Below are 72,089 nucleotides of genomic sequence, written 5' to 3' on the forward strand. Positions count from 1 at the left end.
ATGATAAAGTAGCAACTTAAATTATTGAATATATTCACTTTCATTACATGTTGCCTGCCACTTACTCAGTGTTCTTCATGCATTCAGATGATTCACAATAACTAATCACCTATATTTAAATCATTTGGGTCTATCAAAAAAGGTGTTACTTGTGATAATTTTTTAATTATGCAAATCCAAATGTAAGGCTTTAATTTTATGGCTCATTTCCACATAGTTTTATTCCATTTCCATGGATTACTTACTTTTTATGAGGGCCATCTTGATTTCCTCTTAGGAAAAACTCAGTATAAAAGCATTTCTCTCATTTCACAATGAATGGTACAATTAAGATTTAATTAGAAGCATACTAGTAAGGGAATTGAAAGCTACTCTGAACCTGTAAATGAAATGTTACACTTTAAAATTGTTCACATGTTACAACCCACAGCCTTAAAAAGCAACCATATGTAAACTTAATTTGAGATGGAGCTTTTTAAAATAACATGATTACTTGTTACATTGAACCTCTTCCTTGTTGTGTGTCCACCAAAAAAAAAAAAAAAAAAAAAAAAAAAAAAGCTCATTTACCTAAAAGAGAAAGGCTCACAGATGCTTCAAGGAAGAAAAGGGGAATTTTCAGTACATGTGCTTTATAAAGAACATCCTGTACAAGCATTCAAGGGTGAGGAGAAGACTTTACTCTCTTTAATACATGTCCTACCTACTTCTCCCAGCTTTTCATAGCCTCACAAAGATGCATGTTTGGGAAGTGATTTGCCCATCACGTGAATTGATATTTAATAAATATGTAACTTTAAACAATGCTTTAAAAAATAATGCTTATCAGAATTTGGATCTTCATTATTGCTTCTAATCTCATTAACATTTTTCAAATTTAGAAATGCTATTTCCAAGACTAACAGAGGGTATATTTAAAGGTGATTTGCATCTACAGCCATACCACCCTAAACATGCTTCTTGTTCGGATTGATATTAACTGCTTTTCTGAATGGTGGGTCGGAATAGCAATTTAGTGTAGAATTGTGAGCCTTGGTGAGACTGCTGAAAATGATCTATTGATATCAGTTGACTATAAGAAAGAGGAGTGACTTTGCTGCAAAGTGGATTTCTGGAAATTTTAAGTGCCTAAGGCTTGAAAGATTTGAAAGATTTCTGCTAACCTGGACTATAAGTAGATTAGTATCATAGAAACCTTTCTGTCCATCCTGTTCTTTTTTTTTTTTTTTTTTTTTTTTTTTTGAGGCGGAGTTTCGCTCTTGTCACCCAGGCTGGAGTGCAATGGCGCGATCTCGGCTCACCGCAACCTCCGCCTCCTGGGCTCAGGCAATTCTCCTGCCTCAGCCTCCTGAGTAGCTGGGATTACAGGCACGCGCCACCATGCCCAGCTAATTTTTTGTATTTTTAGTAGAGACAGGGTTTCACCATGTTGACCAGGATGGTCTCGATCTCTTGACCTTGTGATCCACCCGCCTTGGCCTCCCAAAGTGCTGGGATTACAGGCTTGAGCCACTGCGCCCGGCCCTATCCTTTTCTTTATATCCAAGTCCAGAGGGCCTAATTATGAGATGAAGCAGAGAAATAACCAAGTGCTAGTAAACATTTTGGAGACCAGAATTTGCAGGAAATCCAGAACATCCAAAGGCTTGACATTCACGGGGTGGCCCAGAATTTATGCTCTAAATGCAGAGCATCTCCGGAGACATCCACAGGTCTCTGTCATTAAGACAATATATTATCCTAATCAGTACAACTAAAAATGGGGTGGATGATATTTTAATATATTTTAAGAGGATGTAGAAGGATCTTCTGGAGGTAATTATTTTAGAGAGATGACTAATTATCTCATGTTTAAATATCTCCAGGAAAGATGACTTTTTTAACCTTGAGCCTTAAATTTCTTTTTCTACAGTTTTTAGAATATAACCTGAATAGTAGTGGCCACATGTAATGCCTCCCAGGATGACATTAAATCACATTTCTCCCAGGATGACATTTGTTTGCTCAGAATGTATAACCAAGGATACACACACACACACACACACACCCCAGAGCTGAAGATCCACATGGAATAATAGACTTGCTGTTCTGAGTTGAGTTGTTATCATTTCATTCTAAAGCAGAGAGATTTGATGGTTTTGAGGTTTTGATGTTTTAGGTAGTCCATCATCGCTTTGTGCCAGGTAAGTGTATTATTTGCTTTATGAAATACTAGAAATACCTTATGGGTCTTTGGTTTTTTCCCTATGAATCCCTAGATGTCCTAGGATCTGAGGCTGAAACCCACTGGTTTACAGAATGGAAACAATGGAGTCACTGCTTGTACATTATGGTCATTTCAGGCACTATGGTAATTGAGTTGAAGCTCTGCAAAGATGATCCAGATAATCAACATATATTTGCAGATGGATCATAATCCAGGAAGAAGTTTGCCACAATCAGTTAAATCTTTTTCTTTTGTATAAAAATGGTCCAAATATGTAGCTGGACATGGTGGCTCATGCCTGTAATCTTAGCACTTTGGGAGGCCAAGGCAGGTAGATCACTTGAGCCCAGGAGTTCAAGCCAGCGTGGGCAACATGGTGAAATCCTGTCTCTACCAAAAATACAAAAATTAGCCAGTCAGATAATCTGGTCTCAAAATAAGTAAATAAATAGATAAAAATTTAAAAATAAAACATAGTATCTCTTCCTTCCTTAGATAAAAAAAATAGCCGGGCGCGGTGGCTCAAGCCTGTAATCCCAGCACTTTGGGAGGCCGAGGCGGGTGGATCACGAGGTCAAGAGATCGAGACCATCCTGGTCAACATGGTGAAACCCCGTCTCTACTAAAAATACAAAAAATTAGCTGGGCATGGTGGCGCATGCCTGTAATCCCAGCTACTCAGGAGGCTGAGGCAGGAGAATTGCTTGAACCCAGGAGGCGGAGGTTGCGGTGAGCCGAGATCGCGCCATTGCACTCCAGCCTGGGTAACAAGAGCGAAACTCTGTCTCAAAAAAAAAAAAAAAAAAAAAAAACATGAAAAAGAATGGTCCAAATAATGAGCTTTATGTTTTCTTAAAGAACCATACATATGGTATGAATTGAAGGGGCACAGAAAGTTCCAGTTGCCTCAAAATTCCTCCCTTTACCAAACCTACTTAATCCCATCTACCTCCTTTTCTTCAGTATGGTCTCCAGAAGGACACTGTTTAAGATCCGTTTTCCATTAAGAGGAAAGAGAGGGCCTTGCATTGGATATCTGCTAGGTTTGGCACCTAGTTCGCCTTTTCCACAAACTTCTTCCTTCTCTGCTCATCCACATGGTCACAGGTTGCCTTCCAAGCAGCCATGATTATGTTTTGTGGAGTCCTAATTAGGGAAAAGGAGTCACACTGGCAGGATGAAGTTGAAAGCAAAGAGATAAAGCAAATAAGCTACAGATTTGCCTTTCTTCATTGTCCAGGAGATATAAACAAAAAGAGGAAGGAGAAAAGCTATAGGTCTGTCTGTCTTTACAGCCCAGGATATATTGTTCTCCTGAGCAAATAATGTACATAACTCACAAACTTCCTGCTTATCACCAAATGCTTCAATTTATCATCAAACACGATGGCCAAGAGAAGAATGCAAGTTGGTTTCCTGTTACCTTGGCATTATCAATCAGCCCAAGAACCACCCAATAAAATCTCTAGCAAGCTTTTGTTTCCTTGCAATCAGCTCCTCTTCTGCTGGTTCTGCCCACTGCTCCCTGGCAACATATTCTCATAGTTTCTTTAATAAATCTGTCTTTCTTTACCTACAACTGTCTTGGTAAATTCTTATTCCCCTTCCCCCTCCCCAAATCCTACACCTCACCACCAGCCCAGATAGTTGCCGCTCACCTGAGACATACATTATGGCTCCTAACCACCTTGTTGGCTACAATCTGGGCTGAACAGAAATTCCTTAAAAATTTGAGATTGGGATTAAGAGGTCTGGTCTTTGGCTGGGTTGAAAATTTTAATGTAAATCATATGCAAAATGGAGTTTGGGCTGGGCATGGTAGCTCACACCTGTAATCCCAGCACTTTGGGAGGCTGAGGTGGGTGAATCACCTGAGGTCATGAGTTCAAGACCAGCCTGGCCAACATGGTGAAACCCTGTCTCTACTAAAAATACAAAAAATATCTGGGCATGGTGGCACACACCTATAATCCCAGCTACTTGGGAGGCTGAGGCAGGAGAATCGCTTGAACCCGGGAGGTGGAGGTTGCAGTGAGCTGAGATTGCACCATTGCGCGCCAGCCTGGGCAACAAGAGTGAAACTCCGTCTCAAAATAAATAAATAAATAAATAAATAATAAATAATGGAGTTTGTGTAGTTATATTTTCCACCACAAAGCCTGGAGAAACATGTAGAATAGAACAAGAACAGACAGAGTGTGTGGTGCATAGTCCCAATCCCATCCCGAGACATGGCCTTGTATTTCCCACTTTTTGCTAAAGTTAACTTGCGTTGGTTTCTGTTTCTTAAAACCAGTCCAATAGATAGGCTGTCTTGATGGAAGTCTGCTGCTCAGTCCCAGAGTCACGTTATTGCCTCTACCAGATCAGCTAGTAGTTGTCCTCAGATGCACAGAGAATCTCGTCTCTGAAGACATAGGAATATATACAAGGTATCAGGAGAATCAAAATGAGATCTTGGCTTACATCTGACTTATCCAAGATTTATATGTATACATAAATATATACATATTTCTTTGTTGTAAAACCAAATTTAAATAGTTGTCATAGCCTTTAAAATGTTAACAGACCAATGAAAGGGAACTGATATGCAACCATCTTCCTTGAGGTATTCTGAGTAGTAGAATGGTTTTTGTTTGTTTGTTTGTTTTTAATGGGTAATTTATTTATTTCTCTCTCTCTCTCTCTCTCTCTCTCTCTCTCTGGAAGAAAAAAATGACCCTGTCAACAGTCTTATCATTCAAATATAGAAAACATAGTTCTCCATTCTTCATAAAGAGTTGGGGTGGACGCAGCTGGAAATAACTGGTAATTAAAATACCAATCAGAAGAGCAGAGATTAAATGACTTTATTTGAATACAGCAATTGGGCACAATTAGAATTTAAAGGAAAATAAAATAGCTTATAAAAGAAGCAAAGAAACAAACAAACAACAAACAAAAACAAAACAAAACAAAAAAAGAAGCAAACATTTTAACACTGGCCCTGTCTTCAAGCAAGCATAGCGTAAGGATGGTAACAAGTGGTACTTGGGCCAAATGTTTCCATAGGTAAATTCAGGAACATCCACTTCTCTGAGACATGGACATTCATACACTTCATCTTTACTGTAATATTTGCTTCCTGTGCTTCTGTTGTTATGTACACAGTGAACATAAACTATGACTTATTTACAAAGAATATTTACATTTTGATGTATTTTTAAAGACATGCTGTGTAGAAATAACATCTTGATTTCTCTAGAAGTCTATATATCTTAGGAAATTAAATGGATAATAAATAATAAAACATACTTTGAAACTGTCAAGAGACACATAAAATGCATATGTGGTTATTAAGCATTGAACAAGTTTTGTTTGTTTGTTTGTTTGTTTGTTTTGAGACAGACTCTTGCTACATTGTGGGGTAACCAGAAAGCATAAAAGAAAAAAAATTAAAAAAAGACAGACTTTTGCTATAAGTGTAACTATGAATCTTTTATGTCTGACCTAGGGCAGGGCATGTTCCAAGGTAGCAACAGCAAAGGAGCCTTGCCAAGTGCCTGTTAAATTGACTGGTAGGAAAGCCTCTGATTGTCTCCTCAATACCACAACACTAGTAATATTTAAATTAGATATATTGTAATTAGAGATACAAGAGGCACACCAAGCCTGTCCCTGTACTTTGGTCACAAACGTGGAGTTTTGGAGTATAATAGAAATGGCGGTTCCCATAAGGAAGCCATATGGATGGGTAGTGCAAATCAGGCACTGATCAGTGTTATTATGAAAAAAGGTCATAGTATAATTGTGACTGGAATTACGATATGTCCCATGCCAGGTGTTAAGGCGGATGCTAAGATGTTCCAGGCACCATAGACTGTCTTGGGGTGGCATGGACTCTACTTGGGGTCTGGAATATCTCATCCCCCCTATTGGCCCAAATTTTAAGGGAATGGGGCATGGCTACAGAACTGTCATCGATGCCACGACAGACGCAAACATTGGTACAACCAACCTGCAAATGGCTGTGGTAGCGCCAGTCTAAGATATAATTGTCTAACTGGAGGCTACGTTCCTGTTCCTCATGACCGACCTGCCAGCTAAAGTGGAATCCCTTACTTTTCTGGCTTTGTTCTTTAGCACAGGAAAAAATGTTTGGGAACGTGGCATTGATTGCATTGCCCAGTTTGAGGCTACCTGCAATTAAGACTGTTAAGGCATTTCCTTTACCATGATGTAGTCATAACTGTGTTTGGGCAGGTACACAGTAAGAGTTAGAATTTTTATAACTTACAGTGGGAGGATAGCAGAGTGATATGTAGTGTTACCTGGCACCTTAGTCCAATGTGTGCCACTAATGAGGGACCCTACAGGGGGTAAATTATCCCTCCCAGTCAAGCAGTTACGTTATTAAAGGCTGGGAAGGGGGTTTCTGCCCAGGTGACAGGGCAAAAGAAAGGCAGATCAAAGGTATGAGCCCAATAGAGTGTAGCAGGTGCAGGTTGCAGACGAAGTGTGAGCATAAAAAGGATCAATAACCCATGCAAGTTGCAATGTATAACAGAGAGCAGAGCAAGAAAAAAATTATCTGGAGTACATGGTGTCTGTGTCCAGGGCAGGATTAGTTCAGCCTCCTGTGTTGTCTTCTTCAGCATCCCCCAGGTGAGGTCCAGGGCCTTTATCTGAGGAAGCTGCATCATCTGGGGTTGCGGGTCCTGCAGGATCATCTTCATTTCTGGTATCAAGTTGGGTCGTAGCCATGCCATGATAAGGTTTGATGCATTGTGCTGGAATCCAAAGAGGACCTGAGGGGGTGTGAACACAAGCATATCCTCTTCCCCATGTTAGCAAATCATTTGGACCACACCATACTTTACTGTTTACATCCTTCCATAAAACTGCAGGTTTTATGTTTCGAGAGGCTTTAGCAAAGTGCTTTTCTATAGCTGATTGAAATTTACATCTAAATTTAAGAAATTAGGCGGCCATCAACTAAGCGGGAGCTGCCAAAATGAAGTTCAATCCCTTTGTGACTTGCGACCGAAGCAAGAATCACAAAAGGCATTTCAATGCACCTTCCCACATTCGCAGGAAGATTATGACCTCCCCTCTTTCCAAAGAGCTGAGACAGAAGTACAACGTGCGATCCATGCCCATCCGAAAGGATGATGAAGTTCAGGTTGTACGAGGACACTATAAAGGTCAGCAGATTAGCAAAGTAGTCCAGGTTTACAGGAAGAAATACGTAATCTACATTGAACGGGTGCAGCGGGAAAAGGCTAATGGCACAACTGTCCATGTAGGCGTTCACCCCAGCAAGGTGGTTATCACTAGGCTACAACTGGACAAAGACCGCAAAAAGATCCTTGAACGGAAAACCAAATCTCGCCAAGTAGGAAAGGAAAAGGGCAGATACAAGGAAGAAACAATTGAGAAGATGCAGGAATAAAGTAATCTTGTAAACAAGCTTTGATTAAAACTTGAAACGAGGGAAAAAAAAAAAAGAAATTAAGGGTAAATAAGGCTTGTGCTAGTAGTGTTGCAGGGTCCTTACTCATACTCCCCCTTGTTTTCTGAGCATATTTATGAGGGTGGAGTGGGCATGCTCTACTATGGCCTGTCCTTGGGGGTTATACAGGATGCCTGTGGAATGTTGGATGTTCCATGTGTGGCAAAATTGTTGAAATTGTGAGCTGGCATAAGCTGGACCATTATCAGTTTTAATTTTTGTGGGCTGCCCCATAAACACAAAAGTTAAGAGAAGATGTTTAATGGCATATCGAATGGACTCTCCAGGAAGAGCATGTGCACGAATTAGATGAGTGTTAGCATCAGTGGATACATGTTTTCCAAATTCAGAGACATCTTAATTTTCCAAATTCAGGGACGTGTGTAACATCTGTTTGCCATAACTGATTAGGTTGTAGTCCTCTAGGGTTAACACCTGTTGAAGGAGGGGACGTGCCTGTGAGCTGGCAATCTGGACATTGCAGCATGATTTGTTCAGCTAGTCTTCGGGTAAGTTGAAATTGTTTAGTTAAGTTTCTCCAATTTTGGTGGAAAAATTGATGTGATTGGGTAGATGTCATAACTTGTAGGTGTGCTTGATCATTGCCATAAGCCAGTGGGCCAGGCAGTGAGCTGTGGGCTTGAATGTGTGTAACAAAAATAGGGTGTGTGCGTTGATCGAGAAATTGTTGAAGTCAGAGAAAAAGGGCACACAGGGTGGGCGCCAGGGTAGACTTAATTAGGGCTGTCTCAAGGTTCTGCAATAAATAGAGTAAGCAGAGTTACTAATAATATTGATGGGCTGAATGGAAAAAGTTTCCAAGGCCAATATCAGAGCTCCAATCTCAACTCTCTGAGTGCTAGCAAATCCAGATCAAGTGAGGAAATTATGTGGTCTCCACCAAAGGGTTGGTTTTCCATGTTTACCAGATTCATCAGCAAACAGTGTTAAAGCGTTAGGTATGGGAGATTGAACTACTTTTGTAGGCAAAACCACAGAAGTACGTGATAATAACTGAAGGAACTTGTCAGCAGGAAGGACATGCTCTATATGGCCTGTGTAATCAGACAGCACTATTTGCAGATCCACAGATAATAGTAATACTGCTTCAAATTGCTTTTTACTTAAAGGAATCCTGTTGATATTAGGGTCATAACCTAGCAACTGATTGCATCATCTACAGCTTGAATAGATGGACTTTACTAAGTAGCTGGATATACAGAGAGAGTGTTTTAGTTCAGGTATGTGAGCAAAAAACCCATTCTAGAAAGTGTAGCCCTGGGGCCATCTGTCTTATTAACCATGTAGGGGAGTGTTTGGTGGAAAAACAACTGAACTGAGTACTTTGGATCTATGTGATCTAGTTGCCTTTGAGAAAGGGCTTGTTCAATTCCTCAATTTCCCTTTTTGCTGCAAGGGTTAAATACCTGGGAAAATCCAAGGCTGCATTGCCTTTTAAGATAGAAAACAGGTTTTGCAGCTTAACAGTTGTAATACCCAAGGCAAGGCAAAGCCAGCTACTATCACCTAGCAATTTCTGATAATCATTTAAGGCATGCAAGTTGCTAGTATTTAATTTAACCTTTTGACTGGGAAGTCAGTATGTACCCAAGATATTTCCAAGGAGAAGACATCCATACTTTTTCAGGTGCTATGAATAAACCTCTTAACTGTGCATTCTTATGACACAGGCATATAAACTTAAAAGTATTGGCTCTGCTGGGGCTGCCAGTAATATATCATTCATAAAATGAATAATCTTGCATTAGGAAATTATTTTCTACTGGGGATTAAAGCGTGATCTACATGATGCTAACACATGGTAGGACTGTTCAGCATTCCTTGAAGAAACACTTTCCAGTGAAATCAATGAGCTGGCCTTTCATTATTGGTAGCTGGTATGGTAAACGCACAATTTTCTCTGTCCTGTTCTGCAAGTGGAATCTTATAAAAACAGTTTTTAAGTCAATAATGATAATAGGCCAATCTTGAGGAATTGCTGCGGGGAAAGGGAGGCCCTATCGAAGGGGCCCCACAGGTTACAGATTAGCATTAATAGTCCGTAAGTCATGCAAAAGTGTCAGTTTGCCAGACTTTTTAGGAATGATGAAAATGAGCACATTCCAAGGGCTTTTAGATGGTTCTATATGACCTGCCAGCTTTTAATTGTTCCTCAACTAATTCATGGGCTCTTTGTAATTTATCTCCCTTCAGAGGCCATTGTTCTACCCAGCTAGGAGGGAGCCACATCACGAGTAGGGGAGGGATAATAGTGGCCACTACTAATTGCTATTCTGCCCTCCAGAGGAGGTACTGACTGGTGTTTAAAGTTGTTTTAGCTAGCACTTGCCAGTCCCATGGGCTCATATGGAAGTTGTTTGCTATGGCTTTAATTAATCCTTTTGTAAATAGGCTAGTGGCTTTGTTTTCTCTAATGCTTTTTCTTACCTCTTTGTAAGCATACACCTGATGGCTTTGTTGATCTTGCATCACCAAGTAGGCCAAGAGATCCCTTCCTAATGCCACTTGCCTAAGACAGGGTCCCATAGCTGTATCCCCTGTTTTTTTTTCCAATTTACTAGGGGAGGAGGCTCAAGCAAAATCTCCGTTTCCTTTTTGATATTTTTACCGGGTAATTGCTGGACTGAGGGAGAAGGTAAGGTAGCTGATGGTTCCTCTTCCCTTCCCTTTTTGGGCTCTTCTGTGTAGAACGGGACCATGGCAGCCTTAACTAAGGTCCATAATGTTAGAGATGTTACTGGGACTCATTGCCCTTGTGCATGATGCTGTTTAAGATTTCTCCCCACTCGTTCCCAGAGCTGTACATCTAGTGTGCCTTCTGCTGCTAGACGTACAGCTCTGGGAACGCGTAGGGAGAAATCAGAGGAAACTATCAAAGAGGCTTTGGGAAGCAACAGTTTGCATTATGTCCCTTGAGCCTATGAAACCGAGGCTCTGTTAGCTTCAAGCAACTGTTTTAATACTTTTATATACTGCTTCTGTTGTGCTGATAATGGTAGTTCCATGATGAAACCCTAGCCTGGACAATTCCCTCAAACTTGGAAATCCCAAGCAGGTACCAGTGACTTACTGACTTATTGACTTACTGACTTAATGAGTGCACAGTCTTCTTTACCTACGTTTTTGAGGGTTCCATCACAATCTCACAATCTATGATCCATTACAGTGATCCTCATGTGGGACACCAACTGTAAGGTTCAACCCACAGACCCTGACCCAGAGATGGACGAACAAACGCACTGAGACTCAGATATCCAGTGAAAAAGCAGGCTTAGGGGTCCGGGTCACTCACAGACACCAAGGAGGGTGCGTAAAGAGCCAGCAGCCACAGCCCTTACCAGCTGGTGCTCTCGGTATTTATTCAGTATACATTTAATGACAGAGGCTTTGAGTCAACACATTTGTGGATAATTAATATGATGCCTTCCCCAGAGAGAACAGTCTTATGAATGATTAAAGGCCAGGTTCCAAGGCTTAAAGCAAACACCTTTTGTGGGTAATAACATTGTTGACCCCCTAAGTAGACAGCAGTCATGTGCCCATGGATATTCAAAGGTTGCTCTTAGGACCACATGAGTAAACAAGCTCTTTATATAAACTCCCTTACATTCCTCTGTGCCCACCTAATTTCCTCTGGGTAAGAATCACCATCTTCAGCTCATTCCTTCCTGAGGCTTTTGCAAAATCCTCCCAGCCTTCTAAGAAGGTTTGCATCTATTTCTCTATAATTTTTCTCTTTTAATTTCTCCCACCACCCTGACTGAACCCCTATAAGGTTCAGTGATCAGACTTGGGTCACTGATAATATTATCTACTGAAACATATATATTATTTATGTATATTTTCATTTACCTGTAAGTCGAACAAATATTAAAAATATGTTGATACAAACTCAAAGTTCTAATACAATTCATTTATTCATTTATTATACATTTACTTACACCTGGGTGCAGTGGCTCACGCCTGTAATCCCAGCACTTTGGGAGACCAAGGTGGGCAGATCATGAGGTCAGGAGTTAGAGACCAGCCTGGCCAACATGGTGAAACCCCATCTCTACTAAAAATATCAAAATTAGCTGGTTGTGGTGGCATGCACCTGTAATCCCAGCTACTTGGGAGGCTGAGGCAGGAGAATGGCTTGAACTCAGGAGGCAGAGGTTGCAGTGAGCTGAGATCACATCACTACACTCCAGCCTGGGTGACAGAGTGAAACTCCGTCTCAAAAAAAAAAAAAAAAAAAAGAAAAAAAGAAATATACGTTTACAACCAGAGAGTCTGTCAGGTAAATGTGTTTCAACTTCATTGTTTTAAAAATATCTCCCAAAGGCTAATCAGAAACTCAAAAGAATGCAATGGATTATAAAAAAACAAAAACAAAAACAAAAACAAAAAACCTCCTAATTGCTGAAGATATGATAATCTATCTGCAGGTGAAAAAAAATCTATCTTCAGGTGAGAGATCTGGAAATGAGATTGGCCACTGGAGTGAATTGGAGATTGGACTCTGTAAAGTATCATGAATGAACATGATTTACATGTCCCATGTGTTCAGGTCATTCTACTCAGGCATGCAAAGCTTATGGGCATTAGGAGTTAAGTTAGGGCATTGTTTTACATACTAAAGAATTACAAAAATAAAAATATGTTTCCACTGATGTATCAATGTAAAAACCACTTAAAGCACATGTGCATTTGTACTACATAAATTCAATGTAACAAATGTATTGAGTGCCTTCTATGTGTAAGACATCAGGCTAAGTGCTTCTGAGTATACAAATATGAATAGGACACAGTCCACATTCTCCATAAGATCATCTCATGGCTGGAGGGGACATAAGACATACATTGACTTTAATACAAAATGTGAGGTAAAACACAGAAAAGATTACCATTTAAGACAGCAAGTTGAACATATGATTAGATCTGTTCCTTCCTGAAACTCCACAAGATTTGTAAAAGGATTTGTAAAAAGACACATAAGGATATAGAGAACAGGAGAGAAGAAAAAGTAAAAATATTGGTGCTTGGCATGGTGTGCATGCCTGTAGTCCAGCTTATTGGGAGGCTGAGGCAGGAGGGTCTCTTGAGCACAGGAGTTTAAGTCCAGCCTGGGTAACATAGCAAGAACCCATCTCTTAAAAAATATACTGGAAGCTGGAAAGCAGGTGGACTAATAAAAACTAACTTAGCAGAACCTAAGCAGAAAAGCTAATTTGTAGGCCTGTGGTAGGAAAAAAAGGCAACTGAATTATATTATAGAATCCTGAAAGAGCCTAAGAAGTGGAGGGGCATCAGGTACTTCCGAAAATGTAGATAAAGGAAGAACCAAAACAGGACGATTGAAAGGCTGTTTATAATACCCTCCCTGCTACTCTATGTCCAATCCCAATTCCAACAGAGTATCAGTAAAATCCTGATATCTGGAGAAAGCGAAGCAAAGGGAGTCTGGACCAAGAGACATAAGCATATTTGAGGGCAGCAACATTTTGCTAAAATAGAGGGATTAAGTAAAAGTTCATTGAAGGTTGAGCTGCTAGCCTTTTTCCACTGCCAGGATCAGAGATCACTGGCAGCAAGATAGCACGCTGTCAGAGCCTTCTCTGGAGAGGATAACCTGACCAAGAGAAATGATTTAAAATACTGATGTTTTCTATGCTTTGTTTTGGGTAACCATCCTGGGCATTATAAGATGTTTTGCAGTGTTCTTGGTTTCTATTCATTAGATGCTAGTAGCATACCCTTCTCCCAGTTTTGACAACCAAAAATGTTTCCAGACATTGCTAAATATACCACAAAGAAAACTGTCCCCCGCTGAGAACGATTGGCCTATACTGAAATTCACAGTAAAAAAGACCTATCCATGAACACAGAGTTTCCATTCAGCTTTGTAGTGCCTCTCTCTTAAATGTAAGCAGAAAGTCAAGGTTCACTAGACACTTAAAGTATAAAGACAAACAGGAAGCCAGGTGCAGTGGCTCATGCCTGTAATCCCAGCACTTTGGGAGGCTGAGACAGGCAGATTGTGAGGTCAGGAGATCAAGACCATTCTGGCCAACATGGTGAAACTCAGTCTCTACTATAAATACAAAAAATCAGCCGGGTGTGGTGGTAGGTGCCTGTAATCCCAGCTACTTGGGAGGCTGAGGCAGTAAGAATCACTTGAACCCCAGGAGGCAGAGATTGCTGTGAGCCGAGATCATTCCACTGCACTCCAGCCTGGTGACAGAGCAAGAAAAAAAAAAAGAAAAGAAAAGAAGATGCTGTAACAGAATATAAGAAAAAAAGAAAAAAGTATACAGAGGGAAATGTGGTTATATGCAAATACTATGGCGTTTTATTTAAGGGACTTGAGAATCTGAAAATTTCGGTATCTAGGGGGAGGTCCTGAAACTATTTCCCAGCTGGTATCAAAGGATGACCATGTATTTTAAGCTATGAATTTGCACTGATATTTCTAATTTTAATCCAATACTACAGAGTTCATTTCTCTCTTTTTGTATTTGTAACTTTCTTTGCTGACAGTCTGAAACTGGACTCCAATTATTCTTGATATATTTACTGATTCCATCAATCCCTCTGAAAGTGAGCAACCTCCCGGTCACCGCTGCCCAATCCTCTGCATGGAGACCCTTTTTATCCACTCAGAACCCAATACTCTGCTTCAGGCTGATGCTGCCACTCTCTCTTACACCACTGTTCTATTCATCTTACCTGTGCTCTGACATCTCTCTCTGGGCCTCTGACACCCATCCCTACCAAGCACAGATGCCTATCTTACTTGACTTGACCTTTAAGATTGAATTGTTCCAGGAAGGGTAAGGAAAGGAAAATGGAAAGTGTCTGTAATTTCCTGCAACCTCTGCCTCTGCACCTGGCCCGTTAACATGCTTTTTTAAGCCATCCTTTTACCATTACAAACGATACTGCAATGAATAAGTGTGTCTGTAACAGTAAGTGTGAACTTGCTGCATTAAAGAGCATGTGCATTTGCAATGTTGTTGGTTCTGCACATTGATTTCCACAGAAGTTTAACAATTTACATATCCAGCTGCAGCACAGGATGGTGCTTGAAAGACCTGAAAAGAAAGGTAATTCTAATACATAAAAAGATCTAAAAGCTACATGATGATGTTTGCAAAACTTAAGACAACTTATTTTCTCTTTTGGACATACATTTATTGTTACACCAATCAAATGACCTACTATTCAGCTTCTCAGTAACAAAAATTAAACAAAATTTAGCTATCCCAAGCAAACTTAGGAATACAAAACAATAACCAAGCAGATGGGGTAAAAAGTAACTATAAGAACCCCCAGGCTGGGCACAGTAGACTGGGCCTGTATTCCCAGTGGTTTGGCAGGCAGAGGCGGGATTATCTCTTGAGCCTAGGAATTCGAGGCCATTTTGGACAATCTAGCGAGATTATGAGTTAAAACCAAATCAAACAAAATAACAATAACAAAAAAGTTTCTGAAGAACCCTCAGAAACATAAATTAGGACCCTAAGCTAAATAGAATTTAGTGCAGCAGCTCTTCAATTTATGCGGCAAAAATTACAACACTGAAAAGCAGGATGACACAAACCCCGAAAGTAATTTTCTCCCATTCTGGTTGGTCAGATACTTGGCAGAAAGCTGTTGTCCAGGTTATGAGCTTAAATTCTTTTTACAGACTGGGAATGGTATCAGAACACTTGTTAGTATCCCCTGCTATTGCCTCGGGCATGTCAGAAACGATGGGAGTTTGAAGTTGAGCAGTTTGTCCAGGATTTCCTGGGTTTTAGCACTGCACGTGCTGCGTCCCTGGTACCCCAAGCAAACCTGTACATTGGCCACTGTAGGACCAGACTTGCGTCAAATACAGCCGCCACTAGACAGATGTGGCTACTTAAAGTTGAATATTTATTTTTGAGATGGGGTCTCACTGTGCAGCGCAGGCTGCAGTGCAGTGGGGCGATCTCGGCTCACTGCAGCCTCGACATCCTGGCTCAAGCTATCCTCCCCGCTCAGCCTAGGACTCCAGGCTTGCCTCACCACGCCCAGCGGCTAATTTTTGTATTTTTAGTAGACACGGGGTTTCACCATGTTCGCCAGGCTGGACTCGAACTCCTGGCCTCAAGTGATCTGCCTGCCTCGGTCTCCCAAAGTGCTGGGATTACAGGCGTGAGCCATCGCGTCCGGCCCCAAATTAAACAAAATTTACAATTCAGTTCCTCAGCTGCAGTAGCCACATTTCAACAGCTCAACAGCCCACATGTAGCCAGACTGCCCTAACAACGCATATGTAGAATATTTCCCTCAACCCGGAGAGTTCTGACAACGCTGTTATCAGAAGAAATGCTGCTGTTCTAATGGAGTTGAGAGTTTTTTTAAAAAACAAAACCAAAAAGCTTGGAAACCGCTAGTCTTCACCACCTATCATAACCAACAGGCATAATTACTCTCTCCAAATGGGATAAGGAAAAAAAATTATGCTAAGGAACACCACGCAGAAAACCTGCCGAGGCACCGGCCAGCGGCCTTTCTCTCCGAACGCAGGCGACGGTCATTTCCACAGCGGAGGCCATCGCCGCCGTCCGGTCCAGCGGGGTAAGAAACTTGTAAGATGCCGGAAACTCGCAGAGCGGTAGGCGTTCAAGGGTCAGGACCCCCGAGATGCAATTGCCCAAAGCGGTGGGCGCTCGTAGTCTCCGGCTGGCGAGCCTGGGCTCCGGAGACCCCAGCGCACGTAGCCGTGGCGCACAGCTCCGAACGCCCGCAGGGGAGCGCGCGGCCGCAGGGTGGGCGCGCTCCCGCACTCGCGCAACGCCACCGCCCGGAGGCAGCCGGCAGCCAATGGGGCGGGGCGCTACACGCAGGGGGCGGGGCCGTGACGCGCCCTCCTCGTGACCCCGCTCTCGGCCTGCGCCCGCGGAAGCCGGAAGCGGCGGCTGTCGACTGTGCAGGTTGGGGGCGGAGAGGCGGCGGTGGGCGCCCTGGGTTGTGTGAGCCTGGTGATGGAGCCGGGCCCGCCAGCCGCGCGGCGGAGGTGTTCGCTGCCGCAGTGGCTGCCGCTGGGGCTGCTGCTGTGGTCGGGGCTGGCCCTGGGCGCGCTCCCCTTCGGCAACAGTCCGCGAAGGGTCTTCAGCGACCTCCTGTCGGACCAGCAGTTGCTGGAGGTGGAGGACTTGTCCCTGTCTCTGCTGCAGGGTGGAGGGTTGGGGCCTCTGTCGTTGCCCCCGGACCTGCCGGATCTGGATCCCGAGTGCCGGGAGCTCCTGCTGGACTTCGCCAATAGCAGCGCAGAGCTGACAGGGTGTCTGGTGCGCAGCGCCCGGCCTGTGCGCCTCTGTCAGACCTGCTACCCCCTCTTCCAACAGGTCGTCAGCAAGATGGACAACATCAGCCGAGCCGTGGGGGTGGGTACAGGACCACGCCCGGGACTGTGGCGCGGGAGAGTTGGGAAAGGAGGAGGATGTAATGATGGTCAACGCTGGGGCCTCAGTTTCCCCAATAGTAAGAAAAAGGGGTTGGACTGGGTCTGTGGAGTTTGGGGCATCAGAAAAAAGGGGGTGGCATTATGGGACTTGGGGTTTGGGTTTTTGCTTCCATGAATGCTGTTGCACATCTTTTAGGTGCGTAATCATACCTTGGTTCATGTAGGTGTGATTGGTTTTCTTGGGGGTCCTGATTTTCCAGCCCTCTTCCTCTTCCTCCACCCACTCCACCATAACTTTCCATCTTCACCTGGAGTTCCCAGGAAAGATCCTTTTCTGGAACAAGTGGGGTGGAGACACTGGCAGTGGTTAGGAATTTGAGCTCTGTAGCCAGAAATGTTCTTGTCCACCACCTTCTAGCCATGTAACCTCGGATTAATTGTCTTCTCAGAACCTTAGTTTCCTCCTCTATAAAGTGGAAAGAACAGCTGCATTAGCTGTTGGAAGAGTGAAAAGAGCTATTGCCTGGGACTTCATCTTACTAATATAGGCAGTCTGGAGCCAGCGGCCAGGAGTCCGGTTCCACGCTGCTTATTAGTGGTATACTCTGGGCAAGTTACTTACAGTCTCTGTGCTTGTTTACTAATCTGTAAAATGGGGCTAAAAGGAGGTTTTAGAAAACTGACACAGTTAAGTAAATGGGAGGTAACATTTAAAGAAATTGTAAGACTGCCCTTCATTCTTGGTACCTTGAGGGTTTTTCTAGTTATGTGGTAGCTGCTGTGAGGGACTTAATTTTTAAAAGAAAGAAAGAAAGACACAATTTCTGCTCCTAAATACTTTATAAAGATCAGACTAGGAAAAGATTAGAGAGTCAGGGTTGGTGGGAGTCACGAGGCATGGGCCGGATATGCTTGGTAAAGGAAAAACAGGCATAACACAGGGATTGGAGAATGAGAAAGTTCCTCTTGTATTAAAGGGACAGGAGTTAGTCTCATGAAAATGTGGTTGGAATTATTTCATAAATTTAAACTTATCGAAACTTGTTTATAGTTGCACTAAATATAAATTTGTGTCTAGTTGTATCCCACTTTGAGTCAGCCTGTTACTATTTAAAATGAATCTGTCATGGCGGACGTGGTGGCTAACATCTGTAATCCCAGCACTTTGGGAGGCCGAGGTGGGTGGATCACCTGAGGTCAGAAGGACACCAGCCTGGCCAACATGTTGAAACCCCATCTCTACTAAAAATACAAAAATTAGCGGGCATGGTGGCACACGCCTGTAGTCCCAGCTGCTCCGAAGACTAATGAAGAGAAATCGCTTGAGCCTGAGAGGCCGAGGTTGCTGTGAGCCGAGATTGTGCCACTGCACTCTAGCCTGAGCAACAGAGTGAGACTCCATCTCGAAATAAATAAATAGATAAAACTAAAATAAAAATCTGTCATTTTACGTAAATGGGGGATTTATTGTCATTAAATAAATTCTGTGGTCAATCTTTCTGTAAAGAGCATGTTTTATTTTTTTTCTTTTTTCTTTTTTTTTTTTTGAGACAAGTTCTCACTGTTGCCTAGGCTAGAGTGCAGTGGTATCGTCTGAACTCACTGCAACCTCTGCTTCCTGGGTTCAAATCATTCCCCTGCCTCAGTTTACCAAGTAGCTGGAACTACAGGCGTGCACCACCACACCCAGCTAATTCTTGTATTTTTAGTAGAGACGGGTTTCACTGTGTTGGCCAGGCTGGTCTCGAACTCCTGGCCTCAAGTAATCTGCCCACTTCGGCCTCCCAAAGTGCTGGGATTACAGGCATGAGCCACCATGCCTGGCCAAGGACATATTTTCAAGGTAAATAAATCCAGGCTTACATGCAGTATTTTCCAGGCAGACTCCATTGGGTATAACAAGGAGTATATATCTTACTATAACTTGAAAATAAATACCCAAGACACATTTCTATCAACTACAGCAGGATATGCTATAGCATCATATTCAGTTTTGAGCAGTTGTTTTTAGGGTGCCATTTACTCTGAAGAACAAGTGCTGTTGTGAACAGTATGGCCAGGGATCCTTAGCAAAGCTTATGTCTTTGGAGGCAGCAAATGCTTTTCTTACGTGTGTAGGTACTGTGGAATTAAAAAGAGACTAAAAGTAGCACCTCAGACTCCAGTGTGCAGTATTACGGACATCACCCAATCCACATGTGAATTTCCATAGGAATTCACCACTACCCAGAGGAGGCTTCCCAGTTTGGGAGTTGTAGAAACTCCTTTCCTCTCCCTCAGATTCTACCAGCAACCTGGGTACCTAGCTCGACTCACCCTGATGTGAAAGGAAGAGGATAAAGAGGTGAAGAGGCAGGGAAACCCTTTTTGTATTTTCTCTCCAATTCATCCTAGGCCTTGGTCTCAGCTCCCCTTCTTTTCCCAGTAGAGTTGGATGTGATTCATTAGCTCAAAAGCATGACTTCTACAGTTCTAAGGTAGTCTATGGATTTCAAAAGTTTTTTTTTTTTTTTTTGAGGCGGAGTTTCGCTCTTGCTACCCAGGCTGGAGTGCAATGGCGCGATCTCGGCTCACCGCAACCTCCGCCTCCTGGGTTCAGGCAATTCTCCTGCCTCAGCCTCCTGAGTAGCTGGGATTACAGGCACGCGCCACCATGCCCAGCTACTTTTTGTATTTTTAGTAGAGACGGGGTTTCACCATGTTGACCAGGATGGTCTTGATCTCTTGACCTCGTGATCCACCTGCCTCGGCCTCCCAAAGTGCTGGGATTACAGGCTTGAGCCACCGCACCCGGCCTTGGATTTCAAAAGTTTTATGGACTGGTTTGGGAGCTGAACCATCATGTATCATAATGAACCTGTGAGGCCAGGCCTGGTGGCTCATGCCTGTAACCCCAGCATTTTGGGAGGCCAAGGCAGGCAGATCACTTGAGATTAGGAGTTTGAGACCAGCCTGGCCAACATGGTAAAACCCTGTCTCTACTAAAAATACAAAAAAAAAAAAAAAAAAGCCAGGCATGGTAGTGTGCAGCTACTCAGGCGACTGAGATAGGAGAATCGCTTGAACCCAGGAGGTGGAGGTTGCAGTGAGCCAAGATAGCGCCACTGCTCTCCAGCCTGGGTGACAGAATGAGACTCAGTCTAAAAAAAAAAAAAAACCTATGGAAAAATGTGTCATGAGTGAACTTGAAGGAATCAGTTGTCTTTAGGGGAGGTTTATATTTATCCACTGTAATATATTTTCTTTGACTCAGACTCAGTCTTTCATTTAAATTAGTTTTTAGCAAGCACCTACTGTCATTGAATATTGGACTGGTAACAGGATAAGAAGGAAAAGAAGGGTAAGATTCGGGCCTCAAATTATCAATAAAGTTAGGGGAAATAAAGTACCTTATATGGAGAAGAAAGAAAATACCATGTTATAAATTGTGTCATAGCAATTTAGGGCAAAAGAGTGAAAGGAATGCCAAGTTAAAGGAGGGAACAGAGCCAGGTGCAGTGGCTCACACCTGTAATCACAGCACTTTGGGAGACTGAGGCAGGTGGATCCCTTGAGGCCAGGAGTTCGAGACCAGCCTAGCCAACATGGCGAAACCCTGTCTCTACTAAAAATACAAAAAATTAGCCAGGGGTGATGGTGTGTGTCTGTAATCTCAGCTACTCAGGAGGCTGAGGTGGGAGAATCACTTGAGCCTGGGAGGCAAAGGTTTCAGTGAGCTGAGACTGCACTACTGCACTCCAGCCTGGGTGACAGAGCGAGACTCTGTCTCCAAAAAAGAAAAAAAAGAAATGAGGGAACAGAGCAAGGCTCGCTCATCCGAGGAATCCTGCCAGCTGAATTTCAAGGCATTCTTTCTACCCTTTAGAGTGAAAGGACATGGATTGATTGAGAAAGGAAAAAAAAAAAGAATCAAAATGAGAAACTAGTAAGCTATGTATGTGGCACAGCAATCTAGTTTAACAGAATTTTCTGATAAAAATTCTAGTTTTTTGTCACTTTTAGAATTTCTGGCACAGGGATTGCATATAGTTTTATTATCTCAAGGTAAAAAATACAGCGATTTGTGAAACCTGAATGGTAGAACCAATGGATTCCCTCTTCCATAAAGTCATACTTGCTCCTTTTAGTTTAAACCGAGATTATCAAAATGGTCCTGAGGATGCTTTTGCCCCCTCAGATTTTGAATTGGTAGGCTCTGTCCTATTCTAGTTGGTTTGTTTAAAATTTGGATAGATAGACGGATCTTTATATACATAGATAGATAGCTATCTGTGTACCTTTGTGAAGTGCTAGTCATTTGGATTATGTATTTGGTGAGTATTCAGTATACTTTTACTATAGATCATTAAGTAACAAATTCTTAGGACTATAGGGAGAAAACCGGAACATAGCATAATAATCTATGCCTTTCATTAGAGATCAGAAAATGTAATATTTCTTCTGCATTCATTTAAAAAATTATTGAGTACCTATTACGGGCAGGTTGTGGTAGCTACTAGGGATATAGCTTGCATGAGCAGAACTTGTAGTCTGAAGACAGACATTAAGTATATCGTTACACAAATAATTCATGTGTGATAAGTGTTGCTGATTTTAAAAACCCACATGCTACCAATGCATATGACAAGAGTGCTGATCTTGAGTATGACTAGGGAGTAGGTAGAATGGTCAGTGATTAAAGCAGACACCTACAATTTGAGAGAATATGGGGCAGGGAAGGGAAGGTATACATGTAAAGAAACAGCAGGCGTGAAGACGGAGATGAGAAAGACGTTGTGGGATATTTGAAGTCTAGAACACAGCACAGTGAGCAGGAAGGAGACCTATGGCCTGAGGTGCCAGGTCATGCGGGCCTTGTAGGATATGTTAAGGATTTTAGACTTTGATTTTAAAGCAGTATGTTATTGAAAGGTTTAATTCTGTGGAATGACATAATCAGATTTGTACTTTAAAAGGCTGTTCTGGCTATGTGACAGAAAATGGAGCGGGTGGGGGCTGGGAGGGTAGGGGAAGAAGATGTGTGGGGAAATGAATCAGGAGACTATTGCGGTGGTATGAGAGACAGTGGTGACTAGGTTATGTGGGGGCCATCATGATGGGGAGAAATAGGTAGATTTCAGAGATACTTAGGAAGCAGAAATTACAGCCTTGGTGTTAATTGAACGAGGGGAGTAACGGAAAGGTAGTGATGATTTCCAGGGTTTTGATAAGAGCAGCTTAGTGAATAGGGTTGTCATTTACTGAGCTGGAGGGAGGATTCTGTTTAGTGAGGAAAGATCATTAACTCAGTTTCGAACTTGTTGATTTTGAGGTGTTTATGAACCATCTAAGTGGAGATATTGCCTATGTGGTTAAATATATGCATCTAGAGGCCTGGACTGGAGATAACACCTTTGGGAGTGATCAGCATAAAAATGCCATTTGAAACCATGACGTGGATGAACATACCTGAAGAATGAGTAGGAACACTACAAGTTTAAAATTAAGTAGAGGGTAAACTCTCAAAGGTGACTGAGAAGGAAGAATTGGAAAGAGAAAGAAGAATCAGAAGAGCACGATATCCTGTAAATCAAGAAAAGGGAAGGTGTGGCTATTTGTGTCAAATCCTGCTGAGAGAATTGGAGGTACATCTGTCAACACTGGCATTATTGGTGACACTAACAAGGGTGAATTTGATGGAGTCCTTTGGTATAAAAGTGAGATCAGAGTGGGTTGAACAGGGAATGGAAGATGAGGAGGTGGGGAGAATGAACCTAGACGACTGCTGAAAAGTTTGGGCTTGTTGGGGAGATAAGAAAGAGAGGGTAGTGAAGAGCAATGTGGGACTCAGGAACTTTCTTTCATTTCTCTCTCTCTCTCTCTTTTTTTCTAAGACAGAGGCTTACTCTGCCACCCAAGCTGGAGTGTAGTGGCACAATCTCGGCTCACTGCAACCTCCACCTTCCAGGTTCAAGCAGTTCTCCAGCCTCAGCCTCCCAAGTAGCTGGTACTACAGGTGTGCACCACTACACCCAGCTCATTTTTATACTTTTAGTAGAGATGGGTTTTTACCTAGTTGGATAGACTTGTCTCAAAATCATGACCTCAGGTGATCCGCCCACCTCGGCCTCCCAAAGTGCTGGGATTACAGGCACAAGCCACTGTGTCAGGCCAGCTTTCTTTCATTTCTTTTCCTTCCTCTGGCCCTCCATCCCTCTGTCCCGCCTTCCCTTCTTCCTTGCTCGAGATGGGAGGGAGCTGAACATGTTTAAATGTTGATAGGAAGGGTCCTTTAGAGAACATGACGATTCTATAGAAGGGAGTGGGAGGCAGACAAGGTCAGTTTCTAGAAAAGGCCGGGTAGATGGAATCTAGGGCATCCTCAGAGAGACAGGCCTTGAAAGGGACAGGTGCCTTCCCCACCATAATAGGAGGGTAGGAGAGGTTGGGTGTAGAGGTAGGCAAGTTAGAGTTTCAGCTCGAAGGCTTCTATTTTCCAGGAGATCTTTTGAGAGTAAAGAGTGGGAGAGAGATTAGAGCTTCTGGGAGAGTGGGGAGGATTTGAAATAGTGGTTGTAAAAAGGAGAGAATGAGCAGACAGAAAAGTGAGGGGTATAGTTTGGAATCATGGATTTACTCTGGAATTAATCTGTGTTGTTAATTTTTGCTGGCAGCTTCTGACTTCCTGGGTGCAGGCACGATAAAAGGAAATGGTTGGATTCATGATGGTTAGGGTTCTGCTAAGTGGTTATGATAGATCTGAGTATTAAGAATTCTAAGTATTAACAAGAACCATTGTTTTTCTGGTCACTTGGTGAGGTGTTGGGACTACAAAGATGTGACAGTTCCATTTTAAAGGCACTTTTGTCCAGAAGAGAAACCTACACATATATAGGTGGATATCATGCTTTAAGAAACTGAGCCTCAGGGTAATGACTTATCCTGACCCATGCAGTGGAAGAGGCAGGGTTTGATTTCAGGAAGGCAGGACAGAGGGACAGAGGGACAGAGGGACAGAGGAATGGAAAGAAATGAAAGAAAGTTCCTGAGTCCCACATTGCTCTTCACTACCCTCTCTTTCTTCTCTCCCCATCAAGCCCAAACTCTTCAGCAGTTATGTGGGTTCATTTCCCACTTCCTCATCTTCCATTCCCTGTTCAACCCGCTCTGATCTCACTTTCACAACCAAGGGCTCCATCAAATTCACTCTTGTTAGTGTCACCAATAATGCCAATGTTGAAAGATGCACCTCCAAGTCTCTCAGCAGGATTTGACCCAAATAACCACACCTTCCCTTTTCTTGATTTATAGGATATCTTGCTCTCCTTGTTTTTCCTTCTCAGTCACCTTTGATAGTTTACCCTCTACCCAGCTAACACTACCTATTTCATAGAGTTGTTATGAGGATTAAATAAGGAAATGCAGTTGGAACATGTAGGACTGTTAAGTACTCAGTAAGTACCACATCATCATTTGGATTATGAATTACTTATTTTCTGTCTTCACTGTTGCCATCATCCTTTCATCATACCTGAGCTATAGAAGTAGCCTCATTAGTCTCCCTGCCGCCTCACACTAAATAGCACAGCCTAGACATAAGATTCCTGAAACTGCTTTTCATGACACCCTCCTCAAAAATCTTCAAGCATTTCTCACTGTCTTAACTCTCACGACCCTCAAGGCCTCTCATAACCTTCTAACCTAGCCCTCTAATACCTCTACTTTTGTAGACTACTGAGTACTCCCTGAGTACCACATAATTATCACCACTTTCACCCCATGATCATTTAATTCTTCTATTTTCCAGTCCTCTTCTCTTCCTCAATATAGGGCTTAGTTCATATCCTGCTTCCTTCATGAACTCTTTGTTAATTTCTCAAAACTACATTGATATCTTCCTCAGCTGAACTCTTACACACATTGAACACTCATAGAGGCTGTACTGTATTGATTTTTAAAATCAGCCAGTCACCCACTTACGAAGATTCAACTTAAGCAACTAATTACACTTAGCCAACTAAACCCACTTAGAGCACTTCAGGTTGGCAGTATGGTAGTTAGGTGAAATAGCATGTATCAGTCACTATGTACTAGACAGTGTGCTGAGTGATTAATGTATGCCATTTAATACAGTCAACTGTAGGATCCTTGATTTTGAAACTGAACCTTAGAGAGGGTAGCCAAGATCACTAGCTAGTGACCCAGGCTTGTATTAATACAGTATTATTGCTTCTACTTAAGAAATGATGGCCGGGCGCGGTGGCTCAAGCCTGTAATCCCAGCACTTTGGGAGGCCGAGGCGGGTGGATCACGAGGTCGAGAGATCGAGACCATCCTGGTCAACATGGTGAAACCCCGTCTCTATTAAAAATACAAAAAAATAGCTGGGCATGGTGGCACGTGCCTGTAATCCCAGCTACTCAGGAGGCTGAGGCAGGAGAATTGCCTGAACCCAGGAGGCAGAGGTTGCGGTGAGCCAAGATCGCGCCATTGCACTCCAGCCTGGGTAACAAGAGCGAAACTCCGTCTCAAAAAAAAAAAAAAAAAAAAAAGAAATGATAATAGGCCAGGCACGGTGGCTTATGCCTATAATCCCAGCATTTGGAAGGCAGAGGCGAGTGGATCACCTGAGGTCAGGAGTTCAAGACTAGTCTGGCCAAACCAGAGATGGTGAAACCCTGTCTCTACTAAAAATACAAAATTAGCCAGGCATGGTGGCACATGTCTATAGTCCCAACTACTCAGGCAGCTGAGGCAGGAGGATCGCTTAAACCCAGGAGGTGCAGGTTGCAGTGAGCTGAGATCGCGCCACTGCACTCCAGCCTGGGCAATAGAGTGAGACTCCATCTCAAAAAAAAAAAAAAAAAAAAGTGATAATAGAAATTTTCTTCTATGACTTCTATTGCTCAGAAAGTAATTCTAAGAAAGAGACTTTTAAAATGTTTTGTTAATGGCTGGGCGTGTGGCTCATGCCTGTAATCCCAGCACTTTGGGAGGCCGAGGCATGTGGATCATTTGAGGTCAGGAGTTTGAGATCAGCCTGGCCGATATAGTGAAACCTCATCTCTACTAAAAATACAAAAATTAGCCAGGTATGGTGGCGTGCACCTGTAATCTCAGGTACTACTGAGGCATGAGAATCGCTTGAACCCGGGTGGCAGAGGCTGCAGTGAGCTGAGATCTTGCCACTGCACTTCAGCCTGGGTGACAGAGTGAGACTGTCTCAAAAAATAATAATAATTTTTTTAAAAAGTTTTGTTCAATTCACTATTTTAAAAGCAAGCATCCATTCAAATGTACCTTATAATGGGGTAGCAAAACTAACCTGCAAAGACGATTACCTTTCCTAAATGAAGATCAGCAAATATTTTAAAGCAAAAATTCTTCCTTTTTTCTCTCTTTTCTCTTTTTTTCCTTTTCTCCTCCCACATGACTGCTCATTTTTTCCCAGGAGTTACCACTCTCTTTATTATTCATCACACTATACAACTCCTTTCTGTGTATCTGTGAGAGGTTCTCAAAGCCCCAGAATTGGTGGCATTTTTAAATACTTTTTATATCCTCAAAACTTCAGGATTTTTTATTTTTTGAGACAGAGTTTCACTCTTGTTACCCAGGCTGGAGTGCAATGGCGCGATCTCGGCTCACCGCAACCTCTGCCTCCTGGGCTCAGGCAATTCTCCTGCCTCAGCCTCCTGAGTAGCTGGGATTACAGGCACGTGCCACCATGCCCAGCTAATTTTTTTGTATTTTTAGTAGAGACGGGGTTTCACCATGCCGACCAGGATGGTCTCGATCTCTTGACCTTGTGATCCACCCGCCTTAGCCTCCCAAAGTGCTGGGATTACAGGCATGAGCCACTGCGCCTGGCCAAAACTTCAGGATTTTTATAGTGCCTAGTAAATGGTAGGACTTAAATAACTTTGAAAGAATAAAGGGCCAGCAGGACTCAGTTCCTTGCTTGGGGCACAAGGGAAAGGAAATAGATAAGGACCAAATAATTTGGGAACTTGGATTTATTTGCATAACATGAGTTTCTTTCATTATTAAAATGATCTGTAAAAGTGTTTTTCCATTTGAGTACAGACTAGATATAAAGATTTTCTTCCCTTGCAAATGAACCCAGTACCAGTAATATTAGCTGCTAATTACTTTATTACCATTGTTATTATTAATGTTAACATTATCTGGTTATATCAAACAAAATGTTAAAAGACTTACCATAAATATTATTTTTTTGTAAGGTTTTTGCCTCAAGTTGTTTGTAAAGTCTAAAAATACTCAGACTTATTTTTCTGTCTTCTTTTTGTTACAGAATACTTCAGAGAGTCAGAGTTGTGCCAGAAGTCTCTTAATGGCAGATAGAATGCAAATAGTTTTGATTCTCTCAGAGTTTTTTAATACCACATGGCAGGAGGCAAATTGTGCCAGTAAGTAATTCTTTCATTTTAATGTTGCAGTTATAGTTGAGTAGTACAGATGTCAGATTTTTTTTTAGTGAATTTTGGGATCTTTGAAGCCGGATAATACTTTTTATTGCTAAGTTTAAATAAACTGTCATGAACACCATGGTTTATAAATGGTAACTGAGCAAATAGTGAAAGGCAGAAAAATGTAGCCGTTACTATGAGCTTTGGATTTATACAGACTTGGGTTTGATTCTAAGCTCCGCATCTTACTAGCCCTAACCTACTAACTGTCAGATATGGAGAAAATCTTTGCCTCTTGGAAGTTCATTTCCTTCATCTGTAAGTTGGTGGTTATGATAGAACCTATCTTTTATAGTTGCCTTGAGAATTAAATGAAATAAATTGTATAAAGCACTTAGCTCAATGCCTGACACATAATGTTCAAGAAATGTTAACTGTTTAGTATAATAATAATTATGATGTTTACAATAATCCATCAAGTGGTTTGTGGCAGGGGATGGGGTGGGGTGATAATATCTGTTCTATCTTTGCAGGTTTGTGTGGAATTGTGTAATAAAATAAGATCTATTTTTAGATATTCTTTGGAAAAATTAAAATCACTATTCCAATTCAGATGGTGTTTTGAATACCAACTATGTGCTAGGCTGTTCTTATCTTTCAAGTCTTAAAATTTAGTGAGTAAGATATACTTACAAACACAACCTAGGAGAGACACATGCATGCTTTAATAAAGATATAGTCCTTGGGGGAAGAAGAAAATGAATCTTGCTGGGGAGAATTTGAAATGACTTCCTGGAGGAGCTATCTTTTGAACTTAGGCCTGTGCTATTGGTCGTGATTTCAATAGGTAGAGATGACTCCAGTGAGGTGGCTCACGCCAGTAATCCCAGCACTTTGGGAAGACAAGGCAGGATTGCTTCAGCCCACAAGTTCGAGACCCGCCTGGGCAACATATTGAGACCCCCATCTCTACAAAAAAAATTTTTTTTAATTAGCTGGGCATGGTGGTGAGTGTCTGTAGTCCTAGCTACTTGGGACGCTAAGGCAGGAGGATCACTTGAGCCCAGGAGTTCAAGGATGCAGTGAGCTATAATTGTGCCATTGCATTCCAGTTCAGGCAGCAGAGCAAGACCCTGTCTTAAAAAAAAAAAAAAAAAAAAGCGGAAATGAGAGGACGACATCGCAGATAGTGGCATGAGCAGAGGCACAGAGGCATCAAAGGGCAACAGATGTTCCAGGAAGCACAATGGGAGGTAAAGTTGGCAAGGGAAGGTAGGAGCTTGACTGATAAGAGTAAAAGGGGTTACAGGCCAGGCATGGTGGCTCATGCCTTTAATCCCAGCACTTTGGAAGACCAAGGTGGGAGAATTCTTTGAGCCTAGGCATTTAAGACCAGCCTGGGCAACATGGCAAGACCCTGTCTCAACAAACAATAAAAAATTAGCTGGACTTGGTGGCATGTGCCTATAGTCCAGCTACTTGGGAGGCTGGGATGGGAGGATTACTTGAGCCTGGGAGGTCAAGACTGCAGTGAACCGTAATTGTGCCACTGCACTCCAGTCTGGGCAACATAACGAGACCCTGTCTACAACAACAACAAGCAAAAAACAAAAAAGCAAGAAAGGCTTATACAGTATTCTCCTATTAGGATTATACAGTCTTCTATTAGCTATGGTGTCACTATAGTTTCAGTTACTGCAGTCGACTGCCATCCAAAAATATTAAATGGAAAATTTTAGAAGTAAACAATTTATAAGCTTAAATTGTGTGTGATTCTGAGTAGCATAATGCCATCCTGCTTCATCTACTTGGGCTGTGAATCGTCCCTTTGTCCAGCATACCTGTGCTCTAGATGCTGCCCCTCCCGTGAGGCACTCAAGAGCATCTTGGTTATAAAATCAACTGTGGTGGTATGGCACTGCTTGTGTTCAGGTAACCCTTTGTTTGCTTACTAATTCTTTAGTGATAGTAACATAATTATTAGTTTTTATTATTAAACTCTTACTCTGCCTAATTTATAATTTAAACTTTATCATGGGTATGATATAGAAAATTCTTAGGGTACTTTTTTTCTTCCGTGAGGCATCCTATCTTGAAAATATTCTTACATTGAACCTCTGAAGATCAAATAAAATGCCAGGCAGTTGGATATGTCTTATTTAAAAGACTCTTCCCAATGAAAATTAATTTGACCCAGACATATGGTCTCAGGTAAAAGAAGCGAAGTACAGAGAAGTATGATTTTTTTGTTGTTGTTCTAAAAATACATTTGTATTTTGAGGGAAGGCAGCTGGATAGCTGCGTGGGCAGGAAAGGAAGGAAGATTTAGTTTTTACTGTATTTGCATTTGTACTCTTTGGATTTTATGCCATAGACGTTTAATACCTATTCAAAAATATATAGAAACTTTAAAAACTCAACAGAATGTTTAAATCTGTCATGAGCATTTATATGTTAGATGTGGTTAGAGAGATTAGCTATTTTGTTTTCCAGAATTATACATCAAAAATTATCTTTATTCATTGTCCCATTTACGTGGCAGAAGAGTGAAAGAGTAAATCCCATTTGTGAAGAAGGAACCTTTATAACCTAATCACTTCCTAAAGGCCCCACTTCTTGATGTTATCACATTGGCCATCAAGTTTCAACACTTAAATTTTGGAAGACACGTTCAGACCATAGACCATAGCAGGGGCTACTAGAATTTTTATAAAATAATACTAAAATATAGAAAAATGTAAAAACATAAAAGGTAAAATTTTAGAAATAGTATTATTAAAATGAATATACTGCCCCAAACTGTCTTTCTGTTCTGCTTAATTTAGCTTGAAATAGGATTGGCATCTAGTCTCCGAGGTTATTATTCATGAAAAGAAGGCTAGGAATCCCAGAGAGGAGAGAATGCCATCCATGTGCTTACTCCCATCCCTTTTCCCTTTAGAATTCCTATGTCTCTGAATGATGTCTCTTGGAAACTGTTACTGGAAATTGATGGAAGGTCAAAAGAAGTGTTAAGAGTTTAACTCTTTTTACTCATACTATAGATAACATGGAAACTAGCTCGTACGGAAAACGACCGCTAGAAAGTAAAGAGAGTATGTTAAAGATTTCTCAGAATTTTAAAGCTGTGTATTGTTGACAAAGGGGTAGCCTTGTTATTGAGACCCTTGTTGATTATCTTGTGCATACAACAGTTAGATAATCAGCAGAATGACCAGATTTGATGAGTTCATGACTGCTTTAGTGTTTCAGTTCTTTGATAAGCAATATCCAGTATGAAGTATTATTGTAATAAGATAGGCCTCAAAATGATCAGTTCAGATATTTGTTCTTACACACTGAAAACTCACTCTGTCTTTATGAGCAGCCTGTATCTTCAGTGATGCAGGTGATCTGGGTGATAATTTCTGAGCATAATGATGCTTTTGAACCACTGTATAATACTGATGTATATTCTGATTCATCAAAGGAAAACTAACTTTCATTAATACATAAAATGTATGTCTTGATGCTTTAAAAAACAACAACAGTAGTACTTAATGGTTGACCAGAAGGTCAATTAACCAAAACCTTTCTTTCCTATATTTTATCCAGAGGGAAATGTACTAAGCATTATAATCATATTATTTGTATCTTATAATTTAAAGTTTCTTAGTTTTCGTATTTTTTTAAACTTGATTAGGTCATTTAGGTACAGAGTTTCCATCGTTTACTTTGTATTTTCTGAAGCTTACCCTAAATGGGTGATTATCTCTGCTATTTTCTACAAAACTAGTTTTGAAAAACAGCAGTGATCTTTATAAAATTCCTAAGAGATGCCAAATACTTTATTTAGAGATGATAATTCCTGTTATGATAATTTAGTAGGTTTCTATGTGAGGTCTTAACTTGAATCCTTAATACCTTTAAGAATGCCTCCTGAGGCCAGGCCTAGTGGCTTACACCTGTAATCCCAGCACTTTGAAAGGCTGAGGTGGGCAGATCACTTGAGCTCAGGAGTTAGAGACCAGTCTGGGCACATGGTGAAACCCGTCTCTACAGAAAATACAACAATTAGCTGGGTGTGGCGGTATATGCCTGTAGTCTCAGGTACATGGGAGGCTGAGGTGGGAAGATCGCTTGAGCCTGGGAGGTGGAGGCTGCAGTGAGCTGAGATCGTGCCACTGCACTGCAAGCTGGGTGACAGAGTGAGATCCTGTCTCAGAAAAAAAAAAAAAAAAAAATGCCTCTTGAGCTGATGCCTCAGCCTTCACTGAGAAAGCCACTCTGTTAATCTGTCCTTGATGAGGCTCCATTGATTATCTAAGATGAAGGAAATTCATAATGACCACTTCACTTAGTGCTTATAGGAAGCTTTATTATTATTAATTTTCTTTAACTTACTAATTTCTAAACGGTGTAGCTTCTCACTTTTTATAGCCTTAAACTCCCAATTCCTGCAAAAAGATAAAAAAAGGAATTTGCTAGAGTTCTGTTATGTCAATTTGGAAAGTCAGAGCTCTTTAATAATGAAGATTTTAAAAACCCCATTATATAAATGAACTCCTTTGTGCTTTATGATACCACTGTCTAATGATCATTGAAAAAATTTTGGTGGTACTGTATTAATGTAGTACTTAACAAGATGACCAGTCTATATTGGCTTTTAGTTTAATTTCCAAATTATTTTAAGTGAAAAGTAAATTACTCTCTGTCAGGTAGAAGATATTAACTTCTTTGGTTCTTCAGATAATTTTTTTATACATTACTTTTTAAAAAGAAATTATTTGTTTTAGTTATGTATCTTGCGTAGAAGAAATTTGCTATGCTCTCTCATGATAATGCACTTTATACTACTTTTGCAGGCAGTATGTGGACACACACCCCCTTTCATCTCTATATTGTGTATGTCAGTTGTCATGACATAGCTCATTGTAACACAGATGTACAATTGTTGTGAATGAAATTGTATTCCCTCAGCCTCCCTGCAACACATCAACTACAAATACTGAAAACTTGTTCAATCTTCTTAGCCTAATAGCCTAATATTCTGCATATATGTAATTGTTTTTATATGAACTCTGTGTCAATCCCAAAAGGGTAGTGGGCTACTTCATGATGATATTAAATTAGCATTAAGAGGGGCTTATGTGTGCATGTTTATATACACATGTAAGTCTTCCTGTGTCATACAGGCTGGAATACAGTGGCGCAGTCAAAGCTTATTGCAACCTCAACTTCCCCAAGCTGAAGCGATCCTCCCATTTCAGCCTCCCAAGCAGCTGGGACCACAGGTGCACATCACCGTGCCTGGCTAATTTTTGTATTATTTGTAGAGACAGGGTTTCACCATGTTGCCCAGGCTGGTCTCGAACTCCTGGACTCAAGCAATCCTTCCACTTCCCAAAGTGCTGGGATTACAGGTGTGAACCACCGTCCCGGGCCTATTTTTATTTCAGTTGTTGTATGATCATCAGCGTATCACCTATTTCTCTGGCTTAGTTTCCTAATTTGTAGTGATCCCTCAGATTTTTTAAATGATAAGGGTGAGAAGTTAGAATGAGATTCATGTTCTTGAGAAGATAAAGCTTCAGAGAATGTAGAGTGTGAGTTCAGAGAGGGGACGACTCTAGAAATAGCTTCACCAAAAGGGTCCTGTGTACACTGGGTGCAGAAGGGGCTCTCCACAAGGGGCTTGTGTGAGGAGGTGAAAGGGGCTGAGTTCCAGCTCAGCTTCTGGAGGTGGGAATGCCCCTTTGTAATTCATCCAGCCAGAGCGTGTATCTTTTTCTGATTTGCACAAAGGAGCTTTACTGTGCTATCTGCCCCGTCTACCAGGTTTAGGTTTCATCTCTATTGCTAACTCTGATCAGTTGGTGGGGACTGCCTGAATCCTTACATGGTATAAGATATCTATGGGTAGTGGAGGGAGTAGGCAGTGGCATGTATTTGTAGACTGTGAGTCTTGAACTTTTAATGGTTTGATTATGTATGTAGATATAAATATGTTATTTGTTTTGCAGTGTTTGAGAGTACAGACTCAAGATTCAGACTGAGTAGAGATTCTAGCTTTTCACATCAGTTTTATGACCTTGGGCAACTTCCTTAATTTCTCTAAACTTCTGTTCCTTATTTATAAAATGGAAACAGTGATAATTTTTGCTTCATGGAATCATTGCAAGAATTAAATGGGCAAATGTGTTTAAAGTGCAGTGTAAGCATAGTGCTTAGAACATTGCAAGTATTTAGTAAGGGTTAACTTTCTTTGTAGTGATTGTTGCCTATCAGAGTGCATGGATGTCCCTTTGTGTATCATATCCTAGTGTCTACCTAGTCGGTCTCTTTTTTCCACAAATTCTACTTGCTCTGCCACCTTTCTCCTGGGTAGTTGCAATAGCTTCCTATTTTGTCTCCCAACTTTCAGTTGAGAGTGATCCTATTAGATGGCCCTGAATTTCTAAACAAGGTGGGTATAATACAAAGCCATCTGTTGAAAGTAAGGGGAACAAGAGTAGGGCTGGGGACTAGCAATTAGAAAATATTTGGAACATCCCTTGTAAAGCAATTAGTAGGGCATCTACAAGGATCGTTTTGTTGCCCTGAGATCAGAACACATGAATTTGAATTGGGTCTTTTCATTATAATTCTAGAATTTCTGTAGTACTATTCTATAGTCAGACTGAGAGTATAGAAAGTAGATACACAGAGGACTGCCCAGGATTGAAAATGTCTGTGAGTGTGTGGAAGATAAAGAGGGCAAGGATTCTAGGAGTGAGATGGAAATGGCTAACCACAAGTTCCAGGATCTGGAACCAGGCAGTTGAAACTCAATTGGCGATAACAGGCTGAGAACGTAAGGAGAGGTAAAGACAAAGGTTCACCTGAGGATAAAGACTAGGTTCCCTGGCTGAGCTCAGTGGCTCACGCCTTTAAGTAATCCCAGCACTTTGGGAGGCTGAGGTGGGAACATCACTTGAGCCCAGTAGTTCAAGTCTGCAATGAGCTGCACTTATGTTACTGCACTCCAGCCTGGGCAACTGAGCAAGACCCCATCTCTTAAAAAAAAAAAAAAAAAAAAGAATATTCCCTGAAGAAGGAAAAATGAATACATAAATTGTGGTATACACATACATAGAAAAAAAAAGGAATGAATGAACTTGAGCTAACTCTAAGCAAGAATAGCAAGTTGCAGAGTAATACCAGTTTATGTAGGATTTTTTAAAAATGTAAAACAATTTTGTTTCTAGACTTGACTTGAAGCCCGCATGTCAGTATTTTAGGCAAAATTCTCACCAGTTTGTTTCTCTGGGCTCCCATCTCATGATGGATTAGGAAGAGCAAATTTTAAAAGTTAACCTGTTAGGTACAATAAATGACCCATTAGTGGAGTTGGAAGACACACAGAACTATGACATTTGACACAAAAAATAATGATAAGGCATATGAGTTTTGGTAAAATTAATGCAGGGTAAACAGTCTTATGCCTAAATAGCACTGTTAAGGCAGCGTTTGATAGCTGATAGTCTGTAATTATGACCTTGTACCATCAAAAGTCAATTTGAATTTTATTTCTTATATTTTTATGAAAAGAGGAGTATATGATTATTTTAAGATGTTCATGAAAATGGTTATGACTTTTTTTAATTTTTAGAAAATAAAAGCAGCTTTTTATATTTGGAAAATTCATGCTTGTTTGAATAAAGAATTACTATAGTGTGAAACGAAGTTGATAGCTTAAGAGATTAATGACAACATATAATTGTTCTTGAGTTATATTAATATACTTTTTGAATTTTTTTGACAGATTGTTTAACGAACGACAGTGAAGAATTATCAAACAGCACAGTGTATTTTCTTAGTCTATTTAATCACACCCTGACCTGCTTTGAGCATAACCTTCAGGTATTTTATATATAACAGTTAAAATTAAAATGCTGCTTTGTACAAAGGAATAATGTGCAGTTCCAAGTTTTTATAGCACCAATTATTGGTATTTATCTAAACTCATGATGTAGAGGAGTTAGTGGACCTGGATTTCTGCTCTTAAGTTCCTCTACTTACAAATCATGAAAATGTCAGTTATCTCATTTGTAAAATGGAAATAATATCTAGCCTGCCTATCTTCAAGTATTTTGTAATGAGAATCTGGTGAGATAATGAGCATGCAAACATTAATCGAGGTGTGTGATTGTTTAATTAAAGCACAATGTTTTTCAATCTGACTTATGTAGGTATTTTGCAGTGTAGTTTGATTCTGTCTACAGGAAGTTTATTCTTTGCCTGAAATTTGCTTAAATATATTTTGCCTACCTTAAAAAGCACTGTTTAGTAAGGTAAGTTTGAGTACTGAATTACAATACTAAAAGGTAGCCTTTAAGAATCTTAACCTTGTAGATTTTTGCCGTCTCTATCTCTGACTGCTGAATTTTGATATTGGAACTTGCCTGGTGGTGGTGAAGGACAAGGTTGGAACTCTGGTTAAACTGTAGTTTTGAAACTTACATAGCAAGTAAGTATTCCCCACAGTAAATGTGCACATGCTTAGGATATAAGCATGTATGACTTCCTCTGTCATACATTTTTTACAATTTTTATTATTCTTTGAGAGTAATAAAAATTAGGTCGGACATGGTGGCTCACGCCTGTAATCCCAGCACTTTGGGAGGCTAAGTCGGGCAGATCACTTTAGGTCAGGAGTTCGAGACCAACTTGGGCAGTGTGTAAAACCCCATCTCTAGTAAAAATAAAAAAATTAGCCAGGCTTGGTGGAGCACACCTGTAGTCCCAGCTACTCAGGAGGCTGAGGCAGGAGAATCACTTGAACCTGGAAAGCAGAGGTTGCAGTGAGTTGAGACCATGCCACTGCACTCCAGCCTAGGTGTCTCAGTGAGACTCTGTCTCAAAAAACAAAAAAAATTAAAAAAAAATTAGGTGAACATTTCTCAGAATTTGTTCTGTAGCATGTTAATAGATCAGAAAAGGTTCAGTATTCCATTTAGGTTGGGAAATGCTTTACTGCAGGACTTCAAAACCTTTAGTGGACCGATGTGTGTTATAACACTCAAATAGCAATTTTTCCATAAAGTCAACCCCCTTATCTATGGCTTAACTTTCCACAGTTTCAGTTACCTGTGGCCAACTGTGGTCCAAAAATATCAAATGGAAAATTCTAGGTATAAACAAAATTCTAGGTATAGTTTTTAAATTGTACACCATAAACAGCCTTCTTTTCATTTAAAGTACTTGTATGAGTTTAGTAGATTTCTAGGGGTGGAATTACTATATTGTCAACCAAAGAAAAAGACACTAGAGAAAACTATCTTCAAAGATGATGAATTTACTGAGGAATGAGAAAGGAGTATTATAATTTGGAATACACTGGCAAACCACCAGTTCATCCAGTGAGGGAAAGGTAAAGGGAAGCTTAGAAACTGAGTTCATTGGTTCCAGAGACTCAAAGCCAGAGTTGTCCTCAGTTCATTAGTGGAGATGCCATTACTGGGCAGGTGTTCTTTGGAGCTCATCTTATCTAAATTACTACAGTCCTAAAGAATGGCAGTGATAAACCATGTGAAAGCAGGAGATGCATGAAGGGCGTGAAAGGGTTTCTTGTGGGTTTTTTAGAAAGTCCTTGGAAACAGCTATATCAGGCATGTAAGCATGAGTCTCTTCTCCTTTTGGCCTTCCTGGTCCTATTTTGTCTGAGTATGACAAAGGATTTCATCCTAATGTCTGCAACTTTCACATTATCAAAAGATGTGTGCATTTTACATTTTAATAAAAATGGCAGCCAGGTATGGTAGCTCCTGCCTGTAATCCCAGCACTTTGGAAGGTGGAGGTGGGAGGATCATTTGAGCCCAGGAGTTCAAGATCAGCCTGGGCAAAATAGTAAGACCCTGTCTCAAAAAAAAAAAAAAAAGGTTAAATTACTTCCCATCAAGATTATGTGCCCAATTTTAACCAGATTGATTATGTGCACAATTTTTAGCTAAATGCACAATTGTTCTGTGAAAAGCAATGGGCTATTTCTTGCAGCAGACTAAGAAGAGACTTAGTTTTCCTGTCAAATATATGGTGAGGGTAACATTGTTGGGGCCACATCGTTTACTTACTTTGATTTTTATCCTTTCTGTTTCATTTCATTGTTCAGTTAATATCCTTTCTCCATACTAGATGGTAAAGAATAAAGGGCATAGAAAGCAAAGATGTGAATTGACTATTTAGCAAACTTATTCTTGAAAAGACAAATGTCAGTCTAGAAGTACAGAAGCTTGAGATTTACTAGCACAGTATTTTGTGTATCTCCACTATCCTCATTTTAGAGTATATTATTCTTTGGTATTTGGCCCTTTTTTTGACTAGAAAGGCCTGGATTATGACTTCTGTGATAAGAGAGTTGAATGGGGATGCAGTTTTGGTGCCTTTTCCTTTTCCATTTAAAAAATCTTGTCTCAGTAAGATAAACTGTGGTGTTGAAATCAGCATAGGCAGGAACTGCTTTTATTCATTCAGTGAGAGAAGGATAGATAAGTGCAGGTACATAATGATGAGATAATTTAGGAGATTTTGTGTTTAGTATACAGTAATTTGGCATATGAATTATTGTTATCCTCAGTTAACATTAGCTAATGCAGTGGTTTTCAAAATGTAGGGGCGCGTAGAAATTTCCAAACAGTTTGCCATCTGCTTCACATACCAGGTCTCTAGTCCTTTGGCCTATAATATAGGTAGAGGTCGTTTTATTTTACCAATGATAAAGCTGAGACTCAGCGTGATTTAGTAACCTGTTCAACATCACAGCTTAGCACTTTAACATACCATATTGTTTCCTGTCTTCTAGAAGGGCAAATAGCTTACGTTAAAGACATATTGTGTATAATGTTTATTGTATACATTACATATGCCTTTGTCATTTTAGGGACGTGCACATAGTCTCTTAGAGACAAAAAATTATTCAGAAGTATGCAAAAACTGTCGTGAAGCTTACAAAAGTCTGAGTAGTCTGTACAGTGAGATGCAAAAAATGAATGAACTTGAGAATAAGGCTGAACCTGGAACACATTTATGCATTGATGTGGAAGATGCAGTAAGTACTTGGCTTCTTAGATGATACATAATTTTAGAGTGTTACTGAATGTACCTTCAGGGTGAGTATTCTATGTGGAGATTTGGTGGAATCTGCATATTCTGTCTTCAACCAGAAATAACTAGTTATTATAAAGTAGTAAAGTTTTAGAATATCCTGGTCCGTTAAACCAAAATGGATATTTCCCTGGTAATCTCATGGTTAGGGTAAAAATAAAATAAAATAGAAATGAATTAGATACTTCATAAGTGAGTGATGATTTGGTACATTTAATCTTTTTAAATTTGAAAATATCTGCCATTTTCAGAGGTGTGGGTACTGTTATATGTTTGTAGTTCAGTTTCTTGTGCACTTGTTGGTAATTTAAGAAGTTTCTAGGTTTCACTACATGTTTCGGAAGCCATTCCTCAGTCACTTCCTATCCCATCGTTTAATTTTCTTCTATCTGTTACCATCTGAAAATATTTGTTTGTAGTCTGTCTTCCTTACTAAAATGTAAGGCACATGAGGACAAGGACCTAGGCTTTTTTTATTCACCGTTCAGTATTTAGGACAATCTGGTCCATAATGGGCTTAATAAACATGTATTAATTGAATGAATGGTCCAAAAAATTTTTTTTCTCCATTTTATAGCCTGACTTTACATAGTGTGCCGCTAGATGGCAATCATGCCTTTTTAGGCAATATGATGCCCGAGTATTGAGTTATTAGAGGAAAGAGAAATTACTGGTTCAAAGTAGAGAACTTGAGGTCAAAATTAATGAGCTTAAGAATTGAGAATGAGTGAATTATCACAGCACCTCAAAGGGAGCTATAGGGACCAATAATATTCGAGATTGTAAAAAGCACTTACAATGAAATGTACGGTGTGGATTTTTGTTTTTACTGCTCCATTCCTATTGCATAAAAAAGTACCTAGTTTCTAGTAGGCTCTCAATAAACAATTAATATTTTTTAAGTGGGTAAAACAGTGCCTAACTATCTTCCTCTTCATACGAGTTACCTGAATGTACAAATGGTTGACATTCTAGAATACTTTGGTCAGTATTATGGACTTAGAATATGAAATTTCTGTGTGGATATAAATTTATACAATGACTAATGGTGAACCAGCTTTTTTTCCTGGAAGAAGTTGTCCTCAACTATCCGTAGGTTTTTAGAGGTGTGTATTTAGTCTAAATTCTAGGCTCCTATTTAGTTATTAGCAAAATAATTATAAGAAATTAAGACAAGTTAAATATAAAATAGAATGATATCGTTTGTCCTTGTTCCAGATGAACATCACTCGAAAACTTTGGAGTCGAACTTTCAACTGTTCAGTCCCTTGCAGTGACACAGTACCTGTAATTGCTGTTTCTGTGTTCATTCTCTTTCTACCTGTTGTCTTCTACCTTAGTAGCTTTCTTCACTCGGAGCAAAAGAAACGCAAACTCATTCTGCGTAAGTTTTTTACAATGATTTATTTTATAGGTAAAAGCCTGTATTTTAAAAATTTAGGCCTGTTTTAGAAGTGATTGATAGTCTGAGAACTCAAAGTAGTTTAGCCCGAAAGGGCTCTTTGTTGTAAATTTTACCAGTTGTGCTTGCTAGTGAAAGAAATGTGTAAAAATTTTATAAAGTGCAGACAACAAAAAGTTAAAACACAGTGTCTTGCAGGTGATTAAATTGAGAAAGCTAGATTACCCCTGGAATAAGGTTGGCAACAACATAAGAATAGATACAGAGGCTTTGCACTCCTGACATGGCAATAGCAAGTGATATAGACAGTTCTTAGACCCATTGTAGTCGTGGTAGAACCACCTAAAAGTGTGGCAGGCAGGAAGAAACTTAGCTAACATACACACAGTTTGTTTATGAACAAATTGGAATTGTAGTTCCAAGGACATTATTTGACGAAATAGTATGTGCTCAATAAATATTCATTCCTTTTCTTTCTCCCTATAAAACAGGCCAGAGCAAAAGAAGCACTACCTAGAGATACCATCCAGCTAGAGAAGAGTGGCTTCTAAGTCACATGGATTTCTTTTTATTAACAGAATGAAAGTATGGGTGTAGGCCTTAATAATTTTAGTTTTTTAAAAAAGAGAACTGTTTAAGGAAAAAAGTTAATTTTCTTTTCTCTCAAATACTACTTGTAGTCTAGGAATCTATGATATAAAAATCTTTTCCCTGTAAATTTCTATCACTATTTCATCTAGCTTCACTTCTATCTTAACTTTTTAAAAAAAAGTTACCTGGTTACCTGTAGATCAGTTTAACTGAATTTTTAATGTTTCGTCACCTTAAAATGCTAGCTACTGTAGGGGAGAATCTTTGTCATGGGTGTGTTTAGTAAAGCTTTTTGAAGGTTGCCAGCATTCTGTAAATATATAGTAGCGTAGGTCCTTAAAGCACTTATTTAGAATAACAGCAAACTATTGTGGGCACCTCACCATTGAGAAACGATTTTTCAGAGCATGGTATACTTTTAAAGTTTAGCATCTTATTTGCCTTGCAAATCTGTTTAACTTTATGGAAAGTATTTACTGTTTCTGATCAGGATTTTTTGTTTGTTGTCACAGTGACACTACCAGTGTCACTATTTGCCATGGAAGCCACAAACTTTGTAGTCATTTCTTAATTCTTTTCTTTCTTTTACTTTTCCATTCTCACATTCCCCTTCTCATCCCCTTTTAATTCATCAGCAAGTATGCTGCCAGTCCTACTTAGTCTTCTCTCTGCCTCCATTGGTAAACCCCAGCCCAAGCCGTCTTCATCTCTTACGTGTTTTAATGCAGGAGCCCCTTAACTGCTATCCCTCCTTCCATTTCTTGATCTACTAAAAATCCATATGCTACATAGTGGCTAGAATAATTTTTTAAACACAAATTTACCATGTTTCTCAGCTACTTGGAACCCTTAATGTGTTCCCATTGTACCTAGAATAAATCTAAACTTTCTTTACAGGGTCTGCTCTCCAAGCTGTACGTGACCTTTGGCCCATAGCCACCTTTCTAAACTTGTCACATCCATTCTCCTCATTGCTTATGGTGCTGTGGACAGTCTGGTTCTTTTCTTTTCTTTTCTTTGCTGCCAAGCTCATTCACACTGCCCCTTTTCTAAGGCCCTTCCTGCTTTCCTAACCTGGCATCTTGCAAGCCAGGTCTTAGCTCTAAGGTTACTTGCTCAAAGAGACCTTTTATGACTCCCCGGTCTAAGAATACACTCCTCCATTCATTCTTCTGTGCCATCTTTCTTTAATAGCACTTAATCATTTAATTTAAATTAAATAATATGTTATTTAAATCATCTTTTTCATTTATTCTGTCCCTTATTTGTCTCCCCTGCCTGGACTGTAAGCTCCATCAGAACAAGAATGTTGTTTATCTCGTTTACCACTGTATCACCAACCTCTAGAAAGTGCCCAGCCCATCGGAGGTGCCAAAAATATTTTTTGAGGCTGGGCTTGGTGGTTCATGCTTGTAATCTCAGAACTTTGAGAGCCTGAGGTGGGAAGATTGCTTGACGGTGAAGTTCAAGACCAGCCTGAGCAACACGGCAAGACCCTGGTGTCTACAAAAAAAAAACAAAAAAAATGAAGGGTTAGCCAAGCAAGGTGGTGCATACCTGAGGCCCCAGCTACTTGGGAGGCTGAGGCAGGAGGATCCCTTGAACCCAGGAGTTGAAGGCTGCAATGGGCTATGATCAAGTCACTGCACTATAGCATGGACCACAGTGACAAGGCATATGTCTCTAAAATAAATAAATAATTAAAAAAAATTGTTAAATAAAGAACATTACACTTGGGCCAGGCATGGTGGCTCACACCTATAATCCCAGCACTTTGGGAGGCTGAGGCAGGTGGACTACTTGAAGTCAGGGGTTCTAGACCAACCTGCCCAACATGGTGAAACCCCATCTCTGCTAAAAACACAAAAATTAGGCTGCTGTGGTGGTGTGTGCCTATAATGACAGCTACTAGGGAGGCTGAGGCAGGAGAATCATTTGAACCTGGGAGGTGGAGGTTGCAATGAACCGAGATTGCACCACTGCACTTCAGCCTGGGCAACAGAGCAAGACTCCATCACAAAAAAAGAGCATGACACTTAATGTGAACATTTTGCAGAGTATGTTCCTCAAAATACTACTCCTGTGAAATTCTCTATTTAAAAAAATGGATCAAGTACGATTGGGAAATGCTGCATACCATGTCCTTTTCATGAGCTTTGTAATGCATGTAAACGTAGGTTAAAGGCTCTGAGAGTGCACGTCCCAAAACATGACAGTAGAACCTTTGCATAATGCCTATTCGTGTTTCACAGAAGCATTGTTCATGAAACACTAGGAAATGCTAGGACTATATAAGCAAACCATTCTTGTGCTACTCGTACTTCAGGGACATTTTCATTTACTTTTCTTAATGTTTCCATCTATCAAACAGTTAATCGAATGCTAGCATTGTGGTAGGAATTAGGAGTTAAAGAAGGAACAAGGCATAATGCATGCCCTCAAAGAACATCTTGACAATAATCTAATTATATAGCACATTTAGTACAGGTATATATAGTATACAGTTGGACCACAGAGGAGAAGGAACAGCTAACTGCTTTAGAGTTGTCGAAATTTACCGTTAAATGATCCCTGAGGGAGAATTTTAAAGGACGTAGGGATGTATCAGGTAGAGAATATAGAGGCAAGGAAGTTGTAAGTGTATGTACTCATTAGTATTTAACTTGGCCAGTTTATTAAGTCATTTGAAATTTAGTCAGAAGCTAGATCACTTCTAGTAGTTTCTAACAAAGTAAGTCTTAAAAAACCCAAGCTACTGATTTGGTTTGTCTCCCAAATCTACTGAAGGCTTAAGAAGTAGATTTTAGTTTAGGCCGAGGTTTTGAGTTTAAGTTTTCCCTTTAGTTGAAGCTGAAGCAGTACACTGGTCCAGGAAGCCATGTTGGCATTTTCCACTTACGGCGGTGGTCAGGGGGACCCTCACAGAAACCGCAGACACTGGTTCTCATCCTTGGCTGCATATCAGAATTATCTGCAGAGCTTTAAAAAAAAGTACAGGTGCCATGGCCCCATTGCAGAGCCTCTGAATCATAACCCCTGCCCCAGTTTTGTGAACCTCTGAAGTAGGGAGACTCTTACTCAGTATAAAATACTTTTCACTATGGTGCAATTATTTTTCATTTCTAGAACTTGGGAAACATTCATGTTTAACTTTAAGTACAAAACATATTACCAAGCCAAGTAGCCATGATTTGTTTTATTAACCCTAATGACTCAGTCCCATTAGCATCAAATCAGAGTTGATGGTAATGTAAATGTTAGCAGCCATATGTGTTCGTGTGTGTATATAATATACAACTCACTTTTCTCTAAGGGTCATTAAAAATTTTTTTTACATTACAGAGTTCCATAATAATATTCAATTCACTTTTCTTTGAGGGTCATTAAAATATTTTTTTGCTATTACAGAGTTCTTTCACTGAGGTTTGTTTTTTTTTTTTTTTTAATCTGAAAATAGCAGTTTTATTACTTTCTTTCCAATATGTATACTTTACCTTTTCTTTTCTCTTACCTGTTGTATTGGTGATAAGTTAGTGGCATGATGTCAAGGAAGACCAGATATTTTTGTCTTGTTCCAGAACTTAGGGGGAAAATCATTCAGTCTTTCACAATTAAGCATAGTGATTGCTGTAGAATCTTTGTATACGCGCTGTATCAGGTTGAGGAAATTTTCACTGAATTTTAAGAGAAATTTAGATTTGTATTTCTAACTTAGACTTTTAGATGTGTAATTTTGTTATCCTGCCTTATGGCATTTTCATTGTCTAAGTAGATTTCACCTACATTCTATATATTTAAGATTGTGATGATCAAGAAGTTATAAATGATGTTGTTTTATTTGGTACTGCTTCTAACAAAGTCATGTGCAGTTTCTAACGAAGTTATGTTTTTTGAGTTTATAGAAAAAAGTTTTAATTAGATTTTAATTCTTAAAAGACTGGATCTGTCAGGATTCAAACATAGAATTAATAGACAAATGCTGTAGTTTACATAAAAATAGTAAATAATCATGTTTGATAATTAAATTAAAATGTAATTTTTTTGACTTATCTAGCCAAACGTCTCAAGTCCAGTACCAGTTTTGCAAACATTCAAGAAAATTCAAACTGAGCACTTCAAAATGGAGAATTGACGTCTCGTATCACGTGAATTAATGGTGGAAGGCACAACGAGGTTTCAGAAAGAAGATAAACTGTGATTTGACAAGTCAAGCTCTTAAGAAATGCAAGGACTTCAGATCCATTTTTAAATAAGAATTTTCCATGTTTCTTTCCTTTTCCACTTCTTCCTAACAGATTTGGATATTTTTAATTTCCAGGCTTAGCAATGTTGTCTATTGTAATGTGTGTTTGTCACAATAAGAGAAGATGCAAGAACAATCATTATTTTATAGGCATTTTATTACTGTTCTAGACTTCTGGTATCTTCTTATTAACATAAGTATCTCAAGTAGAAAAGTTTTTGAAAACTAACATTTAAAAATGAATCAGTTACAGCAAAGATTTTGAAAAAGAAATATACTTGTCAAGAAGTAGTAGGTCCAAAGATTAATTACTCCCCATTGCAGTATTATTGTTATATGTATAGTTAATATATTGTACATCACAATAATACATAATTCAGTCTCTAGTTTCCCTAGAGTCATTTTTGAAACCACTATGCCAAACCTCCCTAACAATTTTTAGAAGTGGTAAGCCACATTACATTTATCTTTGTAAAAAGATTTATGGTAACTGGTTTCTTACTTGACTTTTATAAGTAGTATTTTACATCTTATTTTTGCCTTTATTTCATAAGTAATCTAAAAATCAGTGGATTGCTTTATTCAGGGCAATATGGATTCTTTTTATACCAGGGATTTGCATTGTGAATTACATTATTTGGCAATTTATAATTTATTACTACTTTAAATCAAATGTAGCATTATCACACTGTATTGTCATTTTTTTAATGAATACGTTCCTCTTGAGATATATGGAGGATTTTGGAGAAGAGCCAAAGGAGGGGTAAAACCAGCTTCAGGTTCGGTGAGCAGACCGGGTCCTGAGGATGCTCACTGTAAGACTGTTGGGCAGTGGTTTCTATTGAGGGCATGAATTGGAATGATGGTCTCAGACAGAAAGCAGTGACATTAAGATGATCTTTATTTTTTCTAAATTATTTCAATCAGAGCCTTATTTTTTCTAAATTATTTCAATCAGACGAAAGTGATACAATTGAAATGAAATCACATATTTCATGCTCAGAAATTCTATTTTGGAATATTTGTATTAGCCTTCAAAAAAACACTTTGTTTCAGAATTCTCACAATTTTATTTCTTAGGTTTTTAGAGTTTGTAGATTTTTCTTCTTACTTTTTTGGTGGAAATAGGCTTTGTTTTAAACATTAAGAATATAAAACCTCTTCTGTGTAGAAACAAGAGTTTTGTTAAATAATACAAGAATTCGAATCCTTTGTATACTATACAATGCTCTATAGGGAGACAAAGTGTTTCTTTTTTCTTTTATGTTTACCATATGTGCGGAGTGAAAGATAAGGCTCATGGTTGTGTAACATATTCAGAAGCTGTTACACTTTCTCTGGTCTGCTGAGAGCCATTTAAAATGTGCCGGGGCTTGTTCCACTATCACTATTCATGCTGCTGGAACTTAGCACTGTCTTGATTTGAAGCATATGATTGAGAACCATTGGAAGCAATCTTCATTAATGCAGATAAAACAAGTTTACATGTGCAGGGTTAGAAAATGACACGTTCAGTTCTGTAAGTAGTGACTTTCTGAGCACCTGTCAGTATTATGTATTCGTAAAAACCATTGTTTTTGGATATAAAGCTAATAAGCACTTTAAAAAGGAAAAGGCAGCCTTTACAGTTTTTTCTGGTTGAGTCATTGCTCTTTAGACATAGCATCAGTAATAGATTTCAAAGATAAGTATTAAGGCTGGGTGCGGTGGCTCACACCTTTAATTCCAGCACTTTGGGAGACCAAGGTGGGTGGATCACCTGAGGTTGGGAGTTCAAGACCAGCCTGACCAGCATGGAGAAACCCCATCTCTACTAAAAATACAAAATTAGCTGGATGTGGTGGCACATGCTTGTAATCCCAGCTACTCAGGAGGCCGAGGCAGGAGAATGGCTTGAACCCGGGAGGCGGAGGTTGCGGTGAGCCGAGATAGTGCCATTGCACTCCAGCCTGGGCAACAAGAGCAAAACTCTCTCTCAAAAAAAAAAAGTATTAAGCGCTACATTAAAGTGTAAATTTTTCATTTTGTCATCATATTGAAAAATTATTTGCATAGGTTCTGAATGCTGAGGGACGGCCTGTATGTATGCACAAGAATATCTTTGTTTTGTTTTTTTTTTTTTTTTGACATGTTAAAATAAAGGAAATAAGGAAATTATGAGTTTTATTTGATTTTTTAACAGATTTGAAAATTTCAGATGTAATTTAACATCACATTTCAGTTTTTCAAGTATTGAATTTAGATGCCTACTTTTAAGAGTACCATCAGCTGGACACAGTGTCTCATACCTATAATCCAGGCAGAGTGCTTGAGCTCATGAATTTGAGACCAGCCTGGGCAGCATGGTAAAACCCTGTCTCTACAAAAAATAGAAAAATTAGACGGAAATGGTGGTAAGTGCCTGTAGTCCCAGCTACTCAGAACCTGAGATGGGAGGATGGCTTGAGCCCGGGAGGCAGAAGTTGCAATGAGCCTAGATTGTTCCACTGTACTCCAGCCTGGGTGATAGAGCCAGACTTTGTCTCAAACAGCAAAAAAGTACCATCTATCTTAAGTTTTCTGCTGCAAATAAAAATATACTTTTAGATTATTTATTGTTGGACTTGAGATATAGAAATAACATCAGATATATTTTTTATTTTTTTTTAATATTTTTTTTTTGTGGAGAGACAGTGTCTCACTATGTTGCCCAGGCTGGTCTCGAACTCCTGAGTTTAAGTGACCCTCCTGCCTCAGCCTCTGGGATTACAAGGATGAGCCACCACATCTGGCTGAACATGAGATATTTTAAAGTGTAGCCCAGAGTCTAGTTGGCAAATGTTACTTATACTGGGACTAGTATTTTCTAATGTTTCTGGGATATGCCTCCTATGAAATGAAATGTTTTCCTGGAATAACACTAGTTAGGATTGCATTCCTGGTTAAAGACATGACATCAAATAAGTAATAGACATCACCAGCAATGAATTTGGAAAAGCAAAAAATGCTATTAACTATATAACCATTTAAAATGGAAAAAATTATGTTCAAGTCCCTCTAATTTCTGATCTAGAAGAAACCTTAGAGGCCATCTGATCAGAGTCCCAGAGCTGGATGGATCCCTAGATACCACCTAATCTGACTTTCTGTCCATTGCATGGATTCCTCTAAAAAGTGTGTCACTTATTTCCCTACCTTACTAAAGAAGCAGAACATCATAGAGCTTTTTATAACAGCCATTCCTTGATAGTCAACTGTAAAATGGAGATTTGAGATGCTTAAATATTGTAGTACTTTGCTTATCTTGTGAAGATTTCGTAAAGTGATAGTATTGGTTATTTAAAAAGGACTTTGGCTTACGCTGAATTACACATATAACACCAAAATGTTACAACTCTACTAAATTTCCTTGTTCTAAACTATTATATTAGCTATAATAAATATTAGTCATACATGTAAGATGTTTAATGACCAACTACTTTGTCTCCTTGGAATTAAAGAGGGCTTTAAAAAGGTAATTTGACTGATCCATGCTTATTATAGTATGGAGCTTTTCAATAATGATTTTTTAAAATATGTTTTTCTTGTGATAAACAGATATTTTTAAAAATCTGTTGGGTGTGGTGGCTCAGACCTGTAATCCCAGCACTTTGGGAAGCTAAACTGGGAGGATCACTTTGAGGCCTTGAGTTTGACACCAGCCTGGGCAATATAGTAAGACCTTGTCTCTACAAAACAATTAAAGAACTAGCTGATCATGATGGTGTGCACCTGTAGTCCCAACTGCTCAGGAGGCTGAGGTGGGAGGATCACTTGAGTCTAGGAGGCAGAGGTTTCAGTGACCCAGGATTGTGCCACTGTACTCCAGCCTGAGCAACAGAACAAGACCTTGTCTCAAAAAAAAAAAAAAAAAAAAAAAAAAAAATTCATCTCAGTACTACTGCAATAAAAATATTTCAAAATTTAAAATGAATGATGCTGAGTGTGATGACTCCCGCCTGTAATCCCAGCACTCTGGGAGGCTGAGACAGGATTATCACTTGAGGCCAGGAGTTCAAGATCAGCCTGGGCAACAAAGTGAGACCCCCCCCCCCCACCTCATATGTTGAGACTTAAACAAAAAGTAAAAGGACTGATAGGCACATTTTAGCTAGATGTTGTGGTAATTCCTCCATTGTCTTAAATGCTGAGGATGGTGTCTGAAAGATTTGCCACTCCAGCAAAAAATAAAAAGGTAGGGGAAGGCTACTGTCACTGTGTTGGATATCTTTAGAGGCAGGGGCCCACAGCAGAAGGCCTTGCAGCCATCCCTCTTTCTAGAGAGGATCAACTATTTCTTCCTTTTCCTCTCCTACTAGTACATGATTTTCCACATTGATTTGTAGTGCAATTGCCAGTAGTGTAATAGGAGCTGAGATACAAAGGGCTTGGACTTGGCTTTTTGAAATCCTCTTTACGTCTTGGCTGTCCTCCATTAAGTAAAGCACAGTGTTTATTTGCATAACCCAGGGACTCTTAGCAGTCAAAATCCAACACCCACCCACCTCCCTCCCCACTCCATACTCATGTTCTCTTACCGCTTTTCTCCTCTAAGGTTGGAGCATTAATGACTGTGGTGTGGGCAAACAAGTAGCATAAGGATAGCATAAAGAAGATAAGTAAGCAAGCAGAATCTCCAGATTGAACTTAAGACTGCCCCCAATTGTGGCTCCATCCTGTGATTCCTGAATGTATATGAGAGACCTAGGGGTAGCAGTCTACATGGAAAAGGGAAGTTGGAGGTCACTTGTCTTGAAGCTGTGTATGCATAGCAAATTATAAAATTAGATTGTCTATTTACTGGGGGAAGATTTTGGGAAATGACAGAAATTATAGAAAGGACTGAAGTTCTGCTTAACCTTACACTGCTTGGCACATTTTGCCCAGCATCCGTTTCAGGACATACTCCTTGCTCCAACCCAGTATCTCAAAATAGGAGCACGTGGGTGTTTAGCTGCTTCAGTCCCTCCCCAGTCTGTGATGTCTGCACTAGCAGATTCTTTGTTCGCCTTCTTCCTGTCTCCTGATAGCGCAATAGATGAAATAATAGGAACTACCCTTTGTAGTTTGGCTGTTGTCACAATCTGCGCCATTCATTCTGTGTCTTTGAGACATTGGGGGATAGGTGCTTAGGTGGGTACTGCGGTAATGCTTATAACCAACTCCACTGTGCTGAAAGTGATTTAGAGAATGTAGTCTCTGATGTGGTCTGGCTCTGAAAAACCCATTTTGGGTTTGGGGACCTTGCTTATTGATTGTCTGATTTCAAGAGGCATACCCATGTCATTCTAGCTCTCGGGTGCACCCCAGCACCTTGCATCTAAATCCTATCATTTACTCTTGTTCCCAGAGTACCATCATCCTTATTCTCAACTCTAGCCCTGGTTAGCCTCACCAACACCAAGATTTCAAGTGACCTGATAGGACTGTGGTAAAGTCTAAGTTTTCTAATACTTTAAAGAAGTTACTCCATTGCCTCCTGGCTTGCAAAGTTTCTGTTGAGAGTTCTGCTGTAATTCACAATTTTGTTCATCTATATGTAATGTTATTTTTTTCTTTCTGTCTTCTAAATATTCTTCAAATTTTTTATTTTCAGCAGTTAAACTATGATGTATCCAGGTGTGTTTTTCTTTCACTTGTTTTGTTTTGTTTTTTATACAAGTTTGACTCTTGCCCAGGCTGGAATGCAGTGGTGTGATCTTAGCTTACTGCAACCTCTGCCTCCTGAGCTCAAGCAATCCTCCCACCTTAGCCCTAAGCACCTAGAATTACATGCATGTGCCACCATACCCAGCCTTTTTCTTTTCTTTTTCTTTTTCTTTTTTTTTTGCTTGTAGAGATGAGGTTTCACTATGTTGCCAGGCTGGTCTGGAACAACTGTGATCAAACAGTTCCCTTGCCTCGGCCTCTCAAAGTGCTGGGTGCATGAAGCACCGTACCCAGCCTCTGGGTGTGTTTTTCTTTGTATTTATTTTGCTTGGGATTCTCCAAGCCTCTTGGACTGTTTGTTGTTTTTCATTAATTTTAGGAAATTCTCAACCGTTATATGATCAAATGTTCTTCTGAGACTGCAATTAGATTTATGATAGGCCATTTGATATTATCCCACAGCTCTGTTGGATGTGCTGTTTTCTTTTATGCAATCTATTTTCCTTCGTGTTTCAATTTGGATTATTTCTGTTATCTTATTTCAGGTTTGCTGATTCTCTTGTTCTGTGTTCAGTCCACTGATACGCTTGTTGAAGAGATTATCTCTTAATATCATATTTTCATTTCTAGCATTTCTATTTAACTCTTTTTTACAGCTTTCATCCTCTCTACTGAAATTCCCTATCTATTTATGCATGCTGTCCATCCATTCCACTAGGTCCTTTAGCGTTTTAATCATAGTTATTTTAAAGTTTCTGTCAGATAATGTCAATATCTGGGTCATCTCTGGATCTAGTTCTGTTAATTACTTTATCTCTTGATAATGGGTCATTTACTTCTTTTTAAAATGTCTTATAATTTTTTATTAAATGTCTGATGTTGCATGTCGAAGAACAAAAGAAACTGAAGTAGAGGCCGGGCGTGGTGGCTCACGCCTGTAATCCAAGCACTTTGGAGGCCAAGGCGGGTGGATCACCTGAGGTTGGAAGTTCAAGACCAGCCTGACCAACATGATGAAACCCCATCTTTAAAAAAAGAAAAAAAAGAAAAAAGAAACTGAGGTAAATAGTATTTATATCTAGAAATGGGAACAGCTCTCCTTCTATTAGACCATTAGTGTTGGGGGAGAGGCAAATAACTCTAATAAATAGTTGATCTGGATTTGAGTTCGTTGCCGCTATAGGGTTCCTTCAGTATACCACAGATTACAAATTCTCAGTGTTGGACTGCTGCTGCCATGGGCTTAGTGTGTGGTCTAGAGTGCCATAGTTTTTCTCAGTGTTTCTGCTCCACCTTCAGCTTTTAACAGACTCCACACACTTGTACCACCAATGATACTCTTTCTGTCTGCTCCTGCCCCTCCTCAGCTGTAGACATCTATTACTTACTACTTTGTGCAAGGCTTATGGTTGGGGCAGGAGGTTTTTCTCCTCCTCCAGCCTCAGTCTCATGCAAGCCCCGGGTGTGTGAGCTTCAGGCCCCCTTCCTCCCTGCATTCAGACCCTGCTTTGTAATTGTGGGGGACTTAGGTGAGTAAGTTTCCTGTCCCTCTCTCACTGGCAGGAAACCTCTGCTTTATATCAGTGAGTTTCCTGGCCTCCTCCAACAGCAGATGGTTTTTGCTTTAATTCCTCCCTGCCTACAGCCAACTAACTGTGTTGGCTGGAACCAAGGGATGGGAGGTTTTGTATCACTCCCCTGGTGGCAGATGGCTTTTTCTTTATGTCAGAGAAGGAACTGGTTTCCTGTCTCTCTCACAGTGGTAGCTGGTTGTCACCTGCATGCCTGTGTCACTGAAAGGAGTCTCTTTCAGTTCTCCTGTTCTGTCCCCACATTTTCTTATGAACACCTAGTGGAGGCTATGGAAAAGACCCAGTAATTGGGGCTAAACTCTCCTTGTATCTGTGGCTCCTGGGGAGTCTAAGCTGTCACACTAGCCCACACTTGCTCTTTAAGCAATAAAATTTCAGTTTTCTTCTCTGCTTTTTTTTTTTTTTTTTTTTTTCTCGCTATCTTTCCTCCTCTGCTCTACCCAAGGCAAAGCAGTTTGTGAGAGCAATGGCTTCTTGGTTTTCTCTAACCTAAGTAGAACTGGAGCTGATTGATTGCTTTTTTCGTTGTCAAGTTTTACTTCAGAAAATTGCTCTGAAATCTGCATAATGTTTGAAGAGATAAAACAAGAAACAAGATTAATAATTATGGAAACCATAAAAAGAACCAAATCCCAAATTAAAAAAAATATAGTAGCTGAAATTAAGAACTAAATGGAAAGGTTGGAAAGGTTTTATAGCAAATAAGACATAGTTGAAGATATAATTAAGAATATATTAGAAGAAGGCCGGGCGCGGTGGCTCAAGCCTGTAATCCCAGCACTTTGGGAAGCCGAGGCGGGTGGATCACAAGGTCAAGAGATCGAGACCATCCTGGTCAACATGGTGAAACCCCGTCTCTACTAAAAATACTAAAAATTAGCTGGGCATGGTGGCGCGTGCCTGTAATCCCAGCTACTCAGGAGGCTGAGGCAGGAGAACTGCCTGAACCCAGGAGGCAGAGGTTGCGGTGAGCCGAGATCGCGCCATTACACTCCAGCCTGGGTAACAAGAGTGAAACTCCATCTCAAAAAAAAAAAAAAAAAGAATATATTAGAAGAACATTTCCAGAAGGAAACATGGAGAGAAAAAAAAGGTCTTAAGTACAAACAAGGAGGTAAGAGATATAGGGGATACAATGAGAAGAATTGATATAAATGTATTTAGAGTTCCTTAAAAGCAGAAGAGAAAGAAAATGAGAGAGAAGCACCTTTTTTTTTGAGACACAGTCTTGCTTTGTCACCCAGGTGGGTGTGCAATGGCTCAATCTCAGCTCACTGCAACCTCTGCCTCCCAGGTTCAAGAGATTCTCCTGCCTCAGCCTCCTGAGTAGCCGGCATTACAGGCACCTGCCACCACACCCGGCTAATTTTTGTATTTTTAGTAGAGACAGGGTTTCACCATGTTGGCCAGGCTGGCTCGAACTTCTGACCCCAGGTGATCCACCTGCCTTGACCTCCCTTAGTGTTGGGATTACAGGTGTGAGCCACTGCACCCAGCCCAGAAGCAACTTTTGAAAAGTAATAGCTGAGGACTTTCCAAAACTGGTGAAAAGCATTATCACAGATTTAAAAACTCAAGCAGAATTTAAAATAAAAAACCCAGGCACATTCATAGTAATTGATAACCAAAGATAAAATCTTACAGCTAGAGTAAAAAAGACATCACTATCAAAAGAACAACAACTAGACTTACTGCTGGTTTCTCTAGAGAAATAACGAAATCCAGAAAACAAATGGAATATTTTCAAAGTGCTGAAAGAAGGTAATTGATTGGCCAGGTGTGGTGGCTCATGCCTATAATCCTAGCACTTTGGGAGGCTGAGGCAAGTGAATCACTTGAGGTCAGGAGTTTGAGACTAGCCTGGCCAACATGGCAAAACTCCATCTCTACTAACAATACAAAAATTAGTCAAGCATGGTGGTACATACCTGCAATCCCAGCTAGTCAGAAGGCTGAAGCAGGAGAATTGCTTGAACCAGGAGACAGATGTTGCAGTGGACTGAGATTGCCCCACTGTACTCCAGCCTGGGTGACAGAATAAGAGACTCAGCTTAAAAAAAAAAAAAAAAAAAAAGAGGGTAACTAATTGTCTAGAATTCCATGCCTAGCAAAAATGGTCTTCCAAATTAAAAGGGAAATAAAGATGTTTCAGGACAAAAAGAATTTATCACAAGTAGGACTGCATTAAAGAAAATACTAAAGCTGTCTTCAGGTGGAAGTAAAATGAACCCATTTGGAAACTCAGAGGTGCAAGAAAAGGAAATTAGTGTGAAGGGTAACTATATGGATAAATCTAAATAAATATTGGCTATATACAATAATATGTGGAGTTATATATATGTTATATAAATGTCTATGTATATTATATAGAAATATATAGATATATAATATATATAGTTATATCTATATGTATAGTTATAACAGAGAGAGAGAATAAAATGCACAAGTGACATAAAAGTCAAGAGGTGATTTGTGTTAGGGTTCTCCAGAAAAACAGAACTAAGAGGAGAGAGGGATATATAGTATATAAGCCATATTATATCTGATAATATATAAGCCACTTTTGGTTTAATTTTATTTTTAAGACAGAGTCTCACTCTATTGCCCAGGCTGGAGTGCAGTGGCACAATCTGGGCTCACTGCAACTTCTGTCTCCCAGGTTCAAGTGATTCAGCCTCCCACGTAGCTGAGATTACAGGCACACACCACCATGCCCAGCTAATTTCTGTATTTTTAGTAGAGGCGGGGTTTTACCATCTTGGCCAGGCTGGTTTCAAACTCCTGACCTCAGGTAATCTGCCTTCCTTAGCCTCCCAAAGTGTTGAGATTACAGGCGTGAGCCACCATGCCCAGCCATAAGCCACTTTTTAATAATACATATGTCGTAGGAGATAAATATTTTATATATGCTTTATATTTAATATGTCATAGGAAATAAGCTACATATATAACATATTTTATATAAAACAATCTAATGTTATATGTTCTATATCATATATTCACTATGCATTATATGACTCTTATGACATATTAAACATATATAGCACTAAATGTCTCCTATCACATACATACGTATTATAAGAAATTGGCTCATGTGATTATGGCACCTGAGACATCCCAGGATGTGCATTTAGCAAGCTGGAGCTCTGGAAAAGCTGTTGGTGTGGTGCCAATATAAGGGCAGGAGACTAATGTCCTAGCTCAGAGTAATTTCCTCTTATCAGCCTTTTTATTTTATTCAGGTATTCAGTTAATTCAATGAGGTCCACCAACATTGGGGAGGACAATCTGCTTTATTCAGTCTATGAATTCTAATGCGAATCTTATTCAGAAATACTCTCACAGGCACACCCAGAATAATGTTTGATCAAATGTCTGGGCACCCTGTGGCCCAATCAAGTTGACACACAAAATTAGCTATCACAGTATTCTTAGAGTTAAAATCTTTTAGGGTTGTTGCATTAGACAGCAAGAAGGTAAAAATTCAAGTAACATTGGCGATTAGGGTTGATGTTGAAATCTTTAAGGTAACTGCTAAAAAAAAAAGACTAAAAGGGGGTGTAACGACCAAACTAATGGGAGGAAGGGGAACTATCAGTATAACAGGAACCAAGAAAAGAGGGAAACAGGAACACAGAACAGGACAAATAGTAACATGGTATATTAAGCTCAAATGTCAGTAAGTAGATTAAAAAGAAGAGGGAAAGAAGGAGGGACGGAGGGAGAAGAAGGAAGGAAGGAAGGAGGGGGAGGGGAGGGAAGGGGAAGGGAAAGGGAAAAGTTGTATAGCCATCGGGGTTACCTGTCCTTTTAACACCTGTGACTCTCATTGGAGCCCTGATTCTGCACAACTGGGATTGTACTTGTAGATACTTAGAAGTTGTACAAATCTGCCCTGGCTGTCCCTTCACCTGAGCTACCACTCCTAGAAAGCTATCTACTCTGAAGGTTACTTCTTGCTATAACTACATTTCCAGGATGCTATTGCAGAAATTATAAAGAAGACTCAGATTTGTTTGTGTTAAAAAAAAAAAAAAAAAGAGTCAACTAGAAGTAATATTCAGTATATATGACAGTTCAAGAATCTTTTTTTTTTTTCTTTGAGATGGAGTTTTGCTCTTACTACCTACGCTAGAGTACAATGGCGCGACCTTGGGTCACTGTTATCTCTGCCTCCTGGCTTCAAGCGATTCTTCTGCCTCAGCCTCCCAAGCAGCTGGGATTACAGGCATGTACCACCACACATGACTAATTTTGTATTTTTAGTAGAGATGGGGTTTCTCCATGTTAGTCAGGCTGGTCTTGAACTCCTGACCTCAGGTGATCCGCCTGCCTTAGCCTCCCAAAGTGCAAAAATCTTAATATATAAAGTGTTCTTCTAAATTAATGAATTAAAATCAATTTTAATTGATAAAATTAAATTTAAAATAAAATTATTTAGAGGTAAATAAATATAGAAAAATAAGCAAAGCCGGGTATGGTGGCTCACGCCTGTAATCCCAACACTTTGGGAGGCTGAGATGGGAGGATTGCCTGAGTTCAGGAGTTCAAAACCAGCTTGGGTAACATGGCAAACCTCATCTCTACAAAAAGATACAGAAAAAAAAAAAAAAGCTGGGCATGGTGGCATGTGCCTATAGTCCCAGCTACTTGGGAGGCTAAGGTGGGAGTATCACCCAAGAGGTCGAGTATCACCCAAGAGGCCAAGATCATGCCACTGCATTCCAGCCTGGGAGAAAGAGCAAGACTTTCTCTAAAAAAGAAAAAAAAAAAATCAGCAAAAGAAAAGGCACAGAGTATTCTAAAACGAAGTTAGGCTGCAAAGATATGAGTAGAAACTAAAGAAACACTAAAGAAACACAAATTAGGCTGGGCGCGGTGGCTCAAGCCTGTAATCCCAGCATTTTGGGAGGCTGAGGCAAGCAGATCATCTGAGGTCAGGAGTTCGAGACCAGCCTGGCCAGCATGGTGAAACTTCGTCTCTACTAAAAATACAAACAATTAGCTGGACATGGTGGCGCATGCCTGTAATTCCAGCTACTATGGAGGCTGAGGCAGGAGAATTGCCTGAACCCAGGAGGCGGAGGTTGCAGTGAGCCAAGATCGCGCCATTGCACTCCAGCCTGGATAACAAGAGTGAAACTCCGTCTCAAAAAAAAAAAAAGAAACACAAATTATAGCTGCATGGTGATACTATATTCCATCTCTTGGATTGGCAAACATTGAAAAGGAATGATAATGTCTGGTATTGGCATGATATCAGGGGCACGTCTGCCAGGAACTCTTGTCCAGTAAGAGGGTTCCAACCTGGATAGGGGGGTGCACGGAAGACAGAGAGACGGGGTCTGGAGGGTTGAGAAGACTATGCTTCACCAACAACTTTATTGTCTCAGGGTTAGCTTTTATACATTTTTTGGGTACTTGCTTGCATAGTTTCTTGAGATAAAGGGGACAGAAAGTCTTAAAGTAGAAAAACACGTTACAACATCATTAAAGGGGCAAAACGGAAAGATCAGATATACAATGGGGCCGAGCAGGTGGGTCTCATAATCTTATACAATGGAAGAGTTAGCTAGACAATCAAACTAAGCAGGTGGGTCTTATTATCTTATACAAGAAGTTAGCCATTACATTCTTAGGGGGTTAGTACAAGAAGTTAGCCATTACATTCTTAGGGTGTTTGCCATTTAATTAACCAGAGCAGGTGGTCACACTATCTCATCTAAGGGTAAGTCATTTATCTTCTGAAAGAAGTCAGCAAAGTCGTGAGGTATGTCTTTGTAGAAAACTCAGTTATCGTACACAATGCATCTCGTGACTACATGGCCATCTGGCGATTGCCCACAAGTTTATCTTTAACCTAAGTCTCTCTCTGTTCCTTCTTTCCCATAGCTCGACTCCCTCAACTGGAGATACTGTGTCTGGGCTCGAGTTCCCCGTATTGTGAAGCCCATTTTCGAGGGGCCTCACACGGGAGCGTTCCCCACAGCATGAGAACAGTGAATTTATGTAACTTATGTTGTGAGTGCAAATGGATACAAACTTTCTAAAGGGACATTTTCTTAATTATTTCTTTTGGCTTAGTTCCTGGAAGCAGAATTGACTGTCAAACAGATTGCGTCAAGGCATTTGCTGCGTTTAAGTTGGGTTGGAGGGTACATTCACACTCAGATCCAATTCCATTACTTCCATGACATCTTACATGATTTTCTTCTGCTCTTGACTCTTCATATTTCTTAAAAGAAACAACTTGCCATAAAGGAAAAGGCAAGGACTTTGAAATCAGAACTGAGTTTTAACCCCTCTCTTCCCCCCTATTTGAACAAGCAACTTGGTTCTCTGACCCTCGGTTTCTACACCTGTGAAATAGGAGGTCGTAATACTTGCCTCAAAAAAAAAAAAAAAAAAAAAAAGTCTGTGCAAATTAAGTACACAAAAAGCCTCCAGCACAGTACCCAGCCTGGAGTATTTCATGCTGCTCAGTAAGTACCTGTCCATCTCTTTCCTTATGGGCTACACTGCACAACCTGGCTATGTAACTTGGTGCTTGTTTATGCGCTCTCTCGTGCTGTTTCTAGCTTCTTTATTCTTTATCGTGTGTGATTGTTGTTCCTCCTCTCCCAACTACATTGTAATCTCTTCCAATCTAAGGACTCCACCTCCTTTGTCCTTTGTACCCATACTTCAGTGAATGGCTTTTGAAGTTAGAGTAGCACTTGTTTGAGAAGAGAACAAAATACATTCCTGAACTACACTGTGTTATGTCAGAAGGTGTCTTTGTAGCAGATCTATGGAAAAGAATGTTTGAGACCTTGAGGCAAAGTCCCTCAGCTGCTCACAAAAAGTATAAATGGTAAAAACATAACTATTTAGTGCAAAGTGAGAAGCGCTGCTTTACCATTCATGAACCCCTCCTGTTAAAGCACTGAGGATTCCAGGCTGGAGCCAGTGCTGAGTTTCATGAATTACTGCCCTTAAAACTAGCATCTCAAGTCATATATAATACCTTTTCTGGGCAAGAGTCCCATCTCCTTAATCTCTGCTAAATGAGTGTTTATTAGATCTGACTGTTGAAAAATACCAAGTTAAATCAGACAGTTAAAAAAATCAACATGATGTCCATAACTGGTTTAATTTATCTTTCCTCTTCAGTAATCCCACACATTACCTACTTATTTGCTGTAATGAACATGCCATTCAGCAAAATAAGATTAACTGCTTAAACCATGGCATTACAGGCAGAGAACTTTAATGCCACTTTGTGTTTCATTGTAAGGGTTCAGCAGTTAAACGATATGGTGTTGTCGTTTCTTCCTTTGTAATCAAGACGGTTTCACTTAGGATTAGTGCTCCCCAGCTGATTCTCCTGATGGAACATTTGAAGCAGCAAATTTATATGTCTAAGTTACAGCCTGGCAGCAATAACAACCTTCTGAATCAAACCTGTTGGCCTCATCAGCATTTAAATTGCACTGTTCTTTGTGAAGCCCTGTCTGCTCTAATGGTGATGGAAATCTCGCCTGCCATGCAGACCAGGGATGGAAAATTGAAAGGGGACTTGGGCATGCATCTGGAAAATAGCACTGTGGTGCCCCAGGTGGGATCAGGGTTCAGAAAATTAACCCACATCTCCCCACGTCAATGAACATTTCCCTGTTCTCTGCATCAAAGTCAAATCCCACTTCTTCAATCGTGCTTTCTGGACTCTTCCAGCCCCACACATCTCTCTTTTCTTTGAACTCTTATTATAATTACACATCTGCCTACATTACTTAAGGCCAATTATTTATTGATTTATGTGAATCATATCATTATTCTCTATAAACTAACACTGTCTCTTCACTTAGACTGCAAGCTCTTGTAAGTCCAGGACTAATAAATAACTGCATGGTCCTGAACCTATAGGAAGGGCCCATGGGAAGCTCCTTGACTGAGGGAAATGCGCTCTGTGCACTGTGACCAATATTAAGACTCTGCCTGGATAGTCCAGAGTGAGGAAGCAGCTTCAGCTGAGTGTGCTTGAGCCTGTCTCCTGATCCTCCCTTCTCTTCCATGGAGCATATTTTATTCTTGTGGCGCGCCACATCAGGCACCACAAAGAGAGTCAATATGATGAGCAACCATTTGTTATTCATCCATTTGTTCAGTTATTCACTCAGTAAATACTTACTGCTGGGCCTTATGCTTACAATCCTAGCACTTTTGGAGGTAGAAGGATCACTGGAGCCCAGAAGTTAGAGACCAGCCTGGGCAGTATAGCAAGACCTTACCTCTACCAAAAAACAAACAAAAAATATAGCCAGGTGTGGTGGTGCACACCTGGAGTCCCAGCTACTCTTGAGGCTGAGACGGGAGGATCCCTTGAGCCCAGGAATTTGAGGTTGCAATGAGTTATGGTCACACCACTGCACTCCAGCTTGGGTGACAGAGTGAGATGCTTAATAAATAGTAATTTAAATTACATTCATGTTTAATACGCACCTACTGTGTGCCACATCTTGTTTCTCAGGACTTTGAGAACTGAGAAACTCTGCTGGTATTTTGACAGAAATGGCAGGAAGTTTGAAAGAGCTAGAAGAAAACTCATTTCTCCTTATACACTATCCTTCAAACCCAACTTTGGAGCTGGAGCAAACTTCTGCAGAGCTTCCTTTTCCTGTGTGTTTATTCACCATTTCTTTCCCATACTCTTCTCTCCTCCTGCTTAAATTGCTGTGAGGATGTAACTGCTCCTTCCCTGCCTGCCTGGCTGTGATAATAGCAGGCTATTGAATTTTCCTGTGTGTAATTCGTTTATTCAGGTCGCCACTAGGCAGGCTGCACTTGCTAGGTTGGATGGGTTCCAGGTATGCAGCTGTGGGTGGGGTTTAGGATTCCATCAGTGGATGGGAAAAAGGTGAAGAGGGAAAGAGGAAATTAGGTTGGGTTTGCCCTCTCTGCCTAGGGGATTAACTATTTAGCAAAACAAGGAGACCTAGCTTGTTGACCATGTCTTAACCCTTCCAGGATAAAGCCAGAGCCTCAACTGCCTGTAGTTTGATCTGAGACTGATCTGGGACCATTGGAATAGCTGCCCTCCAAGCCAAACCTCCTGGGAACCCTCCTGGGAAACTCTCTTCAGAGCTATGAATCCAGTAGCAATGATCCCTAAGCACTTGCTTCCTTCACGTTCCTGCTAAAAATAGAGACACGCTGGAAAAATAGACTGTCGAAAGGAAATCTTAATCATCTTTTATTCAGGCCTCCTTATTTCTCAGGTGTAGAAATCACAACCTAGTCACACTGGCTTATGCAAGCAGATAGCACATGTGTGGCAGAGCCAGGACTGCTCCCAGGACTGCTCCCAGGTCCTGACTTCCAGATCGGAGCTCTCATATGCCGTGGCATTTCCCATGATCCCCTTCTCCATCACTCTGTTCCCAGACTTCCTCAACTGCTTCTCAGTCCGTTCCTTCTCTCTTTGTTGACTGCTTTTACTGTTCCTTTTCCTCTTAGAATTTCAAAAGCAGAGACTACTAGTATAAGAAGGAAAACAAAGAATGAAACTGAACAAAACTAGTTTCCCTAACATTCTCCTAAACACCTTTGATTTCTTCATAGTTTGCTAATAAAATGTTCTTAGATCTGTATCTGCCTAAGTATTCATTCCATTGAATTTACTGTGGACTCATGGAAGTTTCTTGGGCTTTTTTTTTTTTTTTTTTTTTTGAGATGGAGTTTTGCTCTGTCACTGAGGCTGGAGTGCAGTGGCACTGTCTCAGCTCACTGCAACCTCTGCCTCCCAGGCTCAAGCAATTCTTCCGGCTCAGCCTCCAGAGTAGCTGGGACTATAGGCGTGTGCTACCATGCCTGGCTAATTTTTGTATTTTTAGTAGAGATGGGGTTTCTCCATGTTGGCCAGGCTGGTCTTGAACTCCTGACCTCAGGTGATCTGCCTGCCTTGGCCTCCCAAAGTGCTGGGATTACAGGCCTGGGCTACCACGCCTGGCCCTTTTCTTTTTTTTTTAAGTTCAGACTTGTTTTGATTACCAGTGACAGAAACCCAACTCAAAACTCAAACTAGCTTAAGTATAAAAGGAGATTTACTGGATCACATAACTGGGAAGTCCAGAAATTGATCTTGCTTCCAGTTTGACTAGAATCAGGAACTTGAAGGAAGTCACCATCTTCACCCTCCACCCACTTGTCTATGTTGACTTTGTTCTTCACGCGGTGGGGAAAAAAAAGAGGCTATGACATCCCTATTTACATATTTCTGAAAGGTCCCTTCTCCTTCGGCTCCAAATGGAAAAGTCACCAAAAAAGGCATTGATTGGCCTGGATTGAGGCACATGGCCATCCCTAGATCAATCACTCTGCCCAAGAGAATGGACACTATTATTGGCTGGGCTTGAGGCACTATTCTTGGTTGCACCTGTCACTATCACACACACACCCCTCTGTGATCAGAGGGCAGAGCCCTGCAATTGGCAGCCTCATCAAAATCACATGGAGTAGCAGAGGAGCAGTCCTTCACAAAAGGAAATTTGGAAGAGACAATATTGGCAGATTCCTACTTGAAACAGCCTCCCACTGTCTCCCCTGAAGACAGTCTGTTTCTGAGTCCTTTGGAGTAGACGTCTATCTGGAGCCTTCCCATTCTCCCTGTGTGTCTCACCTGTCATTACCACTGAGAGGGCCCGTGGCAGTATCTGCTCACTGTTCTCATCTCCATTATCTCCCTTGCTCATTCACTTAGTACTCTACCAGGTTAATATTCTTAGACGACATAGCTGATTTTAGGTGCTCATCTACACAAAAATCTTTAATTCTTTAAGATTTTAAAAATCACATAAATCCAGTCCTGTGATTTGTGGAGGTTGCCACAAGGCAACAGAATGGACTTGCAGGCAACTGCTGTGGCTACCAGCTAAATCCATGCGCTGTGGCATGAGGCAAGGACTTGGAGGCACCCAGAGTCTGGCTCCATGAAGCCATTATTTCCACTGGGACTAAAGGAGCAAGGGGAGAGAAAAGTGGTATTAGAGCCTGGTGACATGGGCCACCTAACGGGAGTGGAGCATGCCAGCTACCAACAGACACAGCTCCTAAGCAAAGGCGTAGAGGACAAAGCCTGACCCCTCTCTCCTCTTGGCCTCTGATCTGAAGGGATTAGTTCAGTCTTCTTGGGCGCAGAGCAGGGCAAGAAAGGATAAAGAATGAATCTAGGAGGCAAGTGGAGAAGTTATAACTTGCACAGTTGTCTCTGAGTTACACGACAGCTCATTAATCCAACCACCGCTCCAACTTGTACTAAAGATGGTACCAGTGCAGTGGCCCACACCTGTAATCACAATATTTTGGGAGGCTAAGGCGGGTGGATCACTTGAGATCAGAAGTTCGAGGCCAGCCTGGCCAACAGGGCAAAACTCTGCCTCTACTAAAAATACAAAAGTTAGTCAGGCATGGTGGTGCACATCTGTAATCCCAGCTGCTTGGGAAGCTGAGGCAGGAGAATCGCTTGAACCCAGGAAGCGGAGATTGCAGTGAGCCAAGTCCATGCCACTGCACTCCATCCAGGGTGATAGAGTCAGACTCTATCTTAACAAACAAACAAACAGAACTAGCCAGGTATGGTGGCACATACCAGCTACTCAGGAGTCTGAGATGAGAGTGTCACTTGGGCCCAGGAGTTTGCCGCTGCAGTGAGCTATGTGTGATTGTACCACTGCATTGCAGCCTTGGCCAAGAAGCGCGACTCTGTCTCTAAAAAAAAGAAAAAGAAAATGAATTCTCCAAAGAATCTCTCTTGAGGAAAAATCTTCTCTCTTGAGGAGAAACCCTTTCTGGAGTGGGGACAGCTCTCAGAGCTCAGGACCACCCACTTTCTTACCATGCTTTGAGAGGGCAGCTCAGAATCTTCAGCACCGCATGGGCGGCACATCCTGGAGTCTCACTGTGCTACTTTCCTCAACGCCGCCTTTCCAGCCAGCCTCCAGGACAGCCTCAGCCTTTGTTGCTGTATTCCTTCATGCTCCATGAAGGAGACACACCTGGCAGAGTATGAAACTGAGCAGACGATAGTCAAATAAGAAGTTGCTTCAATGACTACGATTGATTGATTGATTGATTGATTGATTTCTCTCTTGCTCAGGCTGGAGTGCAATGGTGTGATCTCGGCTCACTGCAACCTCTGCCTCCCTGGTTCAAGCAACTCTGCCGCAGCCTCCCGAGTAGCTGGGATTACAGGCGCCCACCACCACGCCCAGCTAGTTTTTGTATTTTTAGTAGAGACGGGGTTTCTCCATGTTTGTCAGGTCAGTCTCGAACTCCTGACCTCAGGTGATCCGCCCACCTCGGCCTCCCAAAGTGCTGGGATAACAGTATGAAAGTGAGCCACCATGCCTGGCTAAGATGTGTTTCTTATTTGGGCCTAGTGTGGTTGTTTTTAATTTTAATTTTAATTTATGACTTTTCTTCCTTTGATAAGTGATAACTTGTCTTAACTTGCATCCCTTTGACTACTAGTGAAGTTGACATTTTCCTACGTTTATTAGACATTTTTCTTTTCTTTTTTTCTTTTTCAAGTGCCAGGGTACATGTACAGGATGTGCAGGTTTTGTTTCCTGGGGAAATGTGTGTGCCATGGTGGTTTGCTGCACCTGTCAACCCATCATCCAGGTATTCAGCCTAGCATCCTTTAGCTATTTTTCCTTATATTCTCCTTCCCCCTGCCTCCTCCCCGCACCACAGGCCACAGTGTGTGTTGTTCCCCTCCCTGTGTCCGTGTGTTCTCCTTGGTCAGCTCCCACTTATAAGTGAGAATATGTGGCGTTTGGTTTTCTGTTCTTGCATCAGTTTGCTGAGGATGATGGCAGATCGTTTATTTATTTTTTTTGAAAATCCATAAATAAGGCCGGCACAGTGCCTCATGCCTGTAATCCCAGCACTTTGGGAGGCTGAGGTGGGAGGATCACTGAGCCTAGGAGTTCAAGACCAGCCTGGGCAACATGGCAAAACCCTGTGCATGCCAAAAATATATATACATATTAGCCAGGTGTGGTGGCACGCTCCTGTGATCCCAGCTACTCAGGAGGCTGAGGTGGGAGGATCTTGAGCTCACCAGGATGTCAAGGCTGCAGTGAACCAAGATCATACCTCTGCCCTACAGCCTGAATGGCAGAGTGAGACCCTGTCTCAAAAACAAACAAACAAAAAAAACTATAAATATTATACCAGTAGAAATAAAAAAATTAGTTTCAAACTCTTGTAGATATCTTTTTTTTTTTTTTTTTTTTTTGAGATGGATTCCTCCTCTGTCACCCTGGCAGGAGTGTAGTGGCACAGTCTCAGCTCACTGCATCCTCTGCCTCTCAGGTTCAAGCGATTCTCCTGCTTCAGCCTCCTGAGTAGCTGGGATTCAGGTGTTGTCACCACGCCCAGCTAATTTTTGTAATTTGGGTTTTTTTTAGGACACCTCTTAAAAAACAAACGATGGTGGGCCAAGGCCCATGGTACTGCCATCAGTCGTGTGTGTGGCACATTTTTCACAAATCTCCAAGGAAAGGAAGGAAGAGAGAAAACTTGCAGGGAATTTGTAAGAAAATATTTTGAGTGAAACAAAGGCTAAACAAATTGATAATCTACTGTCTTTTCCTCAGAAGGAAAAAATTCCAACATTTGTAGATTCCTGTCAGAGAATATTTTATACCCATTAACTATATTTTTAAAATGTGTTATTGCAAGGAAAAGGAAAAAGTAAATTCTGATCCTGTAAGCCTCTAGGAAGCATCGACGCTGCTGGCCTACAGTGCAATCTCGTTTTAATGAGAAAAAGTCTGAAAAAAACCTCTGGCAGCCTACACAGCCCAAATCAAGGCTCTCATAAGCAGACACTGCCACCTTTGGGGCCACTCGAAAATCAAATCAAATCCTCGGGCAAGTTATAAAACAATACTCTTAGGAAATACGAAAATAATGAGTCATTCTACTTCTGAAATATATGGTGGCAAAATCACATTATGTCTTTGTTTTATGGTTGTTTTACTGGTGTGTTTTTTAAAGTTATATTTTAGTAAAATTGTTTTTCTAACTTCATGGCCTTTTGGAAAGCAGTTTTGTTATATTTTTCTGTTTGCGATGGTCACAGAGGGACTATTTTATACATAAAAAAAGAAATAATGAAAGTCCTGGCTTCAATAGGCAAAAAGACAAAACGTACTTGGTAAGAAAAACTTTCTTCTTATTTAAAAATATATATTTGGCCAGGCGAGGTGGCTTACGCCTGTAATCCCAGACCTTTGAGAGGCTGAGGCGGGTGGATTGCTCAGGAGTTCAAGACCAGTCTGGGTGACATGGTAAAACCCCGTCTCTACAAAAAATACAAAAAGCCAGGCATGGTGGTGTGCGCTTGTAGTCCTAGCTACTTGGGAGGCTGAGGTGGGAGGATGGCTTGAGCCCAGAGATCAAGGCTGCAGTGAGCCAGGATCACTCCACTGCACTCCAGCCTGGGTGACAGAGCAAGATCCTGTCTCAAAAACAAAAAGAAAAGAACAAAAACTGTCTATCGTTCTATCTATTTATCTACAGATAGATAGATAAGATATAGATAGATGGATATAGAGATAGATAAGATCTGTGTGTATGTGTGTATATATATATATATAATATATATCTGTATATAATATATATCTGTATATATATTATATATATCTGTGTATACACCCACACACACATGCACACACACACACACACACACACACACACACACACACACAGATAGACAGATAGATAGGGTCTTTAAACTTTCATTTTGGCTTTAGCCATGCCACACACACAAAAAAAAAAAAATGAAGAGAAAGGTGTTGAAACGTATGGGGAATTTCTGCAGCAAAAAAGTGTATAAGAGGAAGGTGGAATTACTCAATAAGTCAGTATTTCCCAAATAAAGATCCTGAAGAATTCTAGTCTTAAGAGATCACACATATACACAATATCTTGTCAATTCATAATGTATATATGTACATTAATATTAAAGGCTCTGAGAATTACAATAAAGAAATCAGCTTAACATTGGTTTTACTCACCCTTTTTTTCTTCCACAAAACCCTATTAAATTACTAAGACAAAATTAAAAACATGCTTTGAGGAATGTGGCCTTGAACTGGGGTTTCCTTAACTTCAGTGTAACTCATTGTTACACTGAAGATGTATGTTGTCAACTTGTTTTGAAATGTTAAGGCATCCAGAAAGGAGTCTGATTTCCAGAAAGGTTTCATGGAGATCAAATCTCATCTGGAAGCCGATGACCTGTCCAAATGTCACAAAGCCAACACCGGCAAGAATGATACCCAGGTCCCACGCTTCATTCCAAGCCCAGGAATCCTTTCACTTCCCTGTTCATATCCCAAGTTCCTGAACTTTTTTGCTCAAACTTTCCCCTTATTTCTTACATTGTCTTCACAAAAGTCTCTCAGGAGAGAAAACAGAATCACAGCATATGCAATACTCCTCTGGTATTAGCCCTTCTGTTTTGATTCATATTTACCCCTTAAATTCTATCTCCTTTCGGCCTCTCCAGAAATAATCCAGCCAGATTCAGTTTATCCTCAAGTCCTGGTGCTGGATTGTGTCCACGCATTCATTCATTAAAGAAATATCACTGGTCCCCTAAGGCAAGGCAGGGAGTGTGCCAGGTACTGGGGCTGCAGCAGAAACTTGGACGGAAGCAGACCTGACCTTGCAGAGATTGGGATCTAATGCCAATACCAATATACCAACGGGGTGACCTTGGGCCTGGAGCAGGATCCAGGCAGATCCCAGGTGAGAAACCACGGATTACTCATTAACAACCAGTGAGAATGGAACTTAATTGTACACAGGCAATTAAATTTTACATAAAACTTTAAAATGTATATCCTTGTTTTTTTCTTCTTCTTCTTTTTTTTTTTTTTTTTTGAGAAGAAGTCTCACTCTTTTGCCCAGGCAAGAGTGCAGTGACGCAATCTCAGCTTATTGCAACCTCCACCTCCTGGGTTCAAGTGATTCTTGTGCCTCAGCCTCCTGGGTAGCTGGGATTACAGGCATCTGCCACCATGCCCAGCTAATTTTTGTATTTTTTTTGTAGAGGCAGGGTTTCGCCGTTCAAGACCCAGGCTGGTCTTGGAACTCCTGGATTCAATTGATCCGCCTGTCTCAACCTCCCAAAGTGTTGGGATTACAGGTGTGAGCCACCATGCCCGGCCTTGCATATCCTTTTTACTGGAATGGTTATTGTTTCTTTTGCCATTTTAATAAATTATAATTTTACATGAAAAGCAAAGTTGCTTTTATAAAAGCTTGAGGATTTCTTATAGATTAGCTGATTTTTATAGATAATAAAAACCAAGTTTTTTTGATGGCTTTGGCATGTAACTTCAGTATAATAAGTGGAGATCAGTAAGAAGTTTCTTCAAGTTGTAACTTGAAAGTGGTGTAACTTGGTATAACTTGAAACCTTTCAAATGCCAAGCGAGTGGTAGGTATTTATATGGAGAGAGATGAAAATTCATTATGAGGAACATTTTTGGGTACAATTCTTTTGATCTAAGGATTGTTTTTTTTTTTTTTTTTTTTTTGAGATGGAGTTTCGCTCTTGTTACCCAGGCTGGAGTGCAATGGCGCGATCTCCGCTCACCGCAACCTCCACCTCCTGGGTTCAGGCAATTCTCCTGCCTCAGCCTCCTGAGTAGCTGGGATTACAGGCACGCGCCACCATGCCCAGCTAATTTTTTTTGTATTTTTAGTAGAGACGGGGTTTCACCATGTTGACCAGGATGGTCTCGATCTCTTGACCTCGTGATCCACCCACCTCGGCCTCCCAAAGTGCTGGGATTACAGGCTTGAGCCACCGCGCCCGGCCCGGATTGTTGTTTTTTAAGGGGCTCCTTTGAATGGGTTTGGGAGAAACAACTGAGCTTGGATCACTATGGAGAAGAGCAAGGCTTCTGAGAATCAGAGCTCAGGAAACCTGGCTCCTGCCTCTCTTTCTCTTTCTTGCTCTGTGTGAATATTCAATTACACCAATTCCAGCTGCTTCTTCCTGTCACTGATTTTCAGAGGAATTGGGCTCCTTTCCCAGGGACAGAGTCTGGAAGCTTTTTGGAGACACCAGCTACTCCCTCCCTCAAGGGCAGCAAGCTTTGAAACTAGGGGTGAGGGCTGCTGTGGAGGGATTGCCGGGTGAGGCCGAGCTCACCCAGCCTTTTGGATCAAGGTACAGTCAGGAGGAACTGAGAGGAAATTTTCCACTAAACCTCAGGTTTGTAGCACTGGAACAAATCTTGGGGGAAAAGGCAGGGGAGGGTATAGATTAGAGGAGGTAGAGGAAAAAGTGCTCCAGGCTTTCATCCAGAGTGTGCCCACCTCTATGAAAATGGGTTCATAGGCCGGGCGCGGTGGCTCACGCCTGTAATCCCAGCACTTTGGGAGGCCAAGGTGGGTGGATCACGAGGTCAGGAGATCGAGACCATCCTGGGCAACATGGTGAAACCCCGTCTCTACTAAAAATACAAAAAATCAGCTGAGCATGGTGGCGCGTGCCTGTAATCCCAGCTACTTGGGAGGCTGAGGCAGGAGAATTGCCTGAACCCAGGAGGCGGAGGTTGCTGTGAGCTGAGATCGCGCCATTGCACTCCAACCTGAGTAACAAGAGTAGAACTCCGTCTCAAAAAAAAAAAAAAAAGAAAGAAAATGTGTTCATTATGCCCTGATAGCCTTCTCCACAGGCAGTTCTCCAAGCCCATTTTTGAATCCCTGATTTAAAAAACAATGACCTAACTCCTGCCAATCCACCACTCTAGCTTCACCTTCTTTGATTCTTGAGAGCTTTCTTCTTTAAAATGCACATATTCCCCAGGATGAGTTATAGCTTAATTTAGGAGTGACAGCTCATAAGATCACGTGTCTAAAACCAAATTCCTGATTTCCATCTCACTACACAGGTACCAATGCCCACTCAGTTGCTCGAACTGAAACATGCTCTTTCTCCTACATACCTTATGCGATCACCCTTCTTGTTAGTTTTTCCTCTGACACACATCTCTCCCTCTCTCTCTCTCTCTCTCTCTTTTTTTTTTTTTTTTTTTTTTTGAGACAAGGTTTTGCCCTGTTGCCCAAGCTGGCATGATAATGGCTCACTGCAGCCTCAAGTGATCCTCCCACTTCAGCTTCCCACAGGTGCATACCACCACACCCAGCTAGTTTTTAAACATTTTGTGGAGATAGGGTCTCACTATGCTACCCAGGTTGGTCTCAGACTCCTGAGCTCAGACTCCCCTCAGCCTCCAGAAGTGCTGGGATTGCAGGCATGAGCCACTGCACCAGGCTTCTGTAAATATATTTCTAAGAATAAGTTGGCAGGGTGGGCACTGTGGCTTATGCCTGTAATCCCAATACTTTGGGAGGCTGATGCGGGTGGATCACCTGAGGTCAGGAGTTTGAGACCAGCCTGGCCAACATGGTGAAACCCCCATCTCTACTAAAAATACGAAAAATTAGCTGGGGTCTGGTGGCAGGTGCCTGTACTTCCAGCTACTCAGGAGGGTGAGGCAAGAGAATTGCTGAATCCAGGAGGCAGGGGTTGCAGTGGGCCGAGATTGTGGCATTGCACTCCAGCCTGGGCAACAAGAGTGAAACTCTGTCTCAAAACAAAAAATAAATAAATAAGTTGGCCTCAAATGAATCCCAATCGGTTTAGACAGTAAAAGATAAGACTTCTTTTAGGACCAAGAAACTTTTCTAAACTTCACCTATCTGTTGTTGAAATCCCAGCTGATGCACCCTGCAAAAGGATTAAGAAAAGATTCTGGATAATTAAACAATGGTGATCCTTTTGAATTAAGGTTATTGTGAGTAGCCCAGGCAGACACACACACACACACAAAATCCTTTTTAACCTTTTTGAACTTTAGGGCCAAATGGTCACCTTCACATCCAGATGACTTGGGGGCTGACGTTGCAGTGTCTAAATGATTCATCCTTCGATTTCTCATCCTTATCCCTCCAGCTCCTTGCTTTTCTCCAATTTAGTGCTCATTTGCACTTCTACCAGCCAGGACAGAGGAGAAAAGATGAAAAGCTCAGAAAGTTGATTCTACTTTTCCAAAGAAGTTAACGGGGAGCAGGTTGATTTTACAGTACAATGTTGAGGATCCTTGCTCTTCAAAGCTTTCTTTGTTTTTCTTAGATTCTGTCTCTTCTTGCCTCCCTCATCTTTCATTCCATTTCTTCTTCTTTTTTTAAATGTTTAAAACAGCAATGAAACGAGGTCTCACTATGTTGTGCCAGCTGGTCTCTGACTCCTGAGCTCAAGCGATCTGCCCATCTCAGCCTCCCGAAGTGCTGCGATTACAGGCATGAGCCACCGCACCCAGCCTGTGCTTCCTTTACCCTCGCTCAGAAACAGCTCCTTGCTTTCTAGAATCGCAGACTCAAAGCTGGAAGGGACCCAAGGAACTCTTCTGTATATGGCTTAATAGCTCCTGGGGAAAACCAAACCTCAGAGAGATGAAATGATTTCCCAGAACCACTGGAAACCAAGTCTTTAGACTTATGGCCCTCAATTCTTTCTCCTATGTCACACTGCCTTGCTTCTCCAAAATAACAGTAAAATGAAAGAAAACTTCAGTCATTGAAGAAAAAAATTTTTTTTCTTTTTTCTTTCTTTTTTGGTTTTTGAGACAGGGTCTCACTCTGTTGTTGCCTAGGCTGAAATGCAGTGGCATGATGTCAGCTCACTGCAACCTCCACTCCTAGGCTCAAGCCATCCTTCCGCCTCAGCCTCCTGAGTACCTGGGGCCACAGGAGCATGCCACCATGCCTGGCTAATTTTGTTCTGTAATTTTTGTAGAGATGGGGTTTTGCTATGTTGCCTAGGCTGGTCTCAAACTCCTGAGTTCAAGCCATCCGG

At 40.8% G+C, this 72,089-nt stretch overlaps 1 protein-coding gene and 1 pseudogene across 1 annotated transcript; both read left to right on the forward strand.

The window, feature by feature from the left end:
* The first annotated feature begins 7,180 nt into the window (after positions 1 to 7,180).
* LOC101038053 (large ribosomal subunit protein uL24 pseudogene) lies at positions 7,181 to 7,673 on the forward strand (annotated as a pseudogene).
* Positions 7,674 to 16,615: 8,942 nt separating this feature from the next.
* On the forward strand, positions 16,616 to 47,060 carry OSTM1 (osteoclastogenesis associated transmembrane protein 1). The gene is made up of 6 exons (XM_010346495.3): positions 16,616 to 17,116; positions 27,431 to 27,545; positions 35,329 to 35,426; positions 38,444 to 38,611; positions 39,886 to 40,051; positions 44,715 to 47,060. Exons 1-6 carry the CDS (start codon positions 16,715 to 16,717, stop codon positions 44,768 to 44,770), a joined length of 1,005 nt encoding a protein of 334 aa, XP_010344797.2. The 5' UTR covers positions 16,616 to 16,714; the 3' UTR covers positions 44,771 to 47,060.
* The last annotated feature ends 25,029 nt before the right edge of the window (positions 47,061 to 72,089 follow it).

The sequence above is a fragment of the Saimiri boliviensis genome, chromosome 4, assembly GCF_048565385.1.
Source record: "Saimiri boliviensis isolate mSaiBol1 chromosome 4, mSaiBol1.pri, whole genome shotgun sequence".
In the NCBI taxonomy this organism is placed as follows: Eukaryota; Metazoa; Chordata; class Mammalia; order Primates; family Cebidae; genus Saimiri; species Saimiri boliviensis.

Bases quoted from the DNA above. Each gene is read 5' to 3' on its own strand.
- OSTM1 (XM_010346495.3), top strand. From the start codon at position 16,715: ATGGAGCCGGGCCCGCCAGCCGCGCGGCGGAGGTGTTCGCTGCCGCAG. The intron at 38,612-39,885 runs GTAAGTACTTGG...TCCTTGTTCCAG, and splicing joins GCATTGATGTGGAAGATGCA to ATGAACATCACTCGAAAACT. The intron at 40,052-44,714 runs GTAAGTTTTTTA...TGACTTATCTAG, and splicing joins GAAACGCAAACTCATTCTGC to CCAAACGTCTCAAGTCCAGT.